Genomic DNA, 72,089 nt, shown 5'->3' with positions numbered 1-72,089 from the left:
CCGCTGTCTAAGAAGGTAAAATAGCAGCGGCGGCCGCGGGGGGAGCGGGGGGGGGGAGCGGGGGGGGGGAGCACTACCCACCTATGCTGGGCACTATACTCGCTAAACTGGGCACTATACTAGCTAAACTGGGCACTATACTAGCTAAACTGGGCACTATACTGGCTAAACTGGGCACTATACTGGCTAAACTGGGCACTATACTAGCTAAACTGGGCACTATACTGGCTAAACTGGGCACTTTACTAGCTAAACTGGGGCACTATACTAGCTAAACTGGGCACTATACTGGCTAAACTGGGCACTATACTGGCTAAACTGGGCACTATACTAGCTAAACTGGGCACTATACTGGCTAAACTGGGCACTATACTGGCTAAACTGGGCACTATACTAACTAAACTGGGCACTTTACTAGCCATACTGGGGCACTATACTAGCTAAACTGGGCACTATACTAGCTAAACTGAGGCACTACCTACCTATACTGGGCACTTTACTAGCTATACTGGGCACTTTACTAGCTATACTGGGCACTATACTAGCTATACTGGACACTACCTACCTATACTGGGCACTATACTAGCTATATTGGGACACACTGGGGGGCTGCACCAATCCAGCATTTCCTACCCCCGGCTTATATGGGGGTCAATCATTTTTCCCTGTTTTTTCAGGGAAAAGTTGGGGGGTCGGCTTATATGCGGGTCGGCTTATATGCGAGTATATACGGTAAATCTGTGTCTTCAAAACTTATGTCAAGTGCCCTGGGTCTCTCATTACAGATGAAGAAGCAGCGCAGCTATGCACCCTCGTCTTCTACCTGTCTTACTGGCATGGGCAGGAGACTCACTTCCACTGTGCTCTCTGCAGCAAAGTGCAGGTGGACCCCCCCCCCCAAACTTGGGAATGGGGCATCGCATTGACTCGGGACCCCGTGCAAAGGAAAGCTGGGACTTTCAACTTTCCAAAAATGGTTAATTCTGGCTAGGAAATCAGACAGCACTTTAACAAAAAGCTGCCAAACTTTCCAGACGGGATAATACGTAAGCACCTATTATTATTATTATTATTATTCATGACCTAATCAGAACTCAAAGTTCCAGATAGCATTGAAATCCTGACACAGATGTTCTAATACTCCTCCTCACTCCGAATACAATGTGGCATTGTATAGATCCGTATATATTCAGTTTATATATTCAGTATATGACTATTCTATTTATTTGTTAAATTTACTTTTCTAATCACGTTTTAATAATGGAAATTTATGGCTTTCATTTAACCAGCTTGATTTTCGAGTATTTGAACAAAACTTGCCTCTTGAAAATAGAATGCAGCCTATTAATTCTGTCATGCTCTTTCTGGTAGAGCAGTGTTTGGGGAATAGCCCTCGAGTTCCCTTTGTAACGTGCATACGTTTGGAAGCACCTGCTTTCCTGTATTTAATAATGCCGGGCTCCCCTTCCACCAGCTCATGTTTACTCTTCTGTGCATTATTTTTTGTTCTCCACTGACAATGATAAATGATAGGATTACAACCTATTTGCAAAAGCCCCTGTGAACATTTGGAGAGCACAGAACCAGGATGGCAATTATTTCCCACAGGTAACCCGGCACAGACAAACTGGATTAGAGGTAATTTGCTGCAGGGATTATACGAGATCCTCATCCATTAGCAGAACATCATTTATGAAAAATATTTTCAGTGTATATAATAATGATGATTAGTCTTGTGGCTCACTAATGCTAAATGGAGAGGGCTGAATTCATTACATTGAAATAATATGTTGATAGCAACAGATTTATGGGACCAAAGCTTGAGGCTGGGTTCACAGTAAGATGTTGCGTTGTGATGCGATGCTAAAGTTGCAATGCAACGCAACAAAAAAGTGGTAAAGCACATTAACTGCTTGCCGCCCGCTCCACGCCAATTGGCGCAAATGCGGCGGCAGCCCCAGGTCCACTCCATGCTGATTGGCGTGAATGGCCTGGATTGAGGATAGCAGGAGAGCCCGCGCGCTGATGCCCATACATCTCCACTTGGAAGACGGAGCGGAACTCCGCCTTTAGTCTCCCAGCAGCTACACGGTGAAACCGCCGTCTATTAACATCGTAGAGAGCTGCGATCTACAGCAGCGCTGTATTGGGGACACAGAAGCGATATGCGGTGATAGGCTGAAGCCTATCGCTGTGATAGGCTGACGAGGGGAAGGAAAATAAACTAAAAAAAAACCAAAACATTTTATTGAAAAAAAGAAGATAAATATTTACAAAAAAAAATAAACATTAGGGGAGCGATCAGACCCCACCAACAGAGAGCTCTGTTGGTGAGGAGAAAAGGGGGGGGGGGTCACCTGTGTGCTGAGTTGTGCGGCCCCAGCAGCAAGGCCATAAAGCTGCGGTGGTCCAATTTACGAAGAAAAAGGCTTGGTCACTAGGGGGGTTGAACACCACGGTCCTAAAGTGGTTAAGGGATACCCGAACTGACATGTGACATGATGAGATAGATATGTGTATGTACAGTGCCAAGCACACAAATAACTAGGCTGTGCTCCTTTATTTCTTTCTCTGCCTAAAAGAGTTAAATATCAGGTATGTAAGTGGCTGACTCAGTCCTGACTCAAACAGGAAGTGACTATAGTGTGGCCCTCACTGATAAGAAATTTCTATTTTTATCTCTTTCTTGTTCTCAGAAGCCATTTTCTGCTAGGAAAGTGTTTTATAGTTGGAATTTCTTATCAGTGAGGGTCACACTGAGAGGGTGAGGGTAATGAGAATTAATGCGCCACTTGTACTTTGCAACACAGTACAAATTTCAGCTGCAATATCATACAGTCAAGTGTAGTATATAACAGTTATTAGGCTCAAATCATACATAGCACTGAGAAACTACAGTAAGTTAATAAGAAGGGACAGTGTAGTAGTTATACTGTCAGAAAATCTCATATTAATGCAGAGAAATAATCCCCATCTTGCTTCAAGATGATTATATATGTGTTAAAATGTTTTGCAGATTATTTGAGTTAATTTCATGATACTATGATTATAAGCAGAGTTCTCCTTTAATCAGTTAGATTGTTGGTTAGAGTAAACCTTAATGTAATTTTCTTCAGTAAGCTGTTCGTTCCCTGTACAAGGTTATGTTTTAATTAAGACAGCGCTGGAGAAATGTTTTGACTATATTCAGTTTTTGCTGCAATGCAATGCGCTTATGCAAGGCCAAACACACGCACTGCAGAACCTAAGCCTGTATACGCTGATATATTAATCCTGTATAGAGATCATGTATAGTGATCCTAGATTTATTAATTAATGAGTTGATCAATGATAGACTTATATAATAAGGTAAATACCGTATTTTTCGCCGTATAAGACGCACTTTTTCTCCCCCAAAAATGGGGAGAAAAAGTCCCTGCGTCTTATACGGCAAAGGCAGGGAATCCCCAACTTAATAACGCCCGCCGTTCCGAACCGCCGACCCGCCGCCATGTTGGGGATTCCCTGCCTGCTTTCCCCATGCCTGCCCGAGTCTCCTGGCCCCCCGGATGGAGTGTTAATAGCAGCGGCAACTTACCTTTGGCAGGCTCCCGCGCTGATCCTATAGCATCGCGCTGCCCCCCGCTAGCCTCCTCTGCCTCCCCCCTCTGTATCTGGCCCCCCCGGGTGAAGGAATAAGTATCGGCAGCTTACCTCCGCAGGGCGCCCGCGATGACTGCAGACGTCCGTCTTCAGGGCACTTCTCGCTCTAGTGGCCGGCTTTGAACTGCGCGTCATCAGTTCAAGCCGGCCACTAGAGCGAGAAGTGCCCTGAAGACGGACGTCTGCAGTCATCGCGGGCGCCCTGCGGAGGTAAGCTGCCGATACTTATTCCTTCACCCGGGGGGGCCAGATACAGAGGGGGGAGGCAGAGGAGGCTAGCGGGGGGCAGCGCGATGCTATAGGATCAGCGCGGGAGCCTGCCAAAGGTAAGTTGCCGCTGCTAGTAACACTCCATCCGGGGGGCCAGGAGACGCAGGTGGGAGGGAGGAAGGCTGGGGGGCACTGGATGACATATGGGGGGGGCACTGGAGGACATAAGGGGGGCACTGGAGGACATATGGGGGGGCACTGGAGGACATATGGGGGGCAGTGGAGGACATATGGGGGGCACTGGAGGACATATGGGGGGGCACTGGAGGACATATGGGGGCACTGGAGGACATATGGGGGGCACTGGAGGACATATGGGGGGCACTGGAGGACATATGGGGGGGCACTGGAGGACATATGGGGGGCACTGGAGGACATATGGGGGGCACTGGAGGACATATGGGGGGGCACTGGAGGACATATGGGGGGCACTGGAGGACATATGGGGGCACAGGAGCACACATGAGGACACACAGGAGGGGCACAGAAGGACACGTGGGAGGACACATGAGGACACAGGACACATGGGGGGCACAGAAGGACACATGGGGGCACATTAGGACACACAGGAGGACACATGGGAGGTACAGAAGGACACATGGGGGGCACAGGAGGACACACAGAAGGACACATGAGGATGTGGGGGGCACAGGAGGACACATGAGGACACACAAGGTTATGTACAAGACGCTCCTGGAATACGGACGCACCAGGTTTAGTATTTTTTTTTCCCTGGTTTTTGCCCTCTAAACCTAGGTGCGTCTTATATTCCGGAGCGTCTTATACGGCGCGAAATACGGTACGTTTGTTTTCTATATATTTTAGCATGTATTAGGGCCTGTTTCCAATACATGCAGATTGGATGCAGAATGGATGCAGAAAAACTGACTCCAATGAATGCCTATGGGAAGATCTGCATCAGAAAAATCGAGTTTAGTGGAAACAGGCCCATAGGAATTCATTGGAGTCAGTTTTTCTGCATCCATTCTGCATCCAATCTGCGTGTAGTGGAAACAGGCCCTTAAAGAGGAACTCCAGTGAAAATAATGTAGTAAAAAAAGTGCTTAATTTTTTACCACAATTATGGATAAATAATTTAGTCAGTGTTTGCTCATTGTAAAATCTTTCCTCTCCCCGATTTACTTTCTGACATTTATTACATGGTGACATTTTTACTGTGGGCAGGTTATGTAGCTGCTTCTAGCTGTTTTGGCTGTTAGGGCTCTTTCACATCAGAGCTTGCGTTGGAGAACGCTCAAAGCATACGTTTTGTTGTATGCGTTTTAATGCGTTTTGATATGCGTTGCACTGCAGTGAGTGTGCGTTTTCAATCCGTTTTCAATGCGTTACTGCACATAGAAAAACGCAGGTAATTTTTTTTTTCTTTTAGTTTTCAACTTTCTACATTGTTCCTCTGTTGCATTCTGGGACTGATTGCCTGCGTTAACGGATTAAAAACGCACATAGTGTGCGTTTTACATTGACTAACATTGTAACGCATAAAGCTAGCGTTGGCCGAAAAACTGCGCCTGGGTGCAGTGTAACGCAACGCACAAAAAGGCTGCGTTATATGTGAAAGCTAAAATGAAAGTCTATGGACTTTCATTTCACCTTGGGTAACGCAAACTTTACCCTTTGTGTTGAAACGCAGAAAATCTGCCCTAATGTGAAAGAGCCCTTAGAGACAGCTGTAAACAGCTAATTCCTGTCTGTGAACATTGTTACATTGTGGCAGTTTGCCCAGAGTACCGGCGTACGCTAAAAAGGGGCGCTGGGAAAAAAGGGCGCCGGGTTTTTAACGATAAGCATGGATAACGTTTAAAAATGTATTGTACTGTATTTCGTTTAAAATTAATGTTTTTTAAAGTTATAAATCATTAAATAATGTGCATTAAATCGGCAATTGTAAAAACGTTAATCTTTCGTTTAAATAGTGAAACGTATAATAACGTTTAAAAAAAAAATTACTAAGTAACCCTCCCTGTACCTACCCCTAACCCCTAGACCCCCCTGTTAGTGCCTAAACCTAAGACCCCCCTGTTGGTGCCTAAACCTAAGACCCCCCTGTTAGTGCCTAAACCTAAGACCCCCCTGTTGGTGCCTAAACCTAAGACCCCCCTGTTGGTGCCTAAACCTAAGACCCCCTGTTGGTGCCTAAACCTAAGACCCCCCTGTTGGTGCCTAAACCTAAGACCCCCCTTTTGGTGCCTAAACCTAAGACCCCCTGTTGGTGCCTAAACCTAAGACCCCCCTGTTGGTGCCTAAACCTAAGACCCCCCTGTTGGTGCCTAAACCTATGACCCCCCTGTTGGTTTTTTCGTTTAAAAATAATGGAAAAAAAAAAATTTTTAAAAAAAAGTACTGTTTTTCGTTTAAAAATAATGTTTGGAAAAAATATTGTACTGTTTTTCGTTTAAAAATAATATTGAAAAATGTATAAATCATTAAATAATGTGTAATCATGAGAAACAGTAATAAAACATTAAGTCTCCGGGCGCCGCTTTTAAAACATTAGTTTTCTCCGGCGCCCTTTTTTCCTATCGGGCGCCCATTAAACGATATTTATTATAGGAGTGAATGGCGGCGCCCGATTTGTCCACTAGCCTCAGGCGCCCGAATTTACTGTTTCCAGAGTACCGCGGTACTCGGAGCTTCTTGTGGGAGGGGTTTCAGCACAAAATCAGTCATACAGCGCCCCCTTATGGTCTGTTTGTGAAAATCATATTTCTCATGTAAAAGGGGGTATCAGCTACTGATTGTGATAACGTTTAATTCTAGGTTGGAGTTTCTCTTTAAAGTAGATGGCTATTTGTTATGAATACCAAACTAAAACAATAAGCCATGTGAACAAGACAGTACAACCTGTGACCACAGGCGGCGTTCAGGAAATCCCCGATAATTAATGATGCACCAGAGAACATCCCATATTTTTAGAACATAAGGGGCTTGATTCACAAAAGAGTGCTAACTGTTAGCACGGCCGTTTTAGCGCGAATTTTTGCGTTGCGCGCGATTGCAAATTTTTGCGCAAAACAATAACGGTTTTCGCGCGCAAATTCGAATTTTCGCGCGAAATCGATTACGCGCGAAAACCATTATCGTTTCATGCGAAAATTCGCGATCATGCGCAATGCGAAAATTTGCGCAAAAACAGCCGTGCTAACAGTTAGCACTCTTTTGTGAATCAAGCCCAAGATAAGTTAAGAACATATGCATATATTTTGGCGTCCATCAGATCCACAAAGAGGTCAAAGAACACCACTTGGGTCAAATGATCTAATTAAAATGTTATTGATGTAATTTTGATTAGAAAAGACGTAGATTACTTACGTTAATACGCCAAGTAGCGTCATAGATGTACGCACCTGCTCAGATAACCCGCTACTTCAATATGTCACAAAATGTCTGAATGTCCCAGTTAAAAATAAGTATGAGTTTTGTGCGTTACCATAAAATCCCCTAACCGACGCCATCTTAGAAATTTTACAATAAAAAGCCCTGGCAGGCTGGTATATTTTATCATTGAGCCTGAAACTCTACTGAGATCGACTGAGGCCTAGAGACCTACCTTCTACTGTGATTCTAGAACACAAGAGAGCTAATATGCATTATTCTTGGTGAATTTATTGACAATAGCCTTATATAAACGTTAAAGACTTGTCATTTCAAACTTCAGCAGTTTTTTAAGTTTTTTAGATAATTTTTTTATGCTATACTTCATATACAATCAGTAAGCATTACTATTTAAATGTATTTGCAAGCTTAGGGACAACTACCTAGCTTTAATTGATTAAGGATATATCTACTTTAAGTTCTTTATACAAGAATAGAACTCTGTATATCATTTTTTAGGATAAAGCTATATTTGTGTGCACCATACACGGTACAATCTCGAGACAACAATTATCGATGAAGGATAAAATCTACAGCAGAAGAATTGCTATATTGATATGGACTTGTTTCACTAAAGGAACTTTGAAAATGTATTTTTGGATGATGGACAACAACTGGAGAGATGTATATTCTTGTATATATGCTTTATCTATATTTTTTATTTCAATATAATTTTATAAAACTCAACAGATGAGTGTTGCGTATTTTTTCCAGAGGTAAACCTGTTAACCTATAAATATTCTGTTTATAGTGAGCTACGCACCCACTACTGACTAATATTGATTATGACGACTTTAAGGCTGGCCCTTTAAATAGTTGGTAATCATTTAAGGCAGATATCGATAAGATATTTGACAATACTACCCATACTGGGGCATCTATACTACCCATACTGGGGCAGCTATACTACCTATGCTGGGGCAGCTATACTACCCATACTGGGGCAGCTATACTACCTACGCTGGGGCAGCTATACTACCTATGCTGGGGCAGCTATACTACCCATACTGGGGGCAGCTATACTACCCATACTGGGGGCAGCTATACTACCTACACTGCGGAAGCTATACTACCCATATTGGGGCAGCTATACTACCTACACTGGGGCAGCTATACTACCTACCCTGGGGCAGCTATACTACCCGTACTGGGGCAGCTTTACTACCCATACTGGGGCAGCTATACTATCTACATTGGGGCAGTTATACTACCTACGCTCGGGCAGCTATACTACCTATGCTGGGGCAGCTATACTACCTATGCTGGGGCAGCTATACTACCCATACTGGGGCAGCTATACTACCCATACTGGGGCAGCTATACTACCCATACTGGGGCAGCTATACTACCTACACTGGGGCAGCTATACTACCTACACTGGGGCAGATATACTACCTACGCTGGGTAAGCTATACTACCCATACTGTGGCAGCTATACTACCTACACTGGGGCAGCTATACTACCTACGCTGGGGCAGCTATACTACCTATGCTGGGGCAGCTATACTACCTACACTGGGGCAGCTATACTACCTATGCTGGGGCAGCTATACTACGCATACTGCGGAAGCTATACTACCCATACTGGGGCAGCTATACTACCTACACTGGGGCAGCTATACTACCCATACTGTGGCAGCTATACTACCTACACTGGGGCAGCTATACTACCTACGCTGGGGCAGCTATACTACCTATGCTGGGGCAGCTATACTACCTACACTGGGGCAGCTATACTACCTATGCTGGGGCAGCTAAACTACGCATACTGCGGAAGCTATACTACCCATACTGGGGCAGCTATACTACCTACACTGGGGCAGCTATACTACCCATACTGGGGCAGCTATACTACCTACACTGGGGAAGCTATACTATTTACACTGGGGCAGCTATACTACCTATGCTGGGGCAGCTATACTACCCATACTGGGAGCAGCTGTACTACCCATACTGGGGCAGCTATACTACCTACACTGGGACAGCTATACTACCCATACTGGGGCATCTATAATACCCATACTGGGGCAGCTATACTACCTACACTGGGGCAGCTATACTACCTACACTGGGGAAGCTATACTATGTATTCTGGGACAGCTATACTACCCATACTGGAGCATCTATACTACCCATACTGGGGCAGCTATACTACCTACGCTGTGGCAGCTATACTACCTATGCTGGGGCAGCTATACTACCCATACTTGGGCAGCTATACTACCTATACTGGGGCAGCTATACTACCTATACTGGGGCAGCTATACTACCTACACTGGGGCAGCTATACTACCTACGCTGGGGCAGCTATACTACCTACGCTGGGGCAGCTATACTACCTATGCTGGGGCAGCTATACTACCTATGCTGGGGCAGCTATACTACCTATGCTGGGGCAGCTATACTACCTATGCTGGGGCAGCTATACCACCCATACTGGGGCAGCTATACTACCTACACTGAGGCAGCTATACTACCTATGCTGGGGCAGCTATACTACCCATACTGGGGGCAGCTATACTACCTACACTGGGGCAACTATATTACCTATACATGCCCACTTTCCAGTGCATAGACACGTCCCTTTTGGCCACACCCCTGTGTTTGGCCACTCCCCCTGGTTTTTCCTGCAAGTTCACAACTACCCCTAGAAAAAATCCAGCATCTGCATGGCACCCATAAAAGAATTTACTGGAGGCACCCCTGCTTGTCAGCTGCTGAGAAGCAGCTAGTAGTACTAGACTGTGGACAGTTTGTCTTTGTGCACAATAAATGCAGAGCGGAGGATAATTATACTTTACCCGGTCCTGTTATGATACACGGCTTCTCCACTTCCTCATAAGTTGTATGTGCTGTGCAGCCAGCCAATCACCATGTGGCTTCACTCCCCACAAGGTGATTGGCTGGCTGTACAGCTCATGCAACTGCTTAGGAAGTGAAGGAGCTGTGCATCATAACAGGATGGGTAAAGTATAATTACCCTCTGCTTTGTGTTTATTATCTACAGACAACCCCCTCCTCCTAGCTGCAACCCACCGGACATCTTAGCTGCCCTGCCACTGCAGCTGAGCTGCACAACATGTAGGGACAACATGTAGGGACTCTCGGAACTGTCGGGGAGACCATTTTGGGTGGGGGGAGGGGGCAGCAGAGTTTGAGAACCCCGGGGCAATTGCCCCCTTTGCTTCTATGGCAGCGCCGGCCCTGCATACACGGTATTCTGCCCACAGGTATTCTGAGTTCTATAAGGAAGATCACAGTCTGAGTTTTAGGAACCTTCTACAATGGTCAGCTACCTGAAATTTTAAGGCCTGGCTAATTTTTGTTAGGAAGACCCCTCAAAGGCATTTTAACTACCAATAAGAAAACAACCTGTTGCCTAATGCAAGTGATTAAATAAAGTTTTTGGGGTGGGAAGACAAAGGCCTCTTTTCCATGAGTAGCTGAAGGCAGTGAATTCAACAACTGTCAGCTGCTGCCGTCGACTGGCCAGACACCTGCTAAAGCTCAGCATGGGCAGTGGACAGCCTATTCCCTCTCCATGGAGTTGCGGTGGTTCCCGTGGTCAGATGTGACATGGGATAGTTTTTTACTGCCAGGCAATATCGGCGTGTGTAAAACTTGACATGCGAGGTGTTACCAACGCTACCATTACACTACATGTAACTGCATCCAAATGAGCTTATGGCCAGCAGTCGGTAGGCTAAACTGTTTGACAAACTAGCAGTTAAGCTGCCTGTGGAAAAGAGGCCTCATGCACAGCTATTACCAATCGCTAAAATGTCACCAGTTTAGGAGCTACAACTCAACAGCCTTGAACCCGAAAAGGATTAAGACAAAATGGGACCCTAGGCAAGATAGCAGTTTTTGCCCACTGCTGATTATAACCTGGCTTTCATTAATAAGAAATGGTGGGGGCTAGCATCCACCAGGTCCCTAGACTCTCTCCAGGTCCTAGGCAACTGCCTAGGTTTGCCTTGTAGATGATCTGGTTCTGCCTTGAACTGAGCTGAGGCAAATTCAAGCAATTTTAATGTGGCAAACAGCCTGTTCACTCACTTACAAATAGGCCCCAACATGAACCCACTTAAAGTTTATTAAATAGAAGCAAATCTGTTCTTGGGTCTTTTCCCAAGTCACTTGCCGCAACCCAAACATTTATCTGGGCAGAGGCCCAAACTGGCATCACAGAATAGTCATTAGTAAAATTAATAATGATGAAATTCAATTTAAAAGCAGGTGTGTTTTTCTGTACAGATAAAGGTCTTAAATGAGTTTTTCATGTGTCTTATTTTATGTGGTTTTCTTTTGAACCACTTTCCCCACCGCTACAGTATATCTACGTCAGCTGTGGCACCCTCCAAGCTACAGCGACGTAGATATACTGACCTGGCTGCAGCCCTGCTGTGCACGGTTGAGTGCGCTTCAGAGCGCACCCTCCGGCACTGTCAGCTGCAATACTAATTGGTGGAAGGGAACATGTTCCCTTTTGGCCAATTAGTCCACCCCCCTCCCATGAATGATCGCTGCAGTAGTGAACTGCAGCGATCCTTCATCTGTCCCCCTCGGCGCACAAATAGTTAAAAAAAATCATCCAGCAAGCAGCCTCACTCACCTACCTCGTTCCTGCGACGATCCTGAAGCCTGATCATCCGATCACCGCTCTGCATTCAGCCGCGTATTGCCGGTGACCCGGGTCCCGGCTTGATGATGTCATCAAGCCGGGACCCGGGTTACCGGCAATATGCGGCTGACTGCAGAGCGGAGAACAGAGGATCGGGCTTCAGGACAGTCGCAGGAACGAGGTAGGTGAGTGATGCTGCTTGCTGGATGATTTTTTTTAGGATTTCTGCACGGAGGGGGCTGCCTCATGGGGGGGGGGGGCATCTGGCTATCGATCCTGGGGGGTGGGGGTAGCATAAATAAAAGGGGGGGTTTACATATTTGTTAGGAGGCATCTAATTGACTAAGGGGAGGGGGGGGGTTACTATTTTGGTGCATCTGGGCAACTGGGGGGGGCAGTAATCATATACTGGGGGCACATTTGGCTATAATGGGGGGGGGCAGCACTAATCCTGGGGGTACATCTGGCCATAATGGGGTTAATCCTGATCCGGGGACACATAGCTATAAAGAGGGGCACTATTCCTGGGGGTGCGTCTGTCAATCTATTCTGGGGCTGTCAAACGCAGGGGACACATGTGGCTATGCTAGGGGGGCTGATATTGGGGACACATCTGACTATACTGGGGGAGGCGGTGATACTGGGGACACATCTGGATATCTATACTGGGGCGACTTTAACTGGCGGCACAGTTTTTATGTCAATCGCACTTTTTATTTCCAAACAGGAATTGGTCAAAATTGAGAAACAATGCATTTTTTTAAAATTTTCCCACTTTTTCCCATTAAAATGCATAGAGAGGAACATTTTACTTTGTACCAAATACCCCCAATGAAAGCTTAGTTTGTCTTGAAAAAAACGATATATAGATAATTTAAGTGGCACGAGTACAGATGAAGTTATTGCTGATTAAAAAGGGACACCGCTAAAGTGTCAAAACTGCTCTGGTCAATAAGGGGAAAACAAGGTCTGGATGCGAAGTTGTTAAACAATACCAGTTGCCTGGCTAGCAGTAGGAATCGGTTTCAAATTGCATGCAGGTCAGATTAGAGATGAAACATACCTGTGAGGAGAAGAGGATAAAGATGATCAGGGAATTGAAACCGATTCCTACTGCATCCATCTGCTGTGTATGTTTCATCTCTAATCTATTACATGTGGCTCATATCTGCTGTCCTGCTCTGCTTTTAGTAGCGCCTAAGTAACATATTTACATTGTAATTTTCTACTTGCTATTGAAATTCTGGCTTTTGTTTCACACTGCTGGCCTGTCCGTAATTTCAAACAAAGTTGTAACACCTACAAGCTTGTTTGACTTGCAGGAGACTCTAGTGGCCCTCCCCCCTGCTTAATTGCAAATCGTCTGCCAGACCATCCTGATTACTCATTTGCTCTGATGCTGTGTGTATATCAGGAGGTCTGGTAGTCGGGTCGGCCGACTTCGGGTCGTTTTCAAAGGGTGGAAATTAACCAGAATTTACCAGAATTCAACAGCAATTCAGCAGAAATCAGCTTTACGCCAAGGTAACTTCCTCAATCTTTTAGCCTCCCCTGCATTCCTGATCACTATCCAAACCTTACACACATTTCTTCCTCTCTCCTACTCCATGCATCTTCCACCGTTCTCTACACATCTACCTCTGTCCAAACCACTGCCAGCCTCCTCACCACACAACATAATGTACCCCTTCCCCCCTGTCTTTTCTCTGGCTCACCCACACTTCACCCACCATATTCCTACCAACCCTTTGCCACCCCTCCACCACTACCACATGCTATTCCTCCGCCTGCTTCTCCAGCTGGTCCCAGTACTTTCTCCCTCCATCCTCAACCCACCCATCCCTAGACCCCCACTGGTCCCCAAACTCCCAGCCACCCCCCTTCCAGCCCCTCCGCACTCCTCTTGCATCCGCAGACCACACCATAATAATCTCATTCCCATCCATACAACCCCCAGGCACTCTCTCCCTCTGTTTTGTGGTCTATGGAATGCCAGATCTGTCCGCAACAAGCTCACATCCATCCATGAGCTCTTCCTCTCCAAATCCCTCACCTTCCTCGTCCTCACAGAGACATGGCTCACCCCCCCTGACTGTACGCAGCCGCTGCTCTCTCCTATGGGGGACTGCATCTCAGTCACACCCCCAGACCTGACAACAAGTCTGGAGGAGGTGTGGGCCTGCTTCTTTCCGCATCCTTCACCTTCCGAGTCCTATCACCGCCCCCTTCCTTGCACTTCTCATCCTTTGAGGCCCATGTAATCCGCCTGTACCAACCTCTCCCAGCCATCATTGCAGTCCTATATCACCCCCCATCTGCTCCAACTTCACTCTTCCTGGACAACCTGGCCTCCTGGCTCCCCCACATCCTGTCATCTGACCTCCCCACCATCATACTCGGGGATTTCAACTTACCTGTCGATGAGCCTATCTCCACTGCTGCCAAGCAGCTACTCTCCCTCACCAAATCCCTCGGTCTCTCTCAGCACACAAATTCCGCCACCCACCGCGCTGGTCATACTCTTGACCTCATATTCTCAAAGTCCACCTCCCTCAGCAACCTGGACATCACACCTTTCCCTATCTCTGACCATCACCTCCTCACCTTCACCATCTCCCCACCAACAACTTCTCTCCCCACCCCTCAGCCTGGTCGATGGCAGAGAGACCTACGTAATCTCAGCCCAAATGTCCTAGCAAGTCCCCTTCTCTCCCTCTCCTCCCACCTACCCACCCTAACATGCCCCAATGAAGCGGCTGCACAATATAACCTTGCCCTCTCATCTGCTTTAGATCAAGCTGCCCCCTCAATCTTCCGCCCTAACAAGCCCCCCAACCCCCAACCCTGGCACAACACTCACACACGTAACCTCAGGAAAGAAACTCGAGCAGCCGAACGGAAATGGAGGAAATCACATCTCAATTCTGACTTCCTAGATTACAAGGCCAAACTGTTACTCTTCCACACTGCCCTCTCTGAGGCTAAACAAAGGTACTTTGCAGCACTGATTGGAACCCAAGCTTCCAACCCTCGACAGCTTTTTGCTACCTTCAATTCCCTGCTCAACCCCACTCCTCCCCCTCCCAGCTCCTTCCTCTCAGCCAACGACTTTGCCAACCACTTCACCACTAAAATTGCAACAATACGCAATGAAATTTCCCTCCTCCATCCCTACCTTCCCAACGCCTTTCAGGTTGTCCCCTTGCCTTCCCCTCCCAGCTGCTTCCCTGTCTCATCCACCCCTCGCCTCTTTTGCTCCTGCTACCATTGATGAAGTCAGCCTGCTGCTAGTGGCTTCCCCCCCCCCCCACATCCTCTCCCTGTGATCCGGTACCCGCGAATACTCTTCGTCCCCACTTCCCTGACCTGGCCCCAGTCCTCACCTCCTTGTTCAATCTCTCCCTTTCCACAGGCAGCTTCCCCAAAGCATTCAAACAGGCCACTGTACTTCCCCTGCTGAAAAAACCCTCACTCGACCCATCCCTAGTTACCCTCAAACTACTGTCCAATCTCCCTCCTTCCCTATGCTTCTAAACTCCTCGAACGCCTAGTCCACCAACGCATTACCCAATACATCAACACCAATACCCTACTTGACTCCCTACAGTCTGGATTCCGATCTGCACACTCAACTGAAACAGCCCTTGCCAAGGTGGTCAACGACCTTACCCTTGCCAGGGCCAAAGGCAGTTATTCCATCCTGCTCCTCCTTGACCTCTCTGCAGCTTTTGACACTGTTGACCACTCCCTCCTCCTCCAATCACTACAGTCCATGAGCATCCATGGTCTTGCCTTGGCCTGGATCTCCTCCTACCTATCCAATCGCTCCTTCACCACTTCCTTCAATAGCTCCTCCTCAACCCCTGCCCCCCTCTCAGTTGGGGTCCCCCAGGGCTCTGTTCTAGGCCCCCTTCTTTTTTCCATATACACTTCCTCAATTGGCAAGCTTATCTCCTCCCTGGGCTTCAATTACCACCTTTATGCAGATGACACTCAGATTTACCTCCATACCCCCGATCTCTCATCCACCACCATAAACAAGGTCTCCTCGTGTCTCTCAGCAATTTCCTCCAGGATGTCAGCTAGGTTCCTAAAGCTTAACCTAGACAAAACTGAGCTCCTGATCTTTCCACCCCATGCTGCTGCACCCCTCCCAGATTTCCACCTCACAATCGACAACACAACCATTCTCCCTACCTCCCAGGCCCGCTGTCTGGGTGTCACCTTGGACTCTGACCTCTCCTTCATCCCACACATCCAAAACATCACCAGAGCCTGCAATTTCCACCTCCGTAATATCTCCAAGATCCGCCCCTTCTTAACCCCGAACACGACCAAACTGCTCATCCATGCCCTCATCATCTCCCGCCTTGATTACTGTAACTCCCTCCTCTCTGGCCTCCCCCTGAAACGCACTGCCCCCCTTCAATCAGTGATGAACGCGGCTGCAAGACTCATCCATTCTTCGCACCGCTCTGCATCCACATCTCCCCTTTGTGAATCCCTGCACTGGTTCCCTATCCGTTTCAGGATAACTTTCAAGATTCTATGCCTGGCGTATAAATCTGTGCACAAAACCTGCCCTACCTACATCTCAGAGCTTGTTCACAGGTATACACCGGGTCGCCCCCTCCGTTCCTCCAACGACCTTCGCCTCACCACCCCACGCATTTCACACTACCATGCCCGCCTGCAGGATTTCTCAAGAGCTGCCCCCACCCTCTGGAATGCCCTTCCACCACCTATCAGACTTGCTCCCTCTTTCAACACATTCAAGCAAGCCCTCAAAACCCACCTCTTTATGATGGCCTACCCACCTCCTACCACACAGTAACTCTCTAAGGAATATTTAACAGCCCCACCTAGTGTTTCCACCCCTCCCTTTAGATTGTAAGCCTCTGGCAGGGTCCTCCACTCCCTAGTGTAATCTACAGCAGTGTTTCTCAACATTTTATTGGTATGTACCCCTTTTGAAAGCATGTGCTGGCTAAATACCCCCTGATATGGTAAAGACTATCTCAAGTACCCCTTAATACAGATACACTTAATTGTAGTACTTGATAATGGTTTCTAAACTGTTTCCAAGCATTTGCTATCACTTTAAATTAGCTGAAATTCTAGTTTTGCTGTTGTTTATATAGGAGTTATTATTTTCTGAAACCATAGATTTATTAACCTCCTTAGCGGTAACCCCGTGTGTGACACGGGGTAAGCCGCCAGAGGGTGCCGCTCAGGCCCTGCCGGGCCGATTTACATAATTTTTTTTTTGCTGGACGCAGCTAGCACTTTGCTAGCTGCGCCAGCACACTGATCGCCGCCGGCCCGCGCCCGATCGCCGCTATCCGTTGCGGCGCGCGCCCCCCCCCCCCCCCCAGACCCCGTGCGCTGCCTGGCCAATCAGTGCCAGGCAGCGCCGAGGGGTGGATCGGGACTCCCAATGACGGACGTCATCCCGCCCCGTCGCCATGGCCTCCAGGAGCCCTCCGAAGGCGATCGAAGCGGGCGGGGGGATGCCGCTGAGCAGCGGCTATCATGTAGCGAGCCCTGAGAACCTAGGATCTACAGGATCATGTGCTCCTGTCCTATGACAGACTGTACTTGTATTACTGGGCCTACCTAACCAGCCCATATTGCATGATCATGTATTTTGTACAATTTGCATGTATAACTTTGTTCTATGTGTATAACCCTATGACTGTCATCCTTGTAACATTGTATATATTTATTGTCCAGCGCTGCATAATATGTTGGCGCTTTATAAATACAATAAATAATAATAATAATAATAAAAATAGAAGCAAATCTGTTCTTGGGCCTTTTCCCAAGTCACTTGCCGCAACCCAAACATTTATCTGGGCAGAGGCCCAAACTGGCATCACAGAATAGACATTAGTAAAATTAATAATGATGAAATTCAATTTAAAAGCAGGTGTGTTTTTCTGCACAGATAAAGGTCTTAAATGAGTTTTTCATGTGTCTTATTTTATGTGGTTTTCTTTTTAAACAATACCAGTTGCCTGGCTATCCTGCTGATTGTCTGCCTCTAATACTTTTAACCATAGACCCTGAACAAGCATGCAGACTAGATATTTCTGACAAATATCTGGCAAGATAAGCGGCATGCAGTGGCGTTTCAACCAACAGGCAAATGCAGGCGGTCTGGAGTGCCGATTGGAGGGGGCGCAACGCGGGGTTTTGGGGGCGCTCACCGTTGCCGCTAATACAGTCTTCTCGTTGTTTGTTTATATTACCATGTGCTCCCTCGCTTTGCCTCTAAGCACGCCCAGCCAGACGGCAGCAGTGCGTGTAGTGTGTTCCTCCTCCTCTAGCATTGTAAGCTGCCGCAGTGCCGTCTCCTGGGCCACCCCCTCTTTCCTCTCTCTATTCAGCGAGCAGCCGCACAAGTACTTTAACCACATGCCTGGATAAAGGGGGACCCTGTGTGGCCCCGAAACAATTGTTGGACTATATTGTGGAAACTGGCACAATAAAGTGTGTGCAATAGAAAAACGGTGTGCTGACAATCTTTGGAACATTGTATTGATGTTGCATAGCCTGTGTCACTTTGTCAAGCACCCAAATTATCGTTTGATGGTGTGCCGACTCCCTTCTGGACTTTGCACAAGTACTTTGTTTACCTCGTGCAGCGGTGCCTCTAACTCCGTTCTCCCGACCCGCCTTTCAAGCATGTCTGATGTGCGTGCCAGCCAGGCATTGGGCCGCCACTGCGTGCAAGAGTGTGCCCCCCGCCGTGCCCCCTAACTGGCACTGTGTGCTGCCCTGAGTTCCCCCCAAGACATTAGTTTAGCCTGCGTGTGTCAACCCCAGGGAGTCCCAGACACAGGCTAGCAAAAAAAAAAAAGGTGAGTGAGCTTCGATCCTAACTAAACAAGCACAAGCACTACTGTCCTGCTCCCCTTCCTATTCAGTCCACTACTATTATTTTCTGTTAAAGAGACACTGAAGCGAGAATAATTCTCGCTTCAGAGCTCATAGTTAGCCCCTGCTAAAACGCCGCTATCCCGCGGCTAAACGGGGGTCAGTTCACCCCCCAACCCCCCCCCCGCAAAATCAACGACCAAATTGGTCGTAGATTTTGCTGCTCCTAGAGGTAGGGCTAACGGCTGCAGCCCTGCCTCCAGTCGCGTCTATCAGCAGCGCATCGCCGCCTCTCCCCCGTCCCTCTCAGCGAAGGAAGACTGAGAGGGGCGGGGGAGAGGCGGAGATACGCGCTGACAGACGCGCTGAGAGGCAGGGCTGCGGCGGTTAGCCTTGCCTCAATCCGGAAGAGATCCCCGGCTGCACGGAGGGGATTTCAGGGGGTAAGGGACCCCCGTTTAGCTGGGCCGTAGCGGCGTTTTAGCAGGGGCACACAAGCCCCTGATAACTATGAGCTCTGAAGCGAGATTTATTCTCGCTTCAGAGTCTCTTTAAAGATTGCCACATTACAATTATTTTCTAGTGAAACATTGCTGCATTACAATTATTTTCTGGTGAAAGATTGCTGTATTACGATTATTTTCTAGTGAAACATTGCTACATTGCGATTATTTCTGGAAAAAGATTGACCCATTATAATTATTTTATGGTGAAACATTGCTGCATTACGATTATTTTATGGTGAAACGCTGCCCACATTACAATTATTTCCTGATCAAACATTCCTGCATTATGATTATTTTCTCTTCAAAGATTATGATTATGATTATTTTCTAGTGAAAGATTGCTGCATTATGATTATTTTCTGGTGAAAGATTGCCGCATTACGATAATTTTATGGTGAAACATTACAGCATTACGATTATTTTGTGGTAAAATGCTGCCCACATTACGATTATTTTCTGATGAAACATTGCTGCATTACACTTATTTTCTGGTGAAAGATTGCCACATTACGATTATTTTCTAGTGAAACATTGCCGCATTGCAATTATTTTCTGGTGAAACATTGCTGCATTACAATTATTTTCTAGTGAAAGATTGCCGCATTATGCTTATTTTCTGGTGAAAGATTGCCGTATTGCGATTATTTTACGGTGAAACATTGCTGCATTACTATTATTTATTTGAACCGCACAACTATTTTGCATTGTGATGTTCCGCGATTTCTCCACAATTGCATTTTTGCAATTTCAATTTCAGCGAATGAGAATTGCGTCACAATCTCCCAAAAAAATCTGCATGCAACGTGTTTGCGATCAGCGGAACTTGTAATTGGGAATATGAAATTTGTAAACGGCCAATAATACTTGTGTACAAAAGCAAATATGGTAACTGTATGGGGGGGTGGGGGGGTGGGGAATTCAGTGTACATATAGATTCACCACAAGCGAGTTGGGCGCAGGGTAAGCCAAATGGCGGCTCATTCTGCTGCCACTCAAATCCCCGGCTGCGTTAAATACTATTCCCCTTCTGAATCATTGCAACATGATTGCACCGTACCCACGGATTACCCTTGCACGGGGCGCGTAACATAGCACCAGTGCTATGGCGCTGAGTGTCGTGCGCCGAAACCACCTGCTTTGGGATTTCTGCCCACAATTTCTGGTTCACATTAGCGTTCTGAGTCAAAAGAATCCGGTGAGCGGATCAGGTCTCTGCTTCACCGGATCCGGATGGCTCAGTCCGTGGCCCGATTCACATAGTGAAAAGGTATCCGATCAATAATTGATCGGATCCGTTTTCACTCAGCAAATACATACCTAATTTTCGGTAGTAGCCGGCAGTAGAGGCTTCCTCTTCTTCCGCTGTGACTACACAGCGCGTCATGTAACTAGTCACATGACGCGTCATGTAGTCACATGACACGGAAGAAGACAGAAGCCTCTACCGCTGGCTACTACTGAACATTAGGTATGTATAAACCCTCCCTCACCCACCCTCCCAGCTGCTGCACCCTTCCCTCACTCACCCGTCGCTAGATTCGCGTCGGCACATGCCCCCATCCCTCGTGGAACGGTCCGTTTCTTCACTAGTGTGAAGAAACGTTCCATTTCCCATTGTCCCAATGCTGCAGTATTTTTTGTCCGGATCTGTTCCACTGGGCAGAACGGTGCAGAAAATTAGGGCCTGCAGCATTTTTTAGATCTGTGAACCGGAACGTACGGAACGTATCCGTACCAACGGACGCATGTGAATAGATCTATAGGTTAACATTGGATTCATTCACATCCATTCGATTTATACAGTATACGTTCTGGTTACAATCCGCAAAAAAACGCTAATGTGAACCGGGCCTTTCTCTAGCCATCATGCTACCTTTTCAAGGTACAGGTTGCATCTATTGGGTGTCATACTCCTAATCCATGCTTAGGAAATGTGAGGAAGGAAGAAGCAGGACAGAGGAACACAGCTGCTTCAAGAAGGAAAATATATATCTCTCATCTACACACACCTGCACCCATTTCATTATACAATAGTGACGTTATTCTACAATGCGCTACAGAAGATTGGAGTAATTTTTTTAGGTATATGCAATCTTTGTCCACTAGATGTCAGTCTTATAGCATGATATAAAAACATAATAGTATATACCTAGTCTGTCCTAGAAAAAATGGAGAATAAGAAAAAAAAATCTTTTTTTTTTTTTACTTTACCACTTATAGTGTACACGACGAGACACGTGACATGATGAGATAAACATGTGTATGTACAGTACAAAACATATAAATAACCAGGCATTTCTAGACATGACAGTGACAGCTTCTTTCTTTTTGGTGCTTTGTTGAAAATATAGCAAACATCACTGATAAGCAAATTACAGCCATAAAAGTTGTCCTGGCAGAATACAACTACTGAGGGCAGTGAGAGATTAAAAAAACGATTGACCTTTTTCTAGCTCTGGGACACTTAATAGGCTTCCACTAATTAGAGACAGTAAAACATTCAACCTTCTTTGTAAATGTTTAAGTATAAAAAGTAAATGTAAATGTTTAAGTATAAAAGTATAAAATAAAACCCTGGGATGCTTAAAAAAAATCATTTTAGGAGTAGGAGGATCAATATAACTTTATATCTCATCAGTTTATTTTCACCTCGGGTACACTTTAAAAGTTGATTTTCAGTTTTAAAACTATACAGTAATTATTGGGCAGTCAGATTTATTATGATGTGGTGCTTTGGCCACCATCATGCTGTAATAGTCTTACATTGGTAATTTACAGCGCCATTCTGTTGAATGAATAATGAATAGCCAAGTGTGCCCATTACTTTTCACCACAAAATGTAGCAGTATGCAGTCCATAGCCTTTCATTTCTGTCATCTGCTGGTAGTACTTGGAAAGTGGTAATCTGCAGAAAAAAATGATAAAAAAAGGTGCTTCAAACAAATAGCACTGTTCTTCATTGTAGCTTTTTCCTTCTACACAAAGACAAATGAATTTTTTTTTAAATCATTATTATTGATTATGACTATTGATAATGGATACAGGGGCGTAGCAATAGTTTTGCTTAATGTATTCACCATTTACTTATTTGTGTTTCTCCACCCTTTGACTTTGTCTCAGTGACCATGAACTATGTGCAGTGTTGATTGCACATCCCTACCTCTCCCTGTAGATTGTAAGCCTTTGGGCAGGGTCCTCCTCCTTTTGTGTCCTACCTGATCATGCACCTCCATTACTGTGCACCCATGCTTTGCATTTGAGTAAACCTAAACTTGCCTAATCTCCATGCTCCATCCAGTGACTGACTAAGCATTACCTGGTACTCATACTGTGCTGCGTGATCTGGTTTGCATGTATTCCTGTATTGTCATATTGCTGTATGTCACCCCTAAATATTGTCTGTAACCTAAACTAATGTTCAGCACTGCGTAATATGTTGGCGCCTTATAAATACAATAAATAAATAATAAATAAATAAATATAAATTGCCCAATTAACTCATATCCATAGGGTGCAAGTGGCATTGCTTAAAGGGACTCAGCTGGATAAAACAAAATGTTTTATACATATCTTGGGTTTCCTCCAGCCCCATATGCCCGGATTGCTCCTACGCCGCCATCCTCACTATTCCCGCAGCTCCGATACCGGGTCCTCTAACTTCCATCAGTCGGGCCAGTCTCCACAGAAGTGCCTCTCTACGTATCTCTTCAGCGGCTGCTGGAGAGATATACACAAACAGCGCACTTCACTTACATCAGACTGGCTCCGACTGACGGAAGTGTGGAGACTAGAGATGGCCCGAACGGTTTGCATGCGAACTTATTCGCACGAACTTCGGTGGTTCGCGTTCGCGATCGAACGCAAAATTTATGGCGGTTCAACCCGCCCCCTATGTTACATCATTAGGGTCAACTTTGACCCTCTACATCACAGTCAGCAGGCACAGGGTAGCCAATAAGGCTACACTCCCTCCTGGAGCCGCCCCCCCCCCCCCCCTTTATAAAACGCAGGCAGCATCAGCCATTTCACTCACTTATGTGGCTGCAGTGAATAGAGAAGGAATAGAAGAACCTGCTGACATAGGTAAAGCTTAGTTAGGCTCTTGTGTTAGGCTTGTTAGCTTGCTCCTTGCTTTTACTTATTGCTAAAAAGCACTCCTCAACAGCTCTTTTGAGAGCTAATGTTGTTCTTGTGATCTTTTTTTTTTGTGTGTGTGTGTGTGTCCCACAGACACTTGTGTTCCATACACAGCCTTGCCAGGCCCAGCACATTCAGTGACTACCTGTGTGTGTGACAGGCAGCTGCACATTTGTAATAACAATCACTGCATATCCACCTGTTGTTGTTGTTCAGTGCACCTACCTACCAACGTGACCGCACCTGTTCAGGGTACCTGTGTGTGTGACAGGCAGCTGCACATTTTGTAATAAAAATCACTCCATACCCACCTGTTGTTGTTGTTCAGTGCACCTACCTACCTACGTGACCGCACCTGTTCAGGGTACCTGTGTGTGACAGGCAGCTGCACATTTGTAATAACAATCACTGCATACCCACCTGTTGTTGTTCAGTGCACCTACCTACCTACCTACATGACCGCACCTGTTCAGGGTACCTGTGTGTGTGACAGGCAGCTGCACATTTGTAATAACAATCACTGCATACCCACCTGTTATTGCCTGTTATTGTTGTTCAGTGCACCTACCTACCTATCTACGTGACTGCACGCAGTGTCTCTGCACCTGTTCACGGTACGTGTGTGTGTGTGTGTGTGTGTGTGTGTGTGTGTGTGTCAGCTGCACATTTGTAATATCAGTCACTGCACCTGTGTGACCGCATACTGTTTTATATACCAGTCCGTGCATACCTGTTAACTGCACCTGTGTAACCGCACATTGTTGTACCAGCAGTACATTGTATTAGTCAAGTCAGTGCATACCTTTCACTTCATCCCCCCCCCCAATATGGACAAAACAAGAGGCAGGCCACCTGGCAGGACTGTTCGAGGTCGCACTGTTGTGATTTCGTGTGGCCCTCGTTGACCAAAGTACAGTGTTCAGAAGAAGGCACATGCCATCAACCCCCAATATTGTCAGGACGTAGTTGACTATTTAACATAAAACACCTCATCTTCCTCAGCTTCCGCACGGAAGCGTGACATATCTTCCTCCTCCTGCTCTGATTCTGGCACCCCACTTAACACTCTGTCAGCAGCCATCACCAAAGTGCCATCATCCCAGGGCCCAGCGGTGTGAACATTTTTTTGTGTGTCTGCCTCAGATGAGAGAAATTCCATCTGTACTCTCTGCCACCGAAAATTGAGCCAAGGAAAGACCAAGACCCGCGTAGGGACAACTACCTTACGAAGGCACATGATTACACAGCACAAACTGCAATGGGAGGACCACTTAAGGAAAAGCAGCACACAAAAGCAAAGCCACACACTGCAGTGTAAGATACCAGGCCGCAATTATTTCTCAAAAAAAGGCGATACCTAAACTGTACCGTGATGTTGAAAGGCAAGTGGTGACATCTCTGGCACACAGCGTTGGGTCAAGGGTCCATCTGACCATGGATGCCTGGTCTGCAAAGCACGGTCAGGCCTGCCTGAAGACTAAGTCAGTCCCCACACACAGCATCTCTGCCTGCACACCGTGTGACTGCCTGCCCCAAGACTAAGTCGGTCCCCACACAGCGTCTCTGCCTGCAGGCCGCATGACTGCCTTCTCCGCCACCACCAACAGGGTCCAGGACTCCAGGCAGACTCCTGAATTTTTAAGGCCGCTGCTAGCAGCGGCTGCTATAATAATTTTTCTGGTGCGTGTACATGCCTGCCTAATTTTTGTGGCTGCACTGCAGCTGCCACAACAAAATAAAGGGCATGAACATGTGTCAATTCCCCTTCATGATTATTACCTTGCCACGGTGAAGGGGCTTGCGTATCACGATGAAGCAATGACCGACGGCTATATGAGTGTCTCGGGGGGGCACACCCAAGATAATAAGGTCGTTGCTTCATTGTGGACAGACCTTTTTCGATCAGCTGGTCAGTCACTGTTGTTCTGTCATTGAGCTACCTCAGCACGGCGACCATATGGGCTTGAAAACCGCCATGGCCTGCACTCTGGCCATGGTGCGCACCAGTCCAGCATGGCTGTCACTACACAAACAGCTGTGTGCGGTGCGTTACACAGTGAGTTTTATGTGTCAGTGTGAAGCAGTACTCTAATTACACTCCCTGATTGATGTATACACAAGCAAGATGTTTTAAAGCACTTTAGGCCTCCAATTTAGCATGCAGTGTGATTTCTGCCCTTAAAACGCCGCTTGCGTCAAATCCAGATTTTTCCCCAGGACTTTTGGCATGTATCCCACTCCTCCATGCTAAAACTCAGATGTCAGACCCCTTGAAACATCTTTGCCATCACTTTTCTGCCCAGCATAAATGTTTCTAGTTTTCAAAGTTCGCATCCCTATTGAAGCCTATTGCGGTTCATGAAAGTTTGTGCGAACTGAACTTTTGCAGAAGTTCGCGTTCGAGGTTCGTGAACTGAAAATCGGAGGTTCGACCCATCTCTAGTGGGGACCTGGTATTGGAGCTGCGGGCGGCAGAGGACGGCAGCGTGGGACTGATCCATGCGTATGGGGCTGGAGAAAGCCCCGGGTATGCATAAATAGAGATGGCCCGAACCTCCAATTTTAGGATCGCGAAAGTTCGGTTCACGCGAACTTTCGCAAACCGCAATAGACTTCAATGGGGAGGCGAACTTGGAAAACTAGAAACATTTATGCTGGCCACAAAAGTGATGGAAAAGATGTTTCAAAGGGTCTAACACCTGGAGGGGGGCATGGCGGTGTGGGATACACAGCAAAATTCCCTGGGAAAAATCTGGATTGGACGCAAAGCAGAGTTTTAAGGGCCAAAATCACATTGAATGCTAAATTGCAGGCCTAAAGTGCTTTAAAACATCTTGCATGTGTATACATCAATCAGGGAGTGTAATTAGAGTACTGCTTCACACTGACACCCCAAACTCACTGTGTAACGCACCACAAACAGCAGTTTCCGTAGTGACGGCCGTGCTGAACTGGTGCGCACCATGGCCAGAGTGCAGGCCGTGGCGTTTTCAAGCCCATATGGTCGCCGGGCTGTGGTAGCTCAATGATAGAACAACAGTGACTGTCCAGCTGATCGAATTTGGTCTGTCCACAATGAAGCAATGACCTTATTTTCATGGGTGTGACCCCCCCCCCCCCAAGACATTCATATAGCCGGCGGTCATTGCTTCATTATGATACGCATGCCCCTTCACCGCGGCAAGGTAATAATCACGAAGGGGAATGGGCACATGTACATGCCTTTTGTTTTGTCCAGGCGTTGGTGTAGGGTAGATCTGGAAGCGCTAAGTCGAGGCGTTGGACTAAAGAATGTTCGCATGTCCGACATCATCATGAGATCGCTAGAGCATCCTGTCCTTGCCTCCATGGACATGGGAGGAGGATTACTGGCAGTGGTACCTTTATTGCGTTGTGCTGTGACATCACCCTTAAACGCATTGTAAAGCATAGTTGCCAACTTGTTCTGCATTTGCTGCATGCTTTCTGCCTTCTGGTGAGTTGGTAACATGTCCACCACTTTGTGCCTATTCAGAGGGTCTAGTAGCGTGGCCATCCATTACAGCTCATTCCCCTTGAGTTTTTTTTATACGGGGGTTCCTCAACAGGCTGGACAGCATGAAAGATGCTGTCTGCACAAAGTTGGATCCAGACGTACTATCCATCTCCTCTTGCTCTTCCTCAGTGACGTCAGGTAAGTCCTCCTCCTCCCCCCAGCCACGAAAAATACCACGGGAACATCGAGCAGCACAAGCCCCCTGCGACGCCTGCTGTGGTTGTTCTTCTGCCGCCGCCTCCTCCTCCTCCAAAGAAACACCTTCCTCATCATCCGAGTCTGACTCCTCTTCCCCACACGACTCTTCCTCCTCCTCCCCCTCTGTGCTGCCGCAGATGTTGATGAAACATCTGATTCTGATGAAAATTGCTCCCACAACTGTTCCTGCCATAACTGTTCCTCTTCATGCTCCTCCACAGCTTCATCCACCACTCTACACACGGCACGATCCAGGAAGTAAGCGTACGGGATCAAGTCGCTGCCTTCACTGCGACTCACCAGGTTGGTCACCTCCTCAAACGGCCACATGAGCCTTCATGCATTTTGCATCAGTGTCCAGTTCAGGGGCTAGAACACCCCATCTCCCCAGATTGTTTCCTTCTACTGAAATTGTAGAGGTACTGGGTGACGGCTTTCTCCTGTTCTAGCAGGTGAGAGAACATGACCAGGGTTGAATTCCAGCGAGTCGGGCTATCACATATCAAGCTTCTCACCGGCAAGTTGTTTCTCCGCTGAATGTCTGCAAAGCGTGCCATGGCCGTGTAAGACCGCCTGAAATGCCCATACAACTTCCTGGCCTGCTTCAGGACGTCCTCTAAGCTTGGGTACTTTGACACAAATCTTTGAATGACTAGATTTAGCACATGTGCCATGCAGGGTACATGTGTCAGCTTTCCCAAATTCAAAGCAGAAAGGAGATTGCTGCCGTTGTCACACACCACGTTGCCGATCTCCAGCTGGTGCGGGGTCAGCCACTGGTCCACCTGTTTGTTAAGAGAAGCCAGGAAAGCTGGTCCAGTGTGACTATCCGCTTTGAGGCAAGACATGTCTAAGATGGCGTGACACCGTCGTACCTGGCATGCAGCATAGGCACTGGGGAGTCTGTGTAGCTGGAGAGTAGATCACAGCACCAGTAGAGTTGAACTGCCACTCAGCCAAGGAGGAGGATGACAGCGAAGAGGATGTAGCAGGAGGAGAGGAGGTGGAAGGAGGCCTGCCTGCAAGCCGTGGAGGTGTCACAAGTTGGTCCGCTGCACAGCCACATACTCCCTGCTTGCCATCGGTCACCAGGGCCTGGCAGTGGCACACACAGTATGAATTAGCAAGGCTGTCTATGCAACACAAGTGTCAGTGGGACACACAGAAAAAAAAATAGAGATCACAAAAACAAGATTAGCTCTCAAAAGAGCTGTTGTGGGGTGCTATTTTAGCAATAAGAATCAGCAAGGAGCAAGCTAACAAGCCTACAAGAGCCTAACTAATCTTTCCCTATGAGAGTCTGCAGCAGCAGCTGTCCCATTTACTGCAGGCACATGAGTGAGTATAATGACCGGCGGTACCTGCCTTTTATAAGGGGGGGAGTGGCTCCAGGAAGGAGTGAAGCCTGATTAGCTACAATGTGCCTGCTGACTGTGATGTAGCGGGTCAAAGTTGACCCTAATGGTGCACTATGGGGGTGAACTGAACTTCTGGAAAAGTTTGCAGTTCTCCATGATCGCGAACCACCGGAAGTTTGCCGGGAACCGTTCGCCGGCAAACCGTTCGCCGGCAAGCCGCTCGGGCCATCTCTATGTATAAAACGTTTTGTTTAATCTAGCTCTTGTACACTTTAAGAGTGCCTCCATCTGAGGGCCCCATGAAAGTTTTGCTACGGGGCCCCACAGGGGCGGACTGACAACTCATGGGGCCCCCGGGCAATAGGAGATTATGGGGGCCCCATACCAGTGTTTCCCACCTTTCACGTTATATTTTTACAGACTAAGATATAATCATTTATTGACAACAGTAAATATGTTATATTGAGATATCGTACACTGACAAAAATCCCTGCGCCGCGCATAGTGCGGCGCGCCAAAAAATGGGTGTGGTCACTCAACAGAATGTGGGCGTGGTCATGGGTGGGGCAAAATATACATGACCTTAGCAGTGGTGTAAAAGGTCTGCCGGGGAAGTCTGAACTCTGCCATAGTGTTTCCCCCCAAAATACATGTAATCTGACAGCATTTCACCAAAAATCCATGCAATTTGGCAGAGGTTTCTCCAAAATACAGATAATATGGCAGTCGTTCCCCCAAAATAGACATTATCTGGCAGCAGCGGTTCCCCCAAATACACATAATTTGGCAGTGGATCACCAAAAATACATGTAGCAGCAGTGGTTCCCCCAAAATACACAGAATCTGGAAGCAGCAGTTCCCCCATTATACACAATCTGGCAACGGTTCCCCAAAAATACACATAATCTGGCAGCTGTTTCTCAAAATACACTTAATCTGAGAGCAGCAGTTCCCCAAAAATAGTTAATCTGGCAGCAGTTCCGCCAAAATAGGTGCCCCCAGTATAGGTAACCAGGTCAAAAGGTATCCCCAGTGGAAGTATCCAGGTCTATAGGTTTTCCCAGTGCAGGTATCCAGGTCTATAGGTGTCCCCAGTATAAGTAGCCTAATCTACAGGTGTCCCCAGAATAGATAACCAGGTCTATAGATGTCCCCATTTAAGATAGCCAGGTCTATAGATGTCCCCAGTTAAGATAGCCAGGTCTATAGGTGTCTCCTGTATAGATAGCCAGGTCTTTAGGTGTCCCCAGTATATGCAGCCAGGTGTATAGGTGTCCCCAGTATAGCCAGGTTTATAGGTGCCCCCAGTATATGTAGCTAGGTCTATAAGTGCCCCCAGTATATGTAGTCAGGTGTATAAGTGCCCTCAGTATATGCAGCCAGGTGTATAGGTCTCCCCAGTATATGCAGCCAGGTGTATAGGTCTCCCCAGTATGGCCAGGTCTGTAAGTGCCCCCAGTATATGCAGCCAGGTGTATAGGTCTCCCCAGTATATGCAGCCAGGTGTATAGGTCTCCCCAGTATAGCCAGGTCTGTAAGTGCCCCCAGTATATGTAGCCAGGTGTATAGGTCTCCCCAGTATATGCAGCCAGGTGTATAGGTGTCCCCAGTATAGCCAGGTTTATAGGTGCCCCCAGTATATGTAGCTAGGTCTATAAGTGCCCCCAGTATATGTAGTCAGGTGTATAAGTGCCCCCAGTATATGCAGCCAGGTGTATAGGTCTCCCCAGTATATGCAGCCAGGTGTATAGGTCTCCCCAGTATAGCCAGGTCTATAGGTGCCCTCAGTATATGTAGCTAGGTCTATAAGTGCCCCCAGTATAAGCAGCCAGGCTTGTAGGTGTCTCCAGGAGGGGAGACAGCCAGTGAAGGAGGGCGATGGGCATAGCAGCGGAGAAGGGGGAAAGTCCCCCCCCCCCCTTCTCTCACCTTGGGGCCCCCCTTCCTGGCTGTCCCCTCCGTAATCTGTCGGACAGCTGGAAGCGGCTGACAGCGGGCGGAGACTTACCGCTGTTCAGCCACAGGAGGCATCGCTGATCTGTGTGCAGCTAGTCTGGGCTTCTCAAGCCCAGACTAGCTGCACACAGATCAGCGATCCCTCCGGTGGCTGAACAGCGTCTCCGCCCGCTGTCAGCCGCTTCCAGCTGTCCGACACATTACAGATTACGGAGGGGAGAGCCAGGAAGGGAGGCCCCAAGGTGAGAGAAGGGGGGGGAACTTCCCCCCTTCTCCGCTGCTATGCCCATTGCCCTCCTTCACTGGCTGTCTCCCCTCCTGGTCAGGCTTCTCTGGCGGGTGGCGGGCCCCCCCTGACCACGGGCCCTCGGTCCGTGCCCGAGTGCCCTAATGGTCAGTCCGCCCCTGGGGCCCCATGATCTGTAGCTACTGAATGTATATGTTTAGTCTTGCTTCACTCTATCTATGCTATCATAATATGCAATGCTGTGTCTTCTGCATTGTGTATTGTGAAAGGCTGGAAAGTTCACTGGGGTTCAGGGGCGTAACTATAGACCCTGCAAGGTATGCAGCCGCAGGGGGGGGGGCAGAAGCTACAGGGGGCCCCGTCCTGAGGGACAGACAACTAAGGGCACAGAGAAAAAACTTTCAGCTCTCTGCACAATTGTTCTAATTACTGCATCTGCTCAGCCACTGATAAGGTATCATACAAAGTTTTGCAGACAAAGATTTGAAGACAGTCCCTATTCAGTGTGCAGCAGGCTCTTCTGTACAGCGCCCAGCCCCTAACCTGGTGGGAGGAGGCCCCATCCAAAGTTTTGCAGGGGGGCCCAGGGATTTCTGATTACGACCCTGCTGGTGTTGGTGTCACCTGGTGCAGAAACTTATGGTGTCACCGCTCTCTTATTCCATGAACTTCCAACCTCGCTAGGCTAAACAAAAACAATAATATTTTTTTTGCAATAACACTACTTGTTACTGTGATGTGTTGTGATTAGGGTTTGGAAGGGGTTACACTGGATGGTGTCACCGCTCTCTTATTCCATGAACTTCCAACCTCGCTAGGCTAAACAAAAACAATAATATTTTTTTTGCAATAACACTACTTGTTACTGTGATGTGTTGTGATTAGGGTTTGGAAGGGGTTACACTGGACCTAAGGGGAAGAGAGGAGGTATTGTTATACAGGCCAAACTTTGCTATATTGTGTGTATATGTGTGTGTATGTGTCTGTGTGCAGTGGCGTAGCTAAGGAGCTGTGGGCCTCAGTGCAAGTTTCACATTGGGGCCCCCCAAGCACTCTATACATCACAATTAATACAGTGCACCAAAAGCTGCCAAGGACAACCACAGAAGTGCTAGAAGGGGATGGGGAACAGTGTGTTTAGTATTACTACTATTCAAAGCCTCTATAGAAGTGATTATTAAAAGCACAGGACCAATAGAGAGCTAATACTGTGATAGAGAATGGACCCATCAGGCCCCTTTGGACCATGGGCCACAATGCGGTCGCTACCTCTGCACCCGCTATTGCTATGCCACCAGTGGCGTAGCTAAGGAGCTGTGGGCCCTGATGCAAGTTTTACAATGGGGCCCTCCAAGCACTCTATACATAACAATTGATACGGCGCACCAAAACCTGCCAATGGCAACTACAGTGTCAGAGGTGCAAGAACGGGATGGGGAACAGTTTGTTAATGATTACCACTATTCAAAGTATCTATAGAAGTAATTATTATGATCACAGGACCAATAGGGAGCTAATACTGTAATTGAGGGAGGGCCCATCGGGGCCCCTCTGGCCCAAGGGCCCCGATGCGGTCGCTACCTCTGCAACCCCTATTGCTACACCCCTGTATGCCACTGACTGTGTGTCCTTGTGTGTGGTCATGCTTGCTATGGGGGTGGGGGAGCCCTACCACACTAGATACACTTGTTATTGTTGGTTGGGAGGGTTTATATGGGATATACTTGCTATAAGGGGAGGGGGATTCATGGTTGTTATGCTGGCCACACGCTTAGCTAAGGAGGTCTGGCCATGTTTGCTGTGGGGGTTGAGGGAGGGATATCATGCTGGACGCAATTGCTTTTGGGGTGGATGGGACACCTTTGCTAAGGGGTGATAACTACATGGCCCTGGTAGCCTCTGGACTTTATTAGACAAGTACATCAGGCACTAGCCTGGTCTATTTTCACATTGCCTAACTCCACTCTCCCCACGCCTTGAGTTTAGGGTCACCCCCTCTGCTAGTGACACCTGGTGCGGTCTGCACCTACTGCAATCCCCTTGGCGTCCTTTGGGTCATGGTCGCTGATTATTATTATTTAATCTGTTCAACCAAAAGGTCCCTGCCTCTCCCTCTCTCCTCTTGCTTTGGTTCGCTTTGGTTCTCTCTCTTTCCTCATTCTCTCTTTAGCTATCCCTTCTCTCTTTATCTCTGCTTTCCACCTCCATTTTTCCCCCCTCAGTTTCCTCTCTACTTTTCGTGGACAATCGGAGTACCTGTCTCGTTGGAGCGTGTCGCTGTGTAGCGTCCAGTGCCGAAAATGGCAGCGCTCAGATCAGCTCTCAGGCTGCTCCTCCAGTCCCACTCTTTTCTGTTCCTGCTATCAGTGTATGTTTTGCTCTGTTTGTATTACGTTAACTGTACGTTTATGCTGTAATGCTCTCTGTCTTTGCTTTTACTTTGCTTTTACTGTTTATACGTATGTACCATGCTTAACTGTATACGACCTTGCTCTGCTTAATTGTACGCACAAGCTGTAATGCTGTCCTATGTGTGCTTGTCCCATGTCTATGTATGTACCATGCTTAACCGTGCTCTTTTCTGTTTTTCATCAACGACCCTGTATGCGCCAAAACCAATTCCGGGTACAATCCACCGTTGTACTTGGCGAAATAAATTCTGATTCTGATTCTGATATAGCGCCGACATCTTCCGCAGCACTGTACAAAGTATATTGTCTTGTCACTTAACTGTCCCTCTGAGGGGCTCACAATCTAATCCCTACTATAGTCCTATGTGTACATTGTGTAGTATATGTATATTGTAGTCTAGGGGCAATTTTTTTAGGGGGAAGCCAATTAACTTATTTGTATGTTTTTGGGATGTGGGAGGAAACCAGAGTACCCGAAGGAAACCCACGCAGACACGGAGAGAACATACAAACTCCTTGCAGATGTTGATCTGGCTGGAATTCGAACTGGGGACCCAGCGTTGCAAGGCGAGTGCACTAACCACTACGCCACCGTGCTGTTATTTGTGGAACCTGGCCTGGAGTCCTGCACAACTGCGCACACTCGTCTAGATCATGTTCTGTGCATATGCGGTTCATTCTTTTTGAGAACTGTGCATGCACAGAATGCGCCCAGTGACGGGATCATGATCGAGAAGGGAGTGCGGACGTTCCGCGTATGTGCATGACATCTGGCCAGGTTAGGTAGGCAACTGAGTTTGCAGGGCACCTTGCATGTTCAGCGTTGCTGGTGGGACTGCTGGGCTCTAGGTACACCCCAAGGGAGAACTCTAAACTTTGTGATCCAGAGACAAGTTACAATATGTGAAAGAGAGATAAACAAATCCTGAATCAGTAACATGTGTATAATGGTGGGTAATCAAAGCTCTACAGTATTTGAATCACAATATTTACCATCACAATGACCCTTTCCCAAAAGGAATAAGTGGTTTGATTGACCAAAAACAGGGGCATCGCTAGGGCTTTTGATATGGGGCACTGGCCTGGAACCTGTTGGCATGGTGCCCCGGATCTAATAAGTGGCAGGAGGGGGCACTGGGCAGAGCGGCGGGGGGGAGCGGGCAGTGAAAAAACAGATCGCCACAGGCACAGCTTCCATGTGCTTCCGACTTCCTCCCCCCGGCATCCGTCATCTGAGTTACAGCACCCCCTGTGATGACATCACATGGGGCGCTGTTACCAATGCGAGGGACGCCGCGGGGAGGAAGTCGGAAGCACATGGAAGCTGTGCCTGCGTGCGGCGATCTGAAGACAGGTGAGTTTTTAACTGCCCGCTCCCCCCTGCCGCACCGCCCAGTGCCCCCTCCTACACTAGGGGAAGCTGCCTATCTAATCTATGCTGGGGGAACCTACATATCTAACCGATACTGAGGGAACCTACCTATCTAATCTATACTGGGGAACGCTGCCTATCTAACCTATTCTGAGGGGACCTACCTATCTAATCTATACTGGGGGAAATCTACCTATATAATCTATACTGGGGGAACCTACCTATCTTATCTACACTGGGGGAACATACCTATCTAATCTACGCTGGAGGAACCTGTCTATCTAATCTTCACTGGGGGAACCTACCTATCTAATCTATACTGATGGAACCTACCTATCTAATCTATAATGGGGGACGCTGCCTATCTAACCTATACTGAGGGAACCTACCTATCTAATCTATACTGGGGGAATCTACCTATCTAATCTATACTGGGGGAATCTACCTATCTAATCTATACTGGGGGAACCTACCTATCTAATCTATACTGATGGAACCTACCTATCTAATCTATACTGGGGGACGCTGCCTATCTAACCTATACTGAGGGAACCTACCTATCTAATCTTTACTGGGGGAACCTACCTATCTAATCTATACTGGGGGAAGCTACCTATATAACCTATACTGGAGGAACCTACCTATCTAATCTACACACTGGGGGAAGCTACCTATATAACCTATATTGGGTGAACCTACCTATCTAACCTATACTGAGGGAACCTACCTATCTAATCTATACTGGGGGAAGCTACCTATATAACCTATACTGGAGGAACCTACCTATCTAATCTACACTGGGGGAAGCTACCTATATAACCTATACTGGGGGAACCTACCTATCTAACCTATGCTGGGGGAACCTACCTATCTAACCTACGCTGGGGGAACCTACCTATCTAACCCACGCTGGGGTAACCTACCTATCTAACCTATGCTGGGGGAACCTACCTATCTAACCTATACTGGGGGAACCTACCTATCTAACCTATGCTGGGGGAAGCTACCTATATAACCTATACTGGGGGAAGCTGTCTATATAATCTATACTGAGGAAAGCTGCCTATATAATCTATACTGGGGAAGCTGCCTATCTAACCTACACTGGGGGAAGCTGCCTATATAATCTATACTGGGGGAAGCTGCCTATCTAATCTATACTGAGGGAAGCTGCCTATCTAACCTTTACTGGGGGAAGCTACCTATTGAATCTATACTGGGGCATACCTCCCAACATTTTGAGATGAGAAAGAGGGACACTTAAGCCACTCCCCTGCCACACCCCTGGTCACGCCCCTGTTAAATCCCTAGTCACACATACCATAAAGAATTCATGAGAAAAATATGTTGTTTTATAATTCAAACCACACTGGTCCTTTCTATTCCGGTTCATTTTCCTTCATATTAACATTTTAAAATTAGTAATATATCAATTTAAAGGATGGGAAGTTTTGAGTCAACCAAACACATATTTTAGTAGATAAATATATATATTTACATAGAAAGAGGGACAAAGTCCTGAAAGAGGGACAAATGAGGAGGAAAGAGGGACAGAGGGACAGGGCTCCCAAAGAGGGACTGTCCCTCCGAAAGAGGGACAGTTGGGAGCTATGCTGGGGGAAGCTGCATATCTAACCTATACTGAGGGAAGCTACCTATCTACAGCGAAGCAAAGCCCCAGGGCCCCAGCCCAGCAAAGCAGAGCCCTCAGCAAAGCAAACCCACAGCCGAGCAAAGCAGATACAGCCAAGGAAAGCCCCCCAAAATGCCCCCAGCAAATTGCCCAGCCCAGCAAAGCCCCAGCAAGTCACCTAGCAAAGCCAGGCCGGCTCAACATCACTGCCAGCCAGGCCAGCACAGCATCACTGTCAGTGTGACGGCCTGGCTGGCAGTGATGTTGAGCCGGCCTGGCTTTGCTAGGTGACTTGCTGGGGCTTTGCTGGGCTGGGCAATTTGCTGGCGGCATTTTGGGGGCTTTGCTGTGCTGCGGGCTTTACTAGGCCTTGCTTGGCTGTATGCTTTGCTGGGCTGGGGGTTTGCTTTGCTGAGGGCTCCACCAGCCAGGCCGGCACAGCATCACCACCAGCCAAGTACAGCACACAGGCCAGCCAGCCAAAGGCAAGACAGAAGCCAGGTGAGGGGCTTAGATATGTGAAATACTGCCTATTGAATATAAGTTACGCCACTGCTATGTTCAAGTACATTTGGCCCCACCTATGACCACGGCCACTTTACACGGCATGGCCACGCCCATTTTACGCGCGTCGCACACTCGTTCCCTCTTGGTGCCCAGGGGTGCCCCGGATCTCCCAGAAACCTAGAAACGCCCTTGACCAACAGTGTATGCCAAAGAAAAAGAGGACAGAAACAAGTAGTCGAAGTTACACCATGAATGGAAATCTCCCACAGTGGACAAATGTAAAGAGCAAAAGACATTTTCAGTCCTTTTCACTGTTACAAAAATAAAAAAAAAACAACTGCTTTGATTGAAGTTGCACTTTAAAAATAATTGTAATGTTTTTTGGAATTGCATCCAGGGGGTTATCTTGCATTTTCTTATTTGTCCACTAGATGGCTGTCTAATACCAATTAAATCATATGAAACTTTTTTTCATTATTGCGTTGATAACAAATGTCCTCAGGCATGGTATTTATTTATTTCTTGTATTTATAAAGCTCAATAATACCGTATCACATGGCCAGGTATTCTGCTTTCTCTGCAGACCTCCGAGTCTTCAGCAGGCTTGCCGTCCAGTACCTGCTTGCCCACAATTATTTTCTTTTTAATTCTGATCTTTATTTACAGCATTGTGGAGCCTCCATGGGAGCTAAATTCTCCCCCTCACTGGCCAACTTTTACATAAGCTAATGGGAGGAACGCCACCTCTTTAGTGATTCCAACATTTCAGATCATATTGTGTGGTATAGCAGGTACACTGATGACATGTTGATCATACGGGACTCCTATTGCAAAACTCTTCTTTTACTTTTTATCCCTCTGAGAGTAGAGGAAGATTTACCTTTCCAATAGCAATACAGCAATAAAAGCCAAATGAGGTTTGCTGTTCCTTAACCTAACCAAAAAAGATCTAAAGCTATTGTTTGTGGCGCTTAGCGTTATGCTGGTCTCAAGCTAGTGTTAGCGGTGCTTAGTGTTATGCTGGTCTCCAGCTAGTGTTAGAGGTGCTTAGTGCTATGCTAATCTCCAGCTAGTGTTAGCGGTGCTTAGTGTTATGCTGGTCTCCAGCTAGTGTTAGAGGTGCTTAGTGCTATGCTAATCTCCAGCTAGTGTTAGCGGTGCTTAGTGTTATGCTGGTCTCCAGCTAGTGTTAGAGGTGCTTAGTGCTATGCTAATCTCCAGCTAGTGTTAGCGGTGCTTAGTGTTATGCTGGTCTCCAGCTAGTGTTAGAGGTGCTTAGTGCTATGCTAATCTCCAGCTAGTGTTAGCGGTGCTTAGTGTTATGCTGGTCTCCAGCTAGTGTTAGAGGTGCTTAGTGCTATGCTGGTCTCCAGCTAGTGTTAGCGGTGCTTAGTGTTATGCTGGTCTCCAGCTAGTGTTAGAGGTGCTTAGTGTTATGCTGGTCTCCAGCTAGTGTTAGCGGTGCTTAGTGTTATGCTGGTCTCCAGCTAGTGTTAGAGGAGCTTAGTGTTATGCTGGTCTCCAGCTAGTGCTAGAGGTGCTTAGTGTTATGCTGGTCTCCAGCTAGTGTTAGAGGTGCTTAGTGTTATGGTGGTCTCCAGCTAGTGTTAGTGGTGCTTAGTGTTATGCTGGTCTCCAGCTAGTGTTAGAGGTGCTTAGTGTTATGCTGGTCTCCAGCTAGTGTTAGAGGTGCTTAGTGTTATGGTGCTCTCCAGCTAGTGTTAGTGGTGCTTAGTGTTATGCTGGTCTCCAGCTAGTGTTAGAGGTGCTTAGTGTTATGCTGGTCTCCAGCTAGTGTTAGAGGTGCTTAGTGTTATGCTGGTCTCCAGCTAGTGTTAGCGGTGCTTAGTGTTATGCTGGTCTCCAGCTAGTGTTAGAGGTGCTTAGTGCTATGCTAATCTCCAGCTAGTGTTAGCGGTGCTTAGTGTTATGCTGGTCTCCAGCTAGTGTTAGAGGTGCTTAGTGCTATGCTGGTCTCCAGCTAGTGTTAGCGGTGCTTAGTGTTATGCTGGTCTCCAGCTAGTGTTAGAGGTGCTTAGTGTTATGGTGGTCTCCAGCTAGTGTTAGCGGTGCTTAGTGTTATGCTGGTCTCCAGCTAGTGCTAGAGGTGCTTAGTGTTATGCTGGTCTCCAGCTAGTGTTAGAGGTGCTTAGTGTTATGCTGGTCTCCAGCTAGTGCTAGAGGTGCTTAGTGTTATGCTGGTCTCCAGCTAGTGTTAGTGGTGCTTAGTGTTATGCTGGTCTCCAGCTAGTGTTAGAGGTGCTTAGTGTTATGCTGGTCTCCAGCTAGTGTTAGAGGTGCTTAGTGTTATGGTGCTCTCCAGCTAGTGTTAGTGGTGCTTAGTGTTATGCTGGTCTCCAGCTAGTGTTAGAGGTGCTTAGTGTTATGCTGGTCTCCAGCTAGTGTTAGAGGTGCTTAGTGTTATGCTGGTCTCCAGCTAGTGTTAGAGGTGCTTAGTGTTATGCTGGTCTCCAGCTAGTGCTAGAGGTGCTTAGTGTTATGTTGCTCTCCAGCTAGTGCTAGAGGTGCTTAGTGCTATGGTGGTCTCCAGCTAGTGTTAGCGGTGCTTAGTGTTATGCTGGTCTCCAGCTAGTGTTAGAGGTGCTTAGTGTTATACTGGTCTCCAGCTAGTGCTAGAGGTGCTTAGTGTTATGCTGGTCTCCAGCTAGTGCTAGAGGTGCTTAGTGTTATGTTGCTCTCCAGCTAGTGCTAGAGGTGCTTAGTGCTATGGTGGTCTCCAGCTAGTGTTAGCGGTGCTTAGTGTTATGCTGGTCTCCAGCTAGTGTTAGAGGTGCTTAGTGTTATGCTGGTCTCCAGCTAGTGCTAGAGGTGCTTAGTGTTATGCTGGTCTCCAGCTAATGTTAGCGGTGCTTAGTGTTATGCTGGTCTTCAGCTAGTGTTAGAGGTGCTTAGTGTTATGCTGCTCTCCAGCTAGTGTTAGAGGTGCTTAGTGTTATGCTGGTCTCCAGCTAGTGTTAGAGGTGCTTAGTGTTATGCTGGTCTCCAGCTAGTGTTAGAGGTGCTTAGTGTTATGCTGGTCTCCAGCTAGTGTTAGTGGTGCTTAGTGTTATGCTGGTCTCCAGCTAGTGCTAGAGGTGCTTAGTGTTATGTTGCTCTCCAGCTAGTGCTAGAGGTGCTTAGTGCTATGGTGGTCTCCAGCTAGTGTTAGCGGTGCTTAGTGTTATGCTGGTCTCCAGCTAGTGTTAGAGGTGCTTAGTGTTATGCTGGTCTCCAGCTAGTGCTAGAGGTGCTTAGTGCTATGGTGGTCTCCAGCTAGTGTTAGCGGTGCTTAGTGTTATGCTGGTCTCCAGCTAGTGTTAGAGGTGCTTAGTGTTATGCTGGTCTTCAGCTAGTGTTAGAGGTGCTTAGTGTTATGCTGCTCTCCAGCTAGTGTTAGAGGTGCTTAGTGTTATGCTGGTCTCCAGCTAGTTCTAGAGGTGCTTAGTGTTATGCTGGTCTCCAGCTAATGTTAGCGGTGCTTAGTGTTATGCTGGTCTTCAGCTAGTGTTAGAGGTGCTTAGTGTTATGCTGCTCTCCAGCTAGTGTTAGAGGTGCTTAGTGTTATGCTGGTCTCCAGCTAGTGTTAGAGGTGCTTAGTGTTATGCTGGTCTCCAGCTAGTGCTAGAGGTGCTTAGTGTTATGCTGGTCTCCAGCTAATGTTAGCGGTGCTTAGTGTTATGCTGGTCTTCAGCTAGTGTTAGAGGTGCTTAGTGTTATGCTGGTCTCCAGCTAGTGTTAGTGGTGTTTAGTGTTATGCTGGTCTCCAGCTAGTGCTAGAGGTGCTTAGTGTTATGTTGCTCTCCAGCTAGTGCTAGAGGTGCTTAGTGCTATGGTGGTCTCCAGCTAGTGTTAGCGGTGCTTAGTGTTATGCTGGTCTCCAGCTAGTGTTAGAGGTGCTTAGTGTTATGCTGGTCTCCAGCTAGTGCTAGAGGTGCTTAGTGTTATGCTGGTCTCCACCTAATGTTAGCGGTGCTTACTGTTATGCTGGTCTTCAGCTAGTGTTAGAGGTGCTTAGTGTTATGCTGGTCTCCAGCTAGTGTTAGAGGTGCTTAGTGTTATGGTGGTCTCCAGCTAGTGTTAGAGGTGCTTAGTGTTATGTTGCTCTCCAGCTAGTGCTAGAGGTGCTTAGTGCTATGGTGGTCTCCAGCTAGTGTTAGCGGTGCTTAGTGTTATGCTGGTCTCCAGCTAGTGTTAGAGGTGCTTAGTGTTATGCTGGTCTCCAGATAGTGCTAGAGGTGCTTAGTGTTATGCTGGTCTCCACCTAATGTTAGCGGTGCTTACTGTTATGCTGGTCTTCAGCTAGTGTTAGAGGTGCTTAGTGTTATGCTGGTCTCCAGCTAGTGTTAGAGGTGCTTAGTGTTATGCTGGTCTCCAGCTAGTGTTAGAGGTGCTTAGTGTTATGCTGGTCTCCAGCTAGTGTTAGAGGTGCTTAGTGTTATGCTGGTCTCCAGCTAGTGTTATTATTATTATTATTATTTTTAGTATTTATATTACGCAGCGCTGTACAGTGTATATATATATCTTGTCACTAACTGTCCCTCAAAGGAGCTCACAATCTAATTCCTACTATTGCCATATGTCTATATTATGTAGTGTAAGTACTGTAGTCTAGGGCCAATTTTAGAGGGAGCCAATTAACTTATCTGTATGTTTTTGGAATGTGGGAGGAAACCGGAGTGCCCGGAGGAAACCCACGCAGGCACGGAGAGAACATACAAACTCTTTGCAGATAGTGCCCTGGCTGGGATTCGAACCAGGGACCCAGCGCTGCAAGGCGAGAGAGCTTACCACTACGCCACCGTGCTGCCCATGTTAGCGGTGCTTAGTGTTATGCTGGTCTCCAGCTAGTGTTAGCGGTGCTTAGTGTTTTGCTGGTCTCCAGCTAGTGTTAGAGGTGCTTAGTGTTATGCTGGTCTCCAGCTAGTGTTAGAGGTACTTAGTGTTATGCTGGTCTCCAGCTAGTGTTAGTGGTGCTTAGTGTTATGCTGGCCACACCTGTTTTACTTACAATTGTTCACTGGCATTCAAAATTCAACAAAACAAATCACATCTAGGCAAAATCAAACTAACAAATTAAAGAGAACCTGAGGCGAGGTTCTAACAATGAAATCTCCATACAGAGGATGGGTCTGCCTAAAGAGCCCAGAGACTGACGTTACAAAAGTAAACACAGCCGCACAGCGCGGCTGTGAATTATGGGGTCTCGCTGAGAGCTGGGGGGGCTTAGGGAGAATCTAAATAGCAACAGAGGCTGGGCTCTATAAGCAGACCCAGCCTCTGTATGGGGATTTCATTGTTAGAACCCCGCCTCGGATTCTCTTTAAGAGAGTGATACATTGTAGGGTTTTTTATAATTAATGGAAGAGCTGAAATATTTAGATCTAACTGATCTTTCAACTGAAAGCAGCAAAATGTTTACTAAAAAAGGAAACCACCATTTTTCTGATTGACAGGTTTATGACAAAGGAGAGCTATTATGGTGCCTGTTCCTGCTGTTAACTGAATCCTGCAAGGTTTAAAATCTGTACTCTAATATTCTTACACTAAAAAGCATACCATTCTATTCCTTATTTTCTCCTGTGCCCCTCTGTGCTGTTTCTGCCACTCTCTGCTGCAATCCTGGCTTGTAATTAACAGTTTTAGGCAGTGTTTACAAACAAACTAACCAGCTTGTGATAGGCTCACATAAACAGAGTGTGTGAGTCATACAGAGTGTTCAGGGGGCCTGCAGAGGGTGTGTATCGCTTCTATCCAATCACAAGCAGCCCTGCACATTCCACACATTCAAGCCTTAGCCGGACAGACATGACAGAGGAAAGGAGATAAGATTTATTACAGACAGAGACAGTGCAATTAGGAAAGGCTGCAGTAAGCCAGAGCACATTAGAACAGGCATAGGAACTTATAGGATAGAAGAACTAAGGCTGAAAAATTTGTTACAGAGTCTCTTTAAAGTGTACAAAAACACATACTTACCTAATTACCTTCCTCTGGATCCTATAGAGGTTTCCCACACTGTCCTCTGGTCCCCCGTTGTGGAGCACTCACACAGGCACAGTATGGCCGTGCCTGCACAGTAGGCCAAAGTAGCTAGTGCAACGAGTGGCTCCGTGCTACTATGCAGGGGCGGCTGTGCTTGCCTGGGTGCAGCAGAGCCACTCTCGGGTCACAAGAACTACTGCACCTGCACAGTACACTCCGTACCACGTGGAGGTGATTGACAGCGGTGCAGGTGCAGTAGCCTCTGCACCAACGGAGACCGTTGGTTGTAAGCCGCGATGTGGAGTGGGACATAGTGGCTGCCAGGGGCTGAAGGAAGACCCGGGTAAGTAGAGTGGGGGATAGCAAAGTTTGATTGAAGATTCCTTGAAGAACAGAAATCTGCCTCAGGTAGACATTAAGGGCTGTGGCCCTGTAGGCAAACCCAGGTGAGAATTTTCTACAGTTTTATGTCCATTGAGATATGGGTCCCATCATGGGTGCTTCCATGTTTCGTGTTGGATGAGAAAGTATATACCATTAGTATGATACTTTTAAATTGCTGGACATGGGAAGTAAGTAATCTCTGTTTTATTGGAGGCGTTATGTGCACTTGATCGCTTCAAGTAAGTTAACCACTTGAGGACCGCAGTGTTAAACCCCCCTAAAGACCAAGCCATTTTTCAAGAAATAGCACACTGCAGCTTTCAGGCCTTGCTGCAGGGCCACACATGTCAGCACACAAGTGATACCCCCCCCCCCCCCCCCCTTATCCCCACCAACAGAGTTTTCTGTTGGTGGGGTCTGATCACCCCCAGATTGTTTATTTATCGTAAATATTTATCTTATTATTTTTTATTAAATTTCCCTATTTTTCTTTATATTTTTGAATCCCCCCTCCCTCCCCCCACCAGGAATCCCCATGATCAGCTGTCATAGGTTATAGCCTATGACAACCAATCACCCTTTAGCCTCTGAAGCCTCTGCCATAGATCGCATCGCTGTACGGGGTAATTAGACGGCGTTTCGCTGTCTAACAGTCTCCTAGCGGCAATTGCCGCTGGGAGACTGAAGGCGGGGCGGAGCTTCGCCTACCAAGTGGAGATGCGCGCGCTGGTTTTTCTGCAAAACAAGCCCGCAGGACCTTATGCCGATCGGTGTTAGGCGGTCCTGGGGCTGGCACAGTGGCCACACCCATCGGCATGGCGCGGTCGGCAAGTAGTTAAAGTGAATCTAAAGTGAAGGGGATATTGAGGTTGACATATTTATTTCCTTTTAAACAATGCAAATTGCCTGAGTGTCCTGCTGATCCACTGCCTCTAATCCTTATAGCCATCAACCCTGAACACGCATGCAGGTCAGATTTTCTGATCCAAGTCTGACCTGATAAGCTGCATGCTTGTTTCAGGAGTGTGATTCAGACACTACTGCAGCCAAAGCGATCAAAAGGACAGCCAGGCAGCTGGTATTGTTTAACCTCCTTGCCGGTTCAATTCACGCCGGCAAGGAGGCAGCGCAGAACTTTTTTTTAATTTTTATTTCTTTAAATCATGTAGTGAGCTCTGGGCTAGCCGCTGAGCGGCGGCATCCCCCCACCCACTCCGATCGCCTCTGGCAATCAGAGTAAGCAGGAAATCCCGTTCAGAACGGGATTTCCTGCAGGGCTTCCCCGGTCGCCACGGCGATGGGGCGAGATGACGTCACCGACGTCATGGACGTCGGGACGTCACAGGGAATCCCGATCCACCCCTCAGCGCTGCCTGGCACTGCTTGGCCAGGCTGCGCAGGGGTCCGGGGCGGGGGGGCGGCTCAGCGCGGCGGGTAGCGGCGAATCATCGGGTGGCGGTGGCGATCGCGTACCACACGCAGCTAGCAAAGTGCTACCTGCGTGTAGGGAAAAAAAATTATGCAAATCGGCCCAGCGGGGCCTGAGAAATCCTCCTGCGCAGGTTACCCCGAGCTGAGCTCGGGATAACCGGCAAAGAGGTTAAAAGGAAATAAATATGGCAGCTTCAATATCCCTCACACTTTAAAGTTTACCTGGTACGGTATCCACTGCATTATTGATACTTACCTGGGCATTCCACCATCCCCATGAGGTGTGTGGGCTCCCTTGCCATCTTCCCTGGCAGTCACCAGTATGTTTGTGGCAGTCGTCTTGTACTTTGCATGTGCAGCGCAGGCACGGACGTCACCGGTTCAGACTCAAAAATGGGCTAAAATGGCATGGATTTAAGCACCAAGCAGATTAAAAGGTGCTGTTAATACCTTTTTTCCCATGTCACTTACAGTAGGTTATATTAATCCGACAGCTCTGAATCTCTTACCAGCAGGTTTTGGACTAGATCCTCTCTTCATGAGGGAGTCTCAGGTTTTCCTTATTTTCAAAAGCATTCCTTGGATAGGGCCTCTTTTTCACGGGCAATTGAAAGGCAGTGAAAACTCTCACAACTGCTTGCTGCTGCCTAGTAACTGTGCACTGCTACCTGGTAACTGCTCACTGCTGACTGGTAACTGCTTGCTGAGCACACAGTTCAACTGTTCGTGGAAAAGAGGCCTCACTGTGGCACAATCAAACTTGGAATGGCATTTTTTGTTTAAATTGTTTTATACACTCACTGGCTACTTTATTAAGTACACCTGTCCAATTGCCTGTCAACTCAAATAGCTAATTTAACCACTTAAGCCTATCTGGACGAATATGTTCGTCCAGATAGGCTGTGCTGCTTGTAGTGTGCGGTGCACGCTCCCGCCGCCCACCGTTAGCTCCCCGATCAGTGAATGGGAATATAATTTCCAGTCACCGATCTAAGTCGCTCGCAGAAAAACCGACGGTCTCTTAACAGAGACCGCGGTCTTTCTGCGAAAAAAAAAAATTCCCTGTCTTCATTCTAGTTCCTGGAAGTGTCATTGTACGCTTCCAGGACTTTTTTGACTGTGGCCATCTTGTGGCCAAATAGTAAACTACACCCACATTAGAGATTGCCCGAACGGTTCGCTGGCGAACTTCCGTGGTTCGCGAACCGGGAACTTTTCCGGAAGTTCGGTTTGCCCCCATAGTGCATCATGAGGGTCAACTTTGACCCTCTACATCACAGTCAGCAGGCACATTGTAGCCAATCAGGCTACACTCCCTCCTGGAGCCCCCCCCCCTTATAAAAGGCAGGCAGCGTCAGGCAGTGGACTCACTCGTGTGCCTGCAGTAATTAGTGAAGGGATAGCTGCTGCAGATTCTCATAGGGAAAGTTTAGTTAGGCTCTTGTAGGCTTGTTAGCTTGCTCCGTGCTGTTTGTTATTGCTAAAAAAAATTTCCCCCTCAATAACAGCACTTTTGAGAGCTAATCTTGTTCTTGTGATCTATTTTTTTTTTTTTTTTGTGGCCCACTTGCATTATATACAGCTCTGTCAGTCAGTGTCACTGTGCCTGTCTGTGTGTGACAGCAGGTGCACATGTAATACCCATCACTGCATATACCTACTACCTGTTGTGTTCACTTCAGTGCACCCACCTACCCACGTGAGCACACGCAGTGTCACTGTGCCTGTCCGGTACCTGTCTGTGTGTGACAGGTGCGCATGTAATACCCATCACTGCATATACCTACTACCTGTTGTTCACTTCAGTGCAACCACCTTGCTATGTGAGCGCACGCAGTGTGATATACCACTCCGTGCATACCTGTTAACTGCACCTGTTTGACTGACTGCACATCGTATTAGTCAAGTCAGTGCATACCTTTCATTTCATCCCCCCAATATGGAAAAAAACAAAAGGCAGAGGCAGGCCACCTGGCAGGTCTGTTCGAGGTCATGCTGTCATACAAGTACAGTGTTCAGAAGAAAGCACGTGCCATCAACCCCCAATATTGTCAGGACGTAGTTGACTATTTAACACAGAACACCTCATCTTTCTCAGCTTCCGCACGGAACCGTGACATATCTTCCTCCTCCTGCTCTGATGCTGGCAACCCACTTAACACTCAGTCAGCCGCCACCACCAAAGTGCCATCACCCCAGGGCTCAGCGGTGTGGAAATTTTTTTTGTGTGTCTGCCTCAGAGATGAGAGCAATGCCATCTGTACTCTCTGCCACCGAAAATTGAGCCATGGAAAGACCAAGACCTGCGTAGGGACAACTACCTTATGAAGGCACATGATTACAATGCACAAACTGCAATGGGATGACCACCTGTCACCTGATGACCAATATGATTGGCTCTCTGTGATCACACGGTCAGGAGCCAATGAAAGCGGCTCCTGACCTGCTTACAGAGCTCTGCCGTCTTAAGGTGGCCACTAATGGTCCAACTTCTAGCGAAAAAATTGTTCGAGCAATAAGAAGTTCTTATCGGATGAAAAATCGTTCACTACACCATCAACGAACCAATCTTTGCTTCCTATCAATCACAACCAACAAGAAAATCTAAATTTTGGTTTGACAAAAATCCAATCGGACGACTTAATTTTATAATCGTTTGTAATCGATTGTGCCCATCAACTGAGATTATTTACAGCCAATTCGATCAGAAATTGATTTTTCGCTGGAAATTGGACCGTTAGTGGCCAACCTTATAGACAGCAGAGTGGGCAAATTAAGGTGGGTGCAGAGCACATCTTAATGTGAAGTAGTGCTCGCTATGCACGCCTTTCATAGAAGCACTCGCTTCCGTGTAAGGAGTGTGACTTCCTTAGTTACGCATGTTGCTTACATAGCAACACGTGTAACTTTACATGCAGGTGGTCCTGTGAAGTATCGCGACCACTTCACTACCGGCCGCTACTATGTTACTTAACATAGTTGCTATACATCTCACTAATATTATACTGTAAATGCGAAAGTTTGGATGTCTGGATATTTGCTATTTAATCACGCAACAATGATGAACGGATTTGAATGAAATTTGGCACATACATAGTACATTACCTGGAATAATATGTAGGATACTTTTATCCCCATAACAAAAAGAGGGCGGAGACAAATACACATTTCACTGGGAAAATGTAAACTGCAGCCATTCTTACACTGTTAATAGTAGGGTTCTCAAACTTTGCACATTTCGTCACTAGGTGACTGGGATTAATATTCAGAAAAGTAGGTGGTGCCTACAAAAGCCAATCAAAATCCACCTATTGATTTTCTAGGGGAATATTTAATTGCTGCCATTCTTGCACTATTAACGGCACAAGCCTCTAATCTGGTACAGTTGGTCATTGGGGTTCAAATTCAGAAAAGGGTGTGGAGCCACGGCCAATCAGATTTGTTTCATTTCAATGCAAATTATTGATGCCACAGACCGCAAAGCTCACAAACTAGGTCATTGAGTGAATGAGTAATTGTGTGTTAGGGTTAGAAAACTGGGTGGAGCCAACACCATACTCGGGCAACGCCGGGCCATCAGCTAGTAGACGCTATGCTAATTAAAGGGAAGGTTCAGGGAGGGGATTCAAAAAATAAAAATAAATTTCCACTTACCTGGGGCTTCCTCCAGCCCGTGGCAGGCAGGAGGTGCCCTCGCCGCCGCTCCGCAGGCTCCCGGTGGTCTCCGGTGCCCGACCCGACCTGGCCAGGCCGGCTGCCAGGTCGGGCTCCTCTGCGCTCCATTTCCTGGGACTTCTGCGTCCCACGACGGCGCGCTGACGTCATCGGACGTCCGCCGGGCTGTACTGCGCATGCGCAGAACTACTGTGCATGCGCAGTACAGCCCGGCGGACGTCCGATGACGTCATCGCGCCATCGTGGGACGCAGAAGTCCCAGGAAATGGAGCGCAGAGGAGCCCGACCTGGCAGCCGGCCTGGCACCGGAGACCACCTGGAGCCTGCGGAGCGGCGGCGAGGGCACCTCCTGCCTGCCACAGGCTGGAGGAAGCCCCAGGTAAGTGGAAATTTATTTTTATTTTTTGAATCCCCTCCCTGAACCTTCCCTTTAACATAGTAGCGGCTGCTACTAAACCACCCGCATTTAAAGTTATGCGCGTTGCTATGTAAGCAACATGCATAACTAAGAAAGGCACAGTCCTTAAATAGCAGCGAGTGCTGCTATGTAAGGCGTGCATAGCGGGTGCTCCTTCACAGGGGCGTAACTAGAAATCACTGGGCCCTCCTGCAAAGCTTTGGATGGGGATCCCTCCTGCCAGCAGAACAGTGCTGTACACAAGACCCTGCTGAATAAGGACTGTCTACAAATCTTTGTCTGCAAAACTTTGTATGATTCTTTATCAGTGGCTGAGCAGATGCAGTCATTAGAACAATTGTGCAGAGAGCAGAAAGTTTTTTTCTCTCCTTGCCCTTAGTTGTCAGTCTCTCAGGACGGGGCCCCCTGTGGCTTCTGGGCCCCCCTGCGGCTGCATCCCTTGCAGGGTCTATTGTTACGCCCCTGCTCCTTCACATTAAGCTGTGCTGCTTTAGCAGCCCCATGTGTTTTGTGTTCAGAGGTTGTACTCTCTTCATACATTGGCTGTAATGATTGATAATTTTAGCTACTGTTGCTTTTCAGTCTTCTCAAACTAGAATCAAACTCCTTGAACCTTAAAGCAGATGATAAATCAAGAACGCGCATCACCGGGCAGCGCTTGCACACTGATCACCGACCCTCCCGACCCAGAAGTAGCTTCAGGGGGCTATTCAAACATAACAGAGGGGGACAATGAGTGGAGAACAGGGGGAGCGGTGGGCATGAGGACAGATCTGTACACATGCCTGCTCCCCAGGTTTTTAATTTTTTCCCAGCACCAAGGTATCCTTATAAGGGCTTCCTTCCACACAGGGGAGGACTGGGACCTTTTGGCCTGGGAGGACAACACAAACTAGAGGCCCGTTTCACGGCATCCCCAGCCCAAAGCCATATCTTTCTTGTGTGCAAATCTTCAAATTGTGATGACTAACAGCCCCAGCCACACATACACACACACACACACACACACACACACACTATGTACCTGATTTTTTTAATGAAAATAAGTGCTACTTACCCAGGGCTCGTCCAGCCCCAAGCTCCCATATCCCTTGCCGCAGCTCTGCAGTCAGCTGTTCGCTGCCGCTGCCTCCCAGCCCCCGGCAATGACGTCAGGCCGACTGCGCCTGTGCGAGCGGCGACGTCAATCACCGCCACATGGACCAGAGCGTACTGTGCAGACGCAGAACTACATACCTCCCAACTTTTTGAGATGAGAAACCGGGACACTTAAGCCACACCCCCTACCACACTCCCTGACACACCCCTAGTCAATCATATATATATATATATATATGCAATTATTTATTAAAGAGATGGGTGAGGGTGCCCATGGGTGTGGAGGTGACAAAAATGATCGAGGCCCCAGCAGGCGGCTTTGGTGTGTGGGATGCGGGTCTGGGGGATAATATTGTCCCTCCCTCCCTCCGAATGCGGAGAAGAGATAGAGATGCCCGGTACGCGAGGAGAAATGGTAAGACTGCCCGCTCTGCTGCGCTGTTATCTCTGCATACAGGGGGACACTGGGGGGCACATTCGGAGGGAGGGAGGGACAATATTATCCCCCAGACCCGCATCCCACACACCAAAGCCGCCGGCTGGGGCCTTGATCATTTTTGTCACCTCCGGCTCCGCTGCCAGCCGAGACACAATGGGGGGTATCCCGGGACAGCGGGACCCCTCCCCCAACCCGTGACCGTCCCGGCGAAAACCGGACGGTTGGGGCCCCTGGACTACTGCGCCTGCGCAGTGCACTCCGGTCCACGTGGCAGTGATTGACAGTGCTGCTCGCACAGGCGCAGTACAGGCTGACATCCAGGTCGGACTAGTGCCATCGCCGGGGACTAGGAGGCAGCGGCAGCGAATGGCTGACTGCAGAGCTGCGGCGAGGGACATGCTGGGAGCGTGGGGCTGGAGGAAGCCCCCGGTAAGTAGCACTTATTTCATTAAAAATGCCTGATAACTCCTTTAACCACCCTGGCGTTCTATTAAGATCGCCAGGGCGGCTGCGGGAGGTTTTTTTTTAAATAAAAAAAAAACTATTTCATGCAGCCAACCGGCAGCCAGAAGTAACACGGAAGGCCGCAATGAGCAGCCTTCCGTGTTTGGCTTCTCCTGTCGCCATGGCGACGAGCGGAGTGACGTCATGGACGTCAGCCGACGTCCTGGCGTCAGCCGCCTCCGATCCAGCCCTTAGCGCTGGCCGGAACTATTTGTTCCGGCTGCGCAGGGCTCAGGCGGCTGGGGGGACCCTCTTTCGCCGCTGCTCGCGGCGGATCGCCGCAGAGCGGCGGCGATCGGGCAGCACACGCGGCTGGCAAAGTGCCGGCTGCGTGTGCTGCACTTTATTTGAGCAAAATCGGCCCAGCAGGGCCTGAGCGGCAGCCATCGGCGGTGATGGACGAGCTGAGCTCGTCCATACCGCTAAGATGGTTAAACAACCCCCCCCCCCCCCCCACACACACACACAAACCTACCTACCTGGTGATGCCTAACCCCATTCCTGCCCACCCACCATACAAACTACTTGCCTGACACCCCCCCCCCCCCTCCAACTACCTGTTTGACAGTGCCTAACTGCCTGCCTCCCCCCTCCCCTGCCGCCAATCACACCACAGGAAGAAAAAACGTTCCCCCTCAGGCCAGGGTCAGAATGGGGATGATTATCACACAAAAAAAAACTCAGAGGGCACTGGCCTGGGCAGAGAATTGAATTTGACAGCAGTAGCAGGCAGGCAGCAAAGTGTGAGTGACTCAGTGACAAGAAGGTAGAAGAAGTACAGAAACAAAATTTATAAAAACCACCTTCTCCTCTGGCAACCTGGACCCGACCTCCTCTATCCTCCTGTCTCCTCAGTCCTACACCTCCTCCTCCTCCACAGCAGCAAGCAGCTATAGGTGGCATCTCCGACTCCCAGCCCCCAGAGTATCCGACTCCTCCAGCCAGGACAGCCAACCAGCCACTCGTAGCCGCAGCTCCAGGCCCCCAGCCCCCCCAGCACAGAAAGCTGAAGAGTGAGACAGCTCACTCCGACGACACCTCAGGCACAGCAGCACAGTGGAGGACTGTGTCCGACTCCTCCAGCCAGCCACCCGTAGCCACAGCTCCAGGCCCCCAGCCCCCCAGCACAGAAAGCTGAAGAGTGAGACAGCTCACTCCGATGACACCGCAGGCACAGCAGCACAGTGGAGGACTGTGTCCGACTCCTCCAGCCAGCCACCCGTAGCCACAGCTCCAGGCCCCCAGCCCCCCAGCACAGAAAGCTGAAGAGTGAGACAGCACACTCCGATGACACCGCAGGCACAGCAGCACATTGCGGGCGGCAATGGCTCCAGGCGGGGGGCGGAGTCAAGCAGGGTCAACCCACCGGGCCGGAGAGGACCTAAGCTACTTGTGTCCTTGTGCCGCTCACATCCACCGCAGGCGCAGCCACGCACAAGGGCACACCACGGCCGGCCGCCTCAGCCCCTTCTCTGATTGGATACTTCAACTTGCCGGGAAATATCGCGCGAGGTTGCGATCCCCACTGCGAACCTGTCACCTGTGGTATGTCTGTGGCCGCTGCATATAGCAGCGGCTGGCCCTAATTACTTAAGATTTGGGCGGCCCGGGGGGGGGGGCAATTGCCCCCGTCCCCCTGGGCCAGTCCTCCCCTGCGTTCCACAGGGCTTTGTGGTGGGACTCCAGGTACCTTCTCAGCGAAGTTGTGCCTTCTAATACATTAAACTACTTTGTCTGGTCCCTTGGAGTTTACTATAAAAGGATTCTACTGTATCATTTCTTCAGTGTTGTCCCATGAAAAGATATAATACAATATTTAGAAAAATGTGAGAGGTTTACTCACTGTACTGTGAATCCAGATTGCCAGTTCTGCAAGACTACTAATCACAGACTTCCCAATCTGTAGTGCATTTTCAATTTCCATCATTAAAACAGCTCACATACATGCGCCAACGGCGAGACCACTGAAATGAGATTGATGTACACAGCAATAATAATTCTATTAAATAAGACAGGAATGGTTTACAAGCCACTGGGGATTTTAATTGTTCTTTTGGTTCCTACAAGCTATGCCGCCCACTGAGCAGTGCTGAAATTAATTGTGTACTAGAAAGTTGAGGTCACAGTGCTCTTCATTAATTATATATAACACAGAGAAAAATATAATACTGGAGCGTTGGCTGGGCCATTTCCAGAACTGCCGAACAATTAAGCTTCATTGTTTAGTATCTCACTGGCAGTACTTGTTTCATCAATGGAAAAATAGGGAAGCTGGCTTCAAACTTCCCTTCCTTTATAGCCTTGTCAGCTTGTGCAACTTTATTGTGCTTAGACAAGACTGGCCCAACTGACAAACTCCTTCCCATATTTGTTGTTGAAAAAGTTGTAGTTAAAGTGGCAGTTTTCAAAACCTCTTAGGCCCTGTTCACAGTGGTCAGTTGTGATGGAGAAAAATTCTGCATGTTAACTCACTGTCCATACAATTCTATGGGCCTGTTCACAGTAACAGATTGTGTTTTTCTAACTCGCTGCATGCAGGCTTTGTATTAGAGTCTATGCCCAGTCTCCACTGCAGTTCACACTCATTATAACGTGTGAGTTATGCAACTGACCACTGTGAACCATGCCTAAGAGATCTTAGAATGTGATCATCTTTAACCTTCCTGGCGGTAAGCCCGAGCTGAGCTCGGGCTATGCCGCCGGAAGGCACCGCTCAGGCCGCGCTGGGCCGATTTGCATAATTTTTTTTTGCTACACACAGCTAGCACTTTGCTAGCTGCGTGTGCAATCCGATCGCCGCCGCTCCCCGCCGATCCGCCGCTATCCGTCGCGCTGCAGGCCCCCCCCCCAGACCCCATGCGCTGCCTGGCCAATCAGTGCCAGGCAGCGCTGAGGGGTGGATCGGAGTCCCCTTTGACGTCACGACGTCGAGGACATCGGTGACGTCATCCCGCCCGTCGCCATGGCGACGAGGGAGGCCCTCCAGGAGATCCCGTTCTTTGAACCTAGTCTCCGATCGCCAGAGGCGATCAGAGTGGTTGGGGGGATGCCGCTGAGCAGCGGCTATCATGTAGCGAGACCTTGTCTCGCTACATGATATAAAAAAAAAAAAAAATTAAAAAAACGGCTGTGCTGCCCCCTGGCGGATTTTAATAAACCGCCAGGAGGGTTAAAGGCCGGAACTCACAGTTCCTTGTTGATCCTGTGATGTTTGGGGATCCTGTGATGTTAGATACCTACATGAACCACTTAAGCCAATCTAGACGGATATATTTTTCCAAAAATTGGCACTTAAAGGCAATCTGGACAAATATATCCATCCAGCGGTGTTGCGGCCGTTACACATGCATAGCCGCGTGGCGTGCAGGCGGCTCCTTTCCCGCTGCTATTACAGGGGATCGATTGCGGAAGAGGAACGAGTGTCCCCCTGAGGCAAACAATCCCCTGTGATTGCAGAAGATGTCAGTGCTATATAAATACTTAATAATAATTTGGTAGGATATTAGACTATGATTATGGTAGGGATTAGATTGTGAGCTCTTCTGAGGACAGTCAGTAACATGATGGCACCATATTGCGCATGCATATGCCTAAACAAGACCGTCGGCCTGGGGACGTCTTTTTGCCTCTGGCTGCCTGTATTATGCGGTATGATGACGCTCTCTGGGCGGGCGGAGCTTGGAAGGGTGTGCACAGTCGCGGTGGCGCAATTTCATACATTCAAACTGGTGGAAAAAAAGGTTTAAACATGGCAGCTCTGATGAAGCCGTATGTGCGGCAAAACTAGTCAGCATTGGAACCCCGCACTGTCGCCCTCAGACAACCAGCACTGCCAGGTTTGACACCACTTACCATGTGAACAGCACAATGGAGCTGGCCATCTATTTCAGGATGAAATAAACACACTTCATTGCAATAGCTACAGCTACGTGGTTTACAACAACTGGGTGAGATTGCTTCATGCTTTATGGACAATGTTGATGATGAATGCTGTTGAATATCGCTGATGTGATGCAGTCACCTTGTTTAGGCTAACTGTGATATTATTGCTGCATGTAGTGAGAGATCCGGAGCTGATTTGACCTGTGAGGACCTATGTATGCAAGCATCGCATTGTGTATTGATTGGAACTAATCTGAGGATGCATGGCTGACTGGCTGTATCTACTCTACCCTGATTATAGTATGGTAGGACATTACGACTATGACTATGGTAGGGATTAGATTGTGAGCTCCTCTGAGGACAGTCAGTGACATGGCTATGTACTCTGTAAAGTGCTGCAGAAGATGTTAGTACTATATACAGTAAATACATAATAATTTCTGCCTCTGGCTGCCAGCATGCCCCCCTCTATAGAAGCACCACAGCAGCTAACATGATGCCCCCTCCCTTTTATAGTGGCACCACAGCTCCCAGCATGTCCCTCCCCCTCCATTGAGACATCTTAGTTTCCAGCATGCTCCTCCCCTTCCACAGAGGCACTAGTTTCCCAGCATGCTCCTCCTACTCCATATAGTATTGGGGTGTCCGCACCAGAGCCACTGCAGGGCCCTTGCAATGTGCATAGTGATTCCTGGGGCCCCTGCAGAGTAATATCAGAAGAGCGTACTCACCTGTCTGGCAGGCACACTCCTCTCTCAGTCTATGTGCTTCATACTTGCCGGCGCTTCATCTCTGAGATAACGTGCCTGTAAAGATAAAGATGGAAGCACACAGAGGAGCAAGCCGGCCAGGGAGGCGAGTGCAAACAAGAGCGAAAACTATGCAGGGCCCCCAGGGACAACTATGAACGTTTGGGGAGATCAGTGGGGTCCACTACTGATCAGTGGAGCTGAGGAGCATACTGGAAGCTGTGGTGCTTCTATGGAGGAGCATGAAACAACGAAAGGGTCCGCACAATGCTCCTAAGATCCTTTGTCTTTATTTATGGACGTATCCAAATAGGTCAACACACAAATCCAGCTGACATGTTTCGGACCCACTGGTCCTTAATCATAGCCAGAGTGCAAATGGTACAAAGCCTCCTATGTGGAGGAGCATGCTGGGAGCTGTGGTCCCTCTTTTGGAGGGGGGGCGGCATGCTGGGAGATGTGGTCGCTCTATGGAGGAGGGCATGCTGGGAGATATGGTCCCTCGATAGAGGGTGGCATGCTGGGAGCTGTGGTCCCTTTTTGGACGGGGAGGGGACAGATGAGCCACTACCTAACTCAGCTTTCTGGTTGGGTGCAGTTAAAAATAGTGCAGGGGGGAAATGGCGCATCGTTCCACCGATAAATGTATCATAAATAGAGATGGGCCGAACCTCCGATTTTAGGTTCGCGAACCGGGTTCGCGAACTTTCGCGTAACGTTCGGTTCGCATTAAAGTTCACGAACCGCAATAGACTTCAATGGGGATGCGAACTTTGAAAAAAAAAAATAATTATGCTGGCCATAAAACTGATGGAAAAGATGTTTCAAGGGGTCTAACACCTGGAGGGGGGCATGGCGGAGTGGGATACATGCCAAAAGTCCCGGGGAAAAATCTGGATTTGACGCAAAGCAGCGTTTTAAGGGCAGAAATCACATTGAATGCTAAATGACAGGCCTAAAGTGCTTTAAAACATCTTGCATGTGTATACATCAATCAGGTAGTGTAATTAAGGTACTGCTTCACACTGACACACCAAACTCACCGTGTAACGCACCGCAAACAGCTGTTTGTGTAGTGATGGCCGTGCTGGACTGGTGCGCACCATGGCGAGAGTGCAGGTTTTGGTGGCTTTACAGCCCATATGGTCGCCTGGCTGATGTAGCTGAATGATAGAACAGTGACTGTCCAGCTGATCAAATTTGGTCTGACCACAATGAAGCAACGACCTTATTATCTTTTGTGTGCCCCCCGAGACTAGTGATGGGCGAACACCTGGATGTTCGGGTTCGGGAAAGTTCGCCGAACATGGCCGAGATGTTCGGCATGTTCGGGCCGAACCCCGAACTTCCCGAACATCCCTATTTTGGGGGCCCTATGGGGTCGCAGGCATAAGGGGGGAGCATGCCCCGATCGCGGGGGGGGTCGGAAATTCCCCCCACCCCCTCCGCTAGCGCTCCCCCCTCTGCCCGCTTCCCCATTCAAAAGTTTCAAGAAGTACCTGTATAGCGGATGGCCTGGCAGTGGCACTGTGGAGTGAGGAGGAGTCCGGAGAGTGACGAGTTGAGGGAGGCCGGGCAGCGGGCGTGAGGTCAGAGAAAGGGCGGAACTCGCCCTTTCTCTGACCTCACGCCCGCTGCCCGGCCTCCCTCAACTCGTCACTCTCCGGACTCCTCCTCCTCCTCACTCCACAGTGCCACTGCCAGGCCATCCGCTATACAGGTACTTCTTGAAACTTTTGAATGGGGAAGCGGGCAGAGGGGGGAGCGCTAGCGGAGGGGGTGGGGGGAATTTCCGACCCCCCCCGCGATCGGGGCATGCTCCCCCCTTATGCCTGCGACCCCATAGGGGGGCCGTATTGCGGCCTGTTCGGCCGAACAGGGCCCTGTTCGCCCGAACAGGGGCCCTGTTCGGCCCTGTTCGGGGGCATACAGAAGTTCGGGGCGAACCCGAACTTAAAAGGCCGAACACCATGAGGTGTTCGGCCGAACTCGAACATCACCCGAACAGGGTGATGTTCTGCAGAACCCGAACAGTGGCGAACACTGTTCGCCCAACACTACCCGAGACACTCATCTAGGCGCCGGTCATTGCATCATTGTGATACGCAAGCCCCTTCACCACGGCAAGGTAATGATCACGAAGGGGAAAGGGCGCATGTACATGCCTTTTCTTTTGTTGTTGCAGCTGCCCGCAGTGCAGCCAGAAAAATTAGGCAGTCATGTACATGCACCAGAAAAATTATTACAGCGCCCGCTGCTAGCAGCGGCCTAAAAAATTCAGCAATCCGCCTGGAGTCCCGGTGGTGACGGAGAAGGTAGTCAAGCGGCCTGCAGGCAGACATGCTGTGTGGAGGGACTGGGAGCGACTTAGTCTTCTTGGGGCAGCCCAGGCAGCCAGTCACACGGCGTGCAGGCAAAGATGCTGTGTGTGCGGGGACTGACTTAGTCTTGGGGCGGACAGCAGCCCTCCGGGATCCATGCCTCATTCATTTTGATAAAGGTGAGGTACTTAACACTTTTGTGATTTAGGCGACTTCTCTTCTCTGTGACAATGCCTCCAGCTGCGCTGAAGGTCCTTTCTGACAGGACGCTTGCGGCAGGGCAGGAGAGAAGTTGGATGGCAAATTGGGACAGCTCTGGCCACAGGTCAAGCCTGCGCACCCAGTAGTTCAAGGGTTCCTCATCGCTGTTCACAGCAGTGTCTACATCCACACTTAAGGCCAGGTAGTCGGCTACCTGCCGTTCCAGGCGTTGGTGGAGGGTGGATCCGGAAGGGCTACGGCGAGGCGTTGGACTAAAGAACGTCCGCATGTCTGACATCACCATGAGATCGCTGGAGCGTCCTGTCTTTGACTGCGTGGACACGGGAGGAGGATTAGTGGCAGTGGTACCTTGCTGGCATTGTGCTGTCACATCACCCTTAAAGGCATTGTAAAGCATAGTTGACAGCTGGTTCTGCATGTGCTGCATCCTTTCCACCTTCCGGTGAGTTGGTAACAGGTCCGCCACTTTGTGCCTGTACCGAGGGTCTAGTAGTGTGGCCACCCAGTACAGCTCATTCCCCTTGAGGTTTTTTATACGGGGGTCCCTCAACAGGCAGGACAGCATAAAAGACGACATCTGCACAAAGTCGGATCCAGTACCCTCCTTCTTCTCTTGCTCTTCCTCAGTGACGTCACGTAAGTCAACCTCCTCCCCCCAGCCGCGAACAATACCACGGGAAGGTTGAGCAGCACAAGCCCCCTGCGACGCCTGCTGCGGGTGTTCTCCTGCCGCCGTCCCCTCCTCCTCCTCCTCCTCCTCCCCCAAAGAAACACCTTGCTCATCATCCTCTGAGTCTGACTCGTCTCCTGCACACAACTTCTCTTCTTCCTCCTCCTCCCCCCTCTGTGCTGCCACAGGTGTTGAGGAAACAGCTGGGTCTGATGAAAATTGGTCCCATGCCTGTTCCTGCCGTAACGGTTCCTGGTCACGCTCATTCACAGCTTCATCCGCCACTCTACGCACAGCACGCTCCAAGAAGTAAGCGTAGGGAATTAAGTCGCTGATGGTGCCCTCACTGCGGCTCACCAGGTTGGTCAGCTCCTCAAACGGCCGCATGAGCCTGCATGCATTTTTCATCAGTGTCCAGTTGTCGGGCCAGAACATCCCCATCTTCCCAGACTGTTTCATTCTACTGTAGTTGAAGAGGTAGTGGGTGACGGCTTTCTTCTGTTCTAGCAGGCGGGAGAACATGAGCAGGGTCGAATTCCAGCGAGTCGGGCTATCGCAAATGAGGCGTCTCACCGGCGTGTTGTTTTTCCGCTGAATTTCTGCAAATCGTGCCATGGCTGTGTAAGACCGCCTCAAATGCCCACAGAACTTCCTGGCCTGCTTCAGGACATCCGCTAAGCCAGGGTACTTTGCCACAAATCTTTGAACAACTAGATTCATGACATGTGCCATGCAGGGTATGTGTGTCAGCTTCCCCATATGCAAAGCGGCAAGCAGATTGCTGCCGTTGTCGCACACCACGTTGCCTATCTCCAGGTGGTTCGGGGTCAGCCACTCATCCACCTGTTTCTTAAGAGCAGCCAGGAGAGCTGCTCCAGTGTGACTCTCCGCTTTGAGACAAGACATGTCTAAGATGGCGTGACAGTGTCGTACCTGGCATGCAGCATAGGCCCTGCGGAGCTGGGGCTGTGTAGCTGGAGAGGAGAACTGCCACTCAGCCAAGGAGGAGGAGGACAGCGAAGAGCATGTAGCAGGAGGAGAGGAGGTGGCAGGAGGCCTGCCTGCAAGCCGTGGAGGTGTCACAATTTGGTCCGCTGCGCCCTGCTTGCCATCGTTCACCACCAGGTTCACCCAATGGGCTGTGTACGTAATGTAGCGGCCCTGCCCGTGCTTGGCAGACCAGGCATCCTTGGTCAGGTGTACCCTTGACCCAACGCTCTTCGCAAGAGATGACACCACTTGCCTCTCAACTTCACGGTGCAGTTGGGGTATGGCCTTTCTTGAAAAATAAGTGCGGCCTGGCATCTTCCACTGCGGTGTTCCGATGGCCACAAATTTACGGAAGTCCTCAGAGTCCACCAGCTGGTATGGTAACAGCTGCCGAGCTAACAGTTCCGCCACGCCAGCTGTCAGACGCCGGGCAAGGGGGTGACTGGCCGAAATTGGGTTCTTCCGCTCAAACATTTCCTTCACGGACACCTGACTGCTGCTGTGGGCAGAGGAGCAGGAACCGCTCAAGGGCAGAGGCGGAGTGGAGGAGGGTGCCTGTGAAGGTGCAAGGGAGAAAGCGGCAGAAGCAGATGATGCACCTGAAGGAGGAAGAGGAGAAGGAGGGTGACTTTTCTTTTGTGTGCTGCTGCTGCTTTTGCTCAGGTGGCCATCCCATTGCTGTTTGTGCCTTTTCTCCAGGTGCCTTCGTAAGGCACTTGTCCCTACGTGAGTGTTGGCCTTTCCACGGCTCAATTTTTGTTGGCAGAGCGAACAGATGGCTTTGGTCCGATCTGAGGCACACACATTAAAAAATTTCCACACCGCTGAGCCACCCTGGGATGTGGGCACTATGGGGACCTCAGCAGCTGATGCTGAAGGGCAAGTTGGCTGGCTGTACATAGGTGGCGATACATGGTGCCGGACTCTGCCACCAGCTGTTTCTGACGAAGAGCTGCCCCAGCTTCTTTCAGCAACTTCTCTCCTCCTACTACTCGCTGACTCCCCCTCTGAACTGTCCCCCTCTATTGGGAACATACAGAGGATCCCTATCATCGTCAGCATCGTAATCATCCTGCCCAGCTTCGCTTGCTTCAGAAAAATCCAAACATGCACCATCAGTAGGTCCTTCATCCTCCTTACACGTTACATCCATAGTGTTGCCGCGTAACGCAGACATATGAGCTGGTGAAAAATCATCTGGCTGTAACAACAATGGCTGTGCATCAGTGATTTCACCACTAAATAATTCTTGCGAAGTGTCAAATGCAGCGGAAGTGGTGCTAGTAGTAGCGCTGGTGGCTGAGCAAGATGAGGTGTTCTGTGTCGCTAAATACTCAACCACGTCCTGACAATCCCTGGAGGTGATGGGACGTGCCTTCTTCCGAGCACTGTACTGTGGGCCAGGTCCACACGAAATTTCATTTACACGACCTCGCGCAGACCTGCCGGGTGGCCTTCCTCTGGCTCTGGCACTACCTCTTCCTCTACCTGTTTTGTCCATATCGGGTATGCACGGAGTGGTATATCACACTGCGTGCACTCACGTAGGTAGGTGGGTTCACTTAACTGCACAGGTATGCGCACTGATGCGGTGGGTTCACTGAACACAACAGGTATGCAGTGGCGGGTTCACTGAACACAACAGGTATGCAGTGGCGGGTTCACTGAACACAACAGGTATGCAGTGGCGGGTTCACTGAACACAACAGGTATGCAGTGGCGGGTTCACTGAACACAACAGGTATGCAGTGGCGGGTTCACTGAACAGGTATGCAGTGGCGGGTTCACTGAACAGTACAGGTATACAGTGGCGGGTTCACTGAACACAACAGGTATGCAGTGGCGGGTTCACTGAACACAACAGGTATGCAGTGGCGGGTTCACTGAACAGGTATGCAGTGGCGGGTTCACTGAACAGTACAGGTATACAGTGGCGGGTTCACTAAACGCAACAGGTATGCAGTGGCGGGTTCACTGAACAGGTATACAGTGGCGGGTTCACTGAACAGAACAGGTATACAGTGGCGGGTTCACAGAACAGGTATGCAGTGGCAGGTTCACTGAACACAACAGGTATGCAGTGGTGGGTTCACTGAACAGGTATACAGTGGCGGGTCCACTGAACAGAACAGGTATGCAGTGGCGGGTTCACTGAACACAACAGGTATGCAGTGGTGGGTTCACTGAACAGGTATGCAGTGGTGGGTTCACTGAACACAACAGGTATGCAGTGGCGGGTTCACTGAACAGTACAGGTATACAGTGGCAGGTTCACTGAACAGAACAGGTATGCAGTGGCGGGTTCACTGAACAGTACAGATATACAGTGGCAGGTTCACTGAACACAACAGGTATGCAGTGGCGGGTTCACTGAACACAACAGGTATGCAGTGGCGGGTTCACTGAACACAACAGGTATGCAGTGGCGGGTTCACTGAACAGGTATGCAGTGGCGGGTTCACTGAACAGTACAGGTATACAGTGGCGGGTTCACTGAACACAACAGGTATGCAGTGGCGGGTTCACTGAACAGGTATACAGTGGCGGGTTCACAGAACAGGTATGCAGTGGCAGGTTCACTGAACACAACAGGTATGCAGTGGCGGGTTCACTAAACAGGTATACAGTGGCGGGTCCACTGAACAGAACAGGTATGCAGTGGCGGGTTCACTGAACACAACAGGTATGCAGTGGCGGGTTCATTGAACAGGTATGCAGTGGTGGGTTCACAGAACAGGTATGCAGTGGTGGGTTCACAGAACAGGTATGGAGTGGTGGGTTCACAGCACAGGTATGCAGTGGTGGGTTCACAGAACAGGTATGCAGTGGTGGGTTCACAGCACAGGTATGCAGTGGCAGGTTCACTGAACAGGTATGCAGTGATGGGTTCACTGCACAGGTATGCAGTGGCAGGTTCACTGAACAGGTATGCAGTGATGGGTTCACAGCACAGGTATGCAGTGGTGGGTTCACAGCACAGGTATGCAGTGGCAGGTTCACTGAACAGGTATGCAGTGATGGGTTCACAGAACAGGTATGCAGTGGCAGGTTCACTGAACAGGTATGCAGTGGTGGGTTCACAGTACAGGTATGCAGTGGTGGTTTCACAGAACAGGTATGCAGCCAGCCAGGAACAAGTTAAGCCTAACTAATCTTTCCCTGAGAGACAGTCTGCAGCAGCTCGCCCTACTCTCACTAACGCAGGCAGCACACGAGTGACCGTAATGGCCACCGCTGCCTGCCTTATATAAGGGGGGGTGGGGCTCCAGGGGCTAGTGTAGCCTAATTGGCTACACTGGGCCTGCTGACTGTGATGTAGAGGGTCAAAGTTGACCCTCAAGGTGCATTATGGGGCGAACCGAACTTCCGCAAAGGTTCGCCAGCGGGACGCGAACGCGAACCACCGAAGTTCGCGTCGAACCGTTCGCCGGCGAACCCTTCGGCCCATCTCTAATCATAAAGCGCTATTTACTGTTTTAATGTATTTACATTAAAACGGTAAATAGTGCTTTATGATACATTTATCGGCGGAATGGTGGTGCGCCATTCAAAAATGCCGAGGGGCTAGTGAGGCATCGGGGGTCGGTGATGCTGCCATTTAAGTCCTGTTCTGTAACGATCAAAGCAGTTTCGCTCCCCCTGTCTCCAGGCTCTCAGATGCATTTCTTTCCCCCGCTGAAAGATCATACCTGCTTCCCATAGACAGCTTTGCTCGCAGTGCTAGTGCACTTTTGCTAATTATCCTCAAATGTCCTCGTTGTTGCTTAGCCCCCAATCAGCTCTGTACTCTGTCGGTTTGTTATTGAAGTGTTCCGTGATCCACTTGTGCTGAACTAGGCCTCAGTCTTTTTCAGCTTTGTTAAAGAGACTCTGAAGCGAGTCTAAATTCACTTTTTTTAACATGCAGTCATGTTAACAACTATACCATAGCTCCCAACTGTCCCTTTTTTCGAAGGGACGGTCCCTTTTTGGGAGCCCTGTCCCTCTTTCACCCTCATTTGTTCCTCTTTCAGGACTTTGTCCCTCTTTCTATGTAACAATATATATTTCTATACTAAAAATGTGTTTGATTGACTCTAAACTTTATTCCCAACCTTTAAATTGATATATTACTAATTTTAAAATGTTACTATGAAAGAAAATTAAACAGGATAGAAAGGACCAATGTGGTTTGAATTATAAAACAACATATTTTTTATGAAATCTTTATGGTATGCGTGACTAGAGGTGTGGTGAGGGCATGGCCAGGGGTGTGGCAGGGGCGTGGCTTAAGTGTCCCTTTTTCTCATCTCAAAAAGTTGGGAGGTATGCTATAACCCCTGCTAAAACGTTAAAAAATACCTCTTTTTATTTCAGAATCCTCTTCACCAGTATGAGCAAAGATGATTCGCCGCATCTCTGCAGCAGTACAGGACTTTATCCCCCCCAAAAATTTGAAGGCTTTTCAGGTCATAGATTTTGCTGCCCGGGGGAGGCAGAGCTTACTGCTGTAGCTCTGCCTGCAGTCCATTCAATCACAGCTGATCGCCACATCTCGCTGCCCCTCTCAGTGAAAGAAGACTGAGAGGGGAGGGGAGAGGAGGCAATTGGCGGTGATTGAATGGACTGGAAGCAGAGCTACAGCACAAAAGCTCTGCCTCCTCCAGGAAGTACCGGATGAATTTGCCCCGGAGATTTCGGGGGGGATAAAGACCTCGTACGGCCGCGGGGATGCATCTTTGCACATACTACTGAAGAGGATTCTGAAATAGAAAGGGGTATTTTTTGACGCTTCAGACTATTTCACTGCAAAAATTGTATACCAGCCAGCCTCCCTGCTCACTTTCACACTATTTTGTCAGTTAGGGCCTGAGCCCACTGACGCAGTTGTATCTGCTTTTAAGTTATACACATCAATGTTAGAGATGCTAAAAAGCGGACAGAAGTGGATACAACTGCGTCAGTCGGCTCAGGCCCTCAGACTTTGCAACTTCTGTTCAGGAAATGCTGTTGAAAACAAAGAGAACCCTAAGAAAACCCTAAGAACCCATGAGCAGATGGACTGGCCCAAAACCGGTCAGTTTGAACTGCCTACTGTAATAAGACGGCGGCCTGACCGCATTCAGCAAGCGGAACGCGGAGGTTTGTCCGCGTCCGCATCAGCGGCACCATCCACCACATGGTCGCATGCGGAACGCGGAGAAACATCCGCATCGGCGTTGCGATCCACCGTTCGGTCACAGGCCTCTCGGCGTACTTTACGTCAAGGCTGTGGTCCGGTTCTTCCCTCACAGGCCTCAGGGCCTGCCACACACCAACGCTATCCTCAATCCAGTCTGGACCCCGTAGGGGCTGCGCGCGTGTGCAATAAAGCCTTTTATACTCTTAGAAGGAGAGTCAGCTGACCAGCTGGTCAGCTGACCTCAGTAAGGTCCTTGAGCTGTGCTGCAAGGTCCTTGAACTGTGTTGTGATTGGCTGATTGGCTGGGCGGGCTGGTTGAGCCCAGCACAGTATAAAAGCAGGCATTCGGTCAGTTGCAAGTTGTCTGCAGTAAGCGTTACTTTGTGATAGCCCTCAGACCTTAGCTAGATCCGAGAGAGACAGTCCTAGCTGGAGCAAGGCTCCTGTCTATTCGGTACCTCGCAGCCAGTTTGTTACCGAACCGTTTCCGTCTGACTTTGCCCCCTTTGGTGGTTCTCCCACTAAAGGGTTTATTCTGCTGAATCCCTCCTTGCGGAGGTCTCAGTGGTTCCCCAGTATATCATTGCTGCTGGGGAACGCGATTCTAGCGTTACGTCATCTAGTCGCAGAATCGCACACACTGCGTTTCTCTTTTAGAGGTAGCCAGTCCTCTTAAAGATATCAGTGTGGTGGGTTTTCCATTGTCGTTATACTCTGAGTGTGCACCAAACACCACACATTGTTACACCTACTTTTTTCACAATAGTGGTTCTTTAAAGTCTAGGAGCCACATGTTCAACTTCTGGTCACGTGACTGCTGTGATTACCAAACATTGCAGAGACTTTGATATCAGTAGGAATATTGTTACAAGAGGTTTTAACCCTGAGCTGCAAGTGCTTAGTTTTAAAACGCACGAGTCCTTTATTAAAAATGTGATTTTTTTATTTATTTTTTTAAATAAATTCAGAACAGTCTGGAATTATTTAAAGAACAAAAAAAAAAAAAAAAAGATCCTTGCTTTGCAGCATGTAAATGACTGCTATCACAAAAATCCTGCATTTATCTCAATGCATATATTCTCATTTGCGCAAATGTCGTTTTCAAGTGTATGTATGGACACCATTAGAGAAGACTTTTTTTTTATACAAGTACATGTAGAGGTCCACTGTCCACGTACAATAATAGAGTAAGCCAGAGATGCCCACACTTTTTCGGCTTGTGAGCTACTTAAAAAAATTAGCAAGTCAAAATGATGTACCTCAATGGAAAATGGAAAATGTAGTGGGGTCGGGTTCTACCATATAGTCCTTCGCGATCTACCTAATGGGTTAAGCTGTTAATGTTTTATGTAGTTGTATGTAGTTTTGACACCATCAGAACAATTGTGCTGTATTGACATCAATTTCCACCAGAGGGAGTACTTCACTAAAATTTGTACAGCATGTCTAGCATAAACTACACTATCCTTCTGGGTGCTGTTTTCGCTATGTTTTCTGTATTAATTGACTCGAGTTTGCAGAAAACTGCAGCGTTTTACAGCGGACTAATGAGCAGTGTGTGAGTCCTGGCTAACAGCCAGCTGAGAGCAGCCGACTATTGGTAATAGGGAATTGCACGCGACAGTATTTTTTCTATGCATTTTTCGCAATGCAGGTAAATGACCATGATTTTGGCAAGTGGGAGCGCTTCTCAAGTTGTTTGGAGATAAAAAAGGTACACCGAGAGCCTAATATAGTGTAGTATGTACTGTAATAGGGTGTATAATGAAGTGTGAAAAAAGAATACTCACAAACCAGGGTTACCTCAAACGCAGCCACTGTAAATGCAGGTGAGGAGATTAGGATTAAGAAGTGTTCTCTGTAGATAGGAAAATAAAGGGGTATATCACCCCTCCACCAGGGGTGGACACAATTCTTGTAGATAGTAAACAGAGTCGCCAAAAGAATAAAATAAACTAAAATGTTTAAAAATGTTTGGAAGTAGTGTTGAGCCGAAATTTTTTAAAATGTTGTGTTTCCTTAATTACGGACGCAAATTTTACTGCTATAACACGAATTCGTAATTCCGTAATTCGGAATTCTGTAAGCAAAATTTCGGTTACGTTATTTCGCATTTCGCCGCAAATTCGTGTTTAATGCGAAATTTTCGTAATTTCATGTTTTGTATAGAAACAAAGTTATTTTAGTTATGAAAATGGATGTAATTTAAATTCTAATAGTAATTATGCACATTTAGGTAATGACTAAACTCAGGAAAGTCACTCATTCATTGCAGTTACTGATTGCAATTACTGATAATGCAAAGGCCCCTGCACATGCTGTCACTTTAAATGCATCAGGAGGCTCTACCTGCAGCCACTTCTAAGACAGGTGCTCTTTGTCAAGGTGCACTTAGCAGTCATGCTGAGACACTTGGTTTTGGGCCTTGCAATAACTAATAATGCAAAAGTCCCTAAAGTTGCTTTAAATGTATCAGGAGGCTCTACCTGCAGCCACTTCTAAGACAGGTGCTCTTTGTCAACGTGCACTTAGCGGTCATGCATGCATTGATGAGACACTTGGTTTTGGGCCTTGCAATATCTGATAATGCAGAGGTACCTGCAAGTGCTGTCACTTAAATGTATCAGTAGGCTCTGGACTGGAAAACAATTTCGAGAATGGATGAATATCAGAAATTCTGATTTGTTTGTGTTACATAAACAATCATAATTATGAAAAATTATTGTAATTACGAAAACGATTGTAATTACGAAATTCCCCATAAATGCGAAATTTAACGTAATTTCGTGAAATTCGCGAAATTTCAATTATGGCCACAATTGTAATTTCACAAATTACGCAAACTTTCACATAATCGTAATTAGATCATTACGCTCATCACTACTTGGAAGGCAGTGGTGGACTTACCTCCTAAAAGCAGACACAAAACTGTCAATTTCAAAAGGACATAAATGTATTGATATACTCCCCAAAAAGTGTTACAACGCGTTTCGCAGGCATAACCTGCTTCATCAGGCAATAAACAGTAGTGATGGCCCAAACGGTTCGGCCGCAAGCTTATTTGCGCGAACATCGCTGGTTCGTGTTTTCGTCGAATCGCAAACTTTTACGCGAGTTTGACCCACCCCTAATACTACATCATTGGGCTAAACTTTGACCCTCTACATCAGGGTCGGACTGGGACACTGGGGGCCCATCAAAGAAATTTCAACCTGGGGCCCACACATCCCATGATTGCGATGAAAAAAGGGCGTGACCATGCACAAGAAGGTGGGCGTGGTCATGATGTATTATGGACAGGGCCAAATGTGCATGATCTTAGCAGCATTGTAATTCAGAGACACTGCTGCCCAGCAAAACTTTGCATAGAGTCCCCTCCTTCAATATAAAGTAATGTCCTACTTTGCAGAGGTTGCGACCGCATCGGGGCCTTTGGGCCAAAGGGGCCCCGAAGGGCCCTCCCTCAACTATAGTATTACCTCTCTATTGGTCCTTTGCTCATAATAATCACTTCTATAGATGCTTTGAATAGTGGTAATCATTAACAAGCTATTTCCCATCCCTTTCTTGCACCTCTGACACTGTAGTTGCCATTGGCAGGTTTTGATGCGTCAAATCAATTGTTATGTATAGAGTGCTTGGGGGGCCCCATTGTAAAATTTGCATCGAGGCCTACAGCTCCTTAGCTACGCCACTGCTCTCAGCATGAGTGATTACAGCACTGAGAAGAGAATTTCTGTGCTGCAGGCAGCAATTGAAGCTCTGTCAGACAAGGAGGGGGGGGCCACCAGAGACCTGGAGGGGGGGCCCACCGAGGGAAAAAACTGTACTACTGTGGCCCAGTCCAACCCTGCTCTACATCACAGTCAGCAGAAACATCCAATTTAGCAATGCAATGTGATTTCTGCCCTTAAACCCTGCTGTGCATCAAATCCGGATTTTTCCCTGGGACTTTTGGCATATATCCCACTCCGCCATGCCCCCCTACAGGTGTTAGACCCCTTGAAACATCTTTTCCATCACTTTTGGCTAGAATTAGTGTTTGTAGTTTTAAAAGTTCGCCTGCCCATTGAAGTCTATTGCGGTTCGCGAAGCAGCAAAAGGGGCAAACCCAGGATTTTCAAAGTGGGAGGATTACTGAAAGGTCTCCCTCAGCCTCGCACAATACAGTATAATAATATGGTAGGAGATCATCCTGGTGCACATAATGCAATTTCCTGTCCAACTGACCGGCTGAAAAACGGGATTGGAGCGGTTTGGATACAGATAATGATGAGGACAGCCGACATTGGTAATGAAGGGGAAAACGCACAACAGGGCACAGGGCCATGCTCATATCTGATGCTGCTAAGTTCCCCAGAGCTGCTCCATGCTCTGTACAAACATTGCTGCTACACCCAAAGTCAACTGTAGCAGGGAAAGAAAGGGGGCAGTGCTGTGAGCTGCAGGATACTTGCAGATATTCTGGTGTCTCAACTTGTGCCTGTCCCCAGACACTGCACCGGGCCTGGTCTGAGGGGGGATTCTGGGCAGCTGTAATCCCCCCCCCCCCCTGCATTTGCCTATGAGCAAGATGGGGTAGCGCTGAGCAGCAGTGGCATTGCAACAGTGGATTCAGAACCCCACTAGAGGTCCTCCTTCAATTCCTGTATTATCTCTTTGCTGGTGCTATGCTGGAAATGATCTTTTCTTTGTGTGCTTTGAATAGTGGTCATCTTTTACAAGCTTACACCTCTCTGACACTGCAGCTGTTCTTGGTAGGTTTTCGTGCTCCTTATCAACTGTAGTATATAGAGTGCTTGAGAGCAGTAGCGTAACTACAAATCATGGGGTCCAGCAGCAAAACTTTGATTGGACACCCCAATGCTCACACCTTTTCCCTTGCCTACCCCTGGTGACTCTCACAGCCGGAGGACCCATCTTACAAAAACAAGCGTAGCCATCATCATTTTTCACACCCATAACAAGTGTAGCCCTGAAGGATGGACCCATTTATTGGAGAGGCTGAAGTAGTAGTTGGGATCTACTTACAGATCTGGGCCTCCCTGCCGAGACTGTTCCCTTGTAGTTAGGCCCCTGCTTGAGGGAACCCAATATAACACTCACAATGGGTCCCAGAGCTCCTTGGCTACAGCACAGCTGAGTGCTGTGTATTGCTCAGCACATCTTGTATGAGTGAGGCCTAAAATTCCTACTACAGCCCAAAAAAAACATGGAAAAAAGGGAGGAGCGGGCATATACTGTCACCTGCACCGATGCCTACCGATCCCCCCGTTCTTCTCACTGCCCTCGCATTGTACCCTAAAGCACCGCGGGATCTTCTTCTAAATCATACACATGCGCAGTGCTCTCCCCGCCACGGGCAGCAACTGCGCAGTCACCCCAACTCTGGAAGAAAATCCCTGGTTGCTTTCATGTACAATGCGGGGGACAAATAGGAGAACGGGGGGAGCGGTAGGCATCGGCGCAGGTGACAGTTTATGCCTGCTCACCCGTTTTTCATGATTTTTTGGGCTCTGGTATCTTTAATCACAAGAGCATTTAAAACACAATTTAAACCCAAGTTAGTAATTCCAGCTCTTGTTAAAATTATTTTTTTTCTTTTTCTCTTTACTTTTTCAGTGTTGAGGAGGAAAAATGATGATGGGGATTGAAATGATTGAAATGATTCTTATTTGATGGACAGACTTTAATTTTAGCCATAGCATGTTAATGGGAACCTGAACTGAGTAAAATTATTTACAATAAATACATGATGTCTCTGCAAATGAATATTACATACTTACCTCGCCATCAGTTCCTCTTGGAAGTTCTAACAACGATCCCTTCCAGGTATGACAAGATTCTGTCAGAACTGAAACGTATCAGTTGCTGTCGGTTACTGTCAGTTATAACTGAAAGGACACGGGTATACAAGGTAATGTCCATGTTTCCCTATGGCTCAAGTGGGCGATATTACAGTTTAACAGTGTGCTGACCCGGAAGCTGTTACGGGGTCATCACCATTTTAAAATCGGAGGACGGAGAATTCCATCAATTACAGTGGACAAACAGGACTCAGGGGATTGACGAGTAGTCTACACAAGAGGTAAGTATGACGTGTGTATGTTTATTTTGACTTATTTTTTTAGTTCAAGTTTGCTTTAAATGTATATACTGTATAGTCCTCTCTGAATTAAATATACGCTAAAATGGCTTCAGGCTTCATAACATAATGTATTATTATTTTATTTCTGAACATAACATATTTACTTATACTAGGAAATAATAAATACACGTAGGAGAGCACAGTGGTGAATTATAAAACAAAACAATTACAGTTTAACAGTGTGCTGACCAGGAAGCTGTTATGGGGTAATGGCCATTTTTAAAATGTAAAATTGAAGAGAAATCGAGAGCCCAATATGGTGTAGTATGTCAAAATTGATTGGATAAATGAAACAGTGAGATGGTAATACTCACAAACACGGGTTACCACCTAGGTAACCACTCATTAGGCAGGTGAGGAGATTAGACCTGTCCTCACTCAGGATTAAGAAGTCGCTCTCTGTAGATAGGAAGAAAGGGGGTAGATCACCCCTCCACCTGGGGTGGACTCAAATATATTGGTAGGTGAACAGAGGCGCCAGAAGGATAAAAGTACATAAAATTTTTAAAAAATTGCTGGGAGGAAGTGGTGGACTCGCCTCCGTTAAAGCAGACACCAAGGACTGTAAATGTATAGATATACACATTTATTGAAAATACCCCAAAGATGCAACGCGTTTCGCGGGCACAGCCCACTTCTTCAGGCAGTAAGCAGGGGATAAACAACAGCAATTCAGTTATAGCAAGCAGAGCACCTCTGTCGAGCTGACAGAGGTGCTCTGCTTGCTATAACTGAATTGCTGTTGTTTATCCCCTGCTTACTGCCTGAAGAAGTGGGCTGTGCCCGCGAAACGCGTTGCATCTTTGGGGTATTTTCAATAAATGTGTATATCTATACATTTACAGTCCTTGGTGTCTGCTTTAACGGAGGCGAGTCCACCACTTCCTCCCAGCAATTTTTTAAAAATTTTATGTACTTTTATCCTTCTGGCGCCTCTGTTCACCTACCAATATATTTTTAAAATGTAGGATGGGGAATTCCATTGATCACAGTGGATAAATGGGCCGCAGGAGAGGAGAAAGATTGAGTAGTAGACTACACAGGAGGTAAGTATGACCTTTGTGTGGTTATTTTGGCTTTTAATTTTCAGTTCAGGTTTGCTTTAAGCACTATTGGCCTGTCTAGTTATAATAGCATCAACGGCAAACACTGAAATTTCATCCCTATCCAAACATTACTAAAGAGAGAGATTGTGGTGCACTACATGGGCGACAGCGACAAGAGGAAACATGTGGGGCATGTAGGGCACAATGGTGGTACAGACTCTGTGCTACAGTTAGTAATACTCCTAAAGTACCTTTTTCCCATGCAGAGCTGGCAGCAGAACATGTTCTCATTAGCTTGCTT

This window comes from Hyperolius riggenbachi, chromosome 4, assembly GCF_040937935.1.
Source record: "Hyperolius riggenbachi isolate aHypRig1 chromosome 4, aHypRig1.pri, whole genome shotgun sequence".
NCBI lineage: Eukaryota > Metazoa > Chordata > Amphibia > Anura > Hyperoliidae > Hyperolius > Hyperolius riggenbachi.
This window is presented reverse-complemented; position numbering follows the sequence as displayed.